At 41.5% G+C, this 71,591-nt stretch overlaps 3 protein-coding genes and 3 long non-coding RNA genes across 8 annotated transcripts in view; 3 read left to right on the top strand and 3 right to left on the bottom strand.

The window, feature by feature from the left end:
- The window catches only part of LOC116054431 (type-2 ice-structuring protein-like), a 17,680-nt gene extending 15,276 nt beyond the window's left edge, over nt 1–2,404 (top strand). Inside the window, exons 2-5 of the mRNA XM_035996879.1 lie at nt 189–295; nt 1,393–1,536; nt 1,637–1,727; nt 2,309–2,404. Coding sequence (XP_035852772.1) covers nt 236–295; nt 1,393–1,536; nt 1,637–1,727; nt 2,309–2,385 — 372 coding nt within the window. The 5' untranslated portion in view covers nt 189–235 and the 3' untranslated portion in view covers nt 2,386–2,404. The remainder of the gene's footprint in view (nt 1–188; nt 296–1,392; nt 1,537–1,636; nt 1,728–2,308) is intronic.
- Nucleotides 2,405–4,126: 1,722 nt separating this feature from the next.
- Nucleotides 4,127–11,207, bottom strand: LOC116054423 (protein-lysine 6-oxidase). Its single transcript, XM_031305978.2, has 7 exons — nt 10,565–11,207; nt 8,746–8,854; nt 8,380–8,511; nt 6,875–7,031; nt 6,524–6,619; nt 5,333–5,448; nt 4,127–4,595 (listed from the first exon to the last, which is right to left on the bottom strand). Exons 1-7 carry the CDS (start codon nt 11,109–11,111, stop codon nt 4,589–4,591), a joined length of 1,164 nt encoding a protein of 387 aa, XP_031161838.2. The 5' UTR covers nt 11,112–11,207; the 3' UTR covers nt 4,127–4,588.
- Nucleotides 11,208–18,209: 7,002 nt separating this feature from the next.
- Nucleotides 18,210–36,531, top strand: LOC116054436. The gene is made up of 4 exons (XR_004106064.1): nt 18,210–18,219; nt 32,566–32,570; nt 35,635–35,639; nt 36,414–36,531. It is a non-coding gene; the product is annotated as an uncharacterized LOC116054436 (long non-coding RNA).
- LOC116054432 lies at nt 20,637–32,185 on the top strand. Its single transcript, XR_004106060.2, has 3 exons — nt 20,637–21,023; nt 26,696–26,702; nt 32,174–32,185. It is a non-coding gene; the product is annotated as an uncharacterized LOC116054432 (long non-coding RNA).
- ddr2l (discoidin domain receptor family, member 2, like) lies at nt 22,855–61,105 on the bottom strand. Of its 3 annotated transcripts, XM_035996823.1 has the most exons (21): nt 60,742–61,105; nt 49,986–50,125; nt 46,751–46,849; nt 46,496–46,598; nt 46,013–46,088; nt 44,959–45,111; nt 42,041–42,188; nt 40,035–40,140; nt 39,606–39,795; nt 38,151–38,397; nt 37,964–38,053; nt 36,141–36,283; nt 35,194–35,305; nt 33,064–33,180; nt 32,212–32,286; nt 30,887–31,131; nt 30,525–30,652; nt 29,755–29,952; nt 28,066–28,300; nt 27,526–27,675; nt 22,855–26,413 (listed from the first exon to the last, which is right to left on the bottom strand). In XM_035996823.1, exons 3-21 carry the CDS (start codon nt 46,809–46,811, stop codon nt 26,279–26,281), a joined length of 2,712 nt encoding a protein of 903 aa, XP_035852716.1. In that variant the 5' UTR covers nt 46,812–46,849; nt 49,986–50,125; nt 60,742–61,105; the 3' UTR covers nt 22,855–26,278. The 3 variants fall into 3 exon arrangements, with proteins under 3 accessions (XP_035852716.1, XP_031161833.1, XP_031161834.1); XM_031305973.2 differs by lacking the exon at nt 49,986–50,125 and having other exon boundaries at nt 60,742–61,097; XM_031305974.2 differs by lacking the exons at nt 32,212–32,286; nt 49,986–50,125 and having other exon boundaries at nt 60,742–61,083.
- Nucleotides 61,106–64,200: 3,095 nt separating this feature from the next.
- On the bottom strand, nt 64,201–68,049 carry LOC116054435. The gene is made up of 3 exons (XR_004106063.2): nt 67,743–68,049; nt 66,577–66,664; nt 64,201–64,567 (listed from the first exon to the last, which is right to left on the bottom strand). It is a non-coding gene; the product is annotated as an uncharacterized LOC116054435 (long non-coding RNA).
- Nucleotides 68,050–71,591: the final 3,542 nt, after the last annotated feature.

Raw genomic sequence — 71,591 nt, 5'->3', positions numbered from 1 at the left:
CAGATGTCTCAAGTCACTAACTGCTATGTTAAATTGTGTAACTCAGACATAGATATTTGGCCTGAAACTCCAATTCCACAAACAGGTTGGTGGAAATATTTACAATATACAATACAAACTGCACATACTGTACTGTATGTGTTCCTGCAACTCAATATTACCTTATCTTCTGTGTTTGTCTTCACCAGACAACGGTTTTGGTGGCTGGAGGCCATCTTGTCCTGACGGTTGGACAATGTTCAGCACTCGTTGTCTCCTCTACGTTCCAAACAATAAGACTTGGGCTCAAGCTGAGGTAATCAGGATTTTTTTTTTATTCAGTAGTAAGGAAGCATGCATATCTTTTACTTTAGTAAAAGTAACATACCACCCTGTAAAAAAAACCCACACAATTTAAAGTCCTGCTTATTAAAAGTATGTATCAGCTTAATTTAGTCAAATTACTCCTTGCAGTGCAGTAAAATGTTCCCTGTCAGTGTTTATTCTATCTGATGTTTCTGGGTTAATATTTCTGCTGCATTAATTTGTATGTTGCATTTTACTGCTGTAGATGTTTAAGGTTGTGCTCATTTTAACTCTTTTATATACTGTTGTGTGTTTAATCTACAGCAATGCATCATGTTCTATAAGATCATCATGTGTTTGCAGCGTCGCTGTCCTGTGAGAACCACGTATCTCTAAAATGTTTTCAAACTTTTCATGGTTTCCCAGCCCTGTTTTCAGCTTTGTGACGATGCATTTTCCAGCTGATCCAAGAGGCTTTTAAAGACTTTATTTAGCTTAAGAAGTAGTAAAATTACCTCAAAAGATAAAGGAACACTTCATCCTTTAGTTTATCACAAACGTTCAACATGGAGATACACGGTTTTCACTGGACAGCAACAGTCATCTGAAAAGATACTAAAGCTGTCAGACAGCAGAAAATGGAAATAATAAGTAAAGTACACATAGGCGTAATTTACAGGGGGGTCCATTCTATGCTTCTTGTCGGACAATTTGTAGAAAGTGTTTGGGCTTTTTCTGACATTTGTTGCCTTTTGACGTTGACGTTTGAGGTTTTTTTTTGACAATTCTTTCGAGGTTTTGTCTCTTTTTTCGAGTTGTTTTGCTCCAATCTTTTGTCCCGGGACCTCCCTAGATAGTTGGAGATCTCAACCCCCCCGCCCCAATGTTGAATCTAAAGTTACGCCCTTGAAAGTACAAGTACCTCGAATTTGTACACTAGATATTATCGTTTTTAATCGTATATTTTATCTGGACAAAATTATGATTTATTCATCAGAGCTCGAGGCACACCAGTGAAACAGAACCGCGCTAGCAATGTACTTAGTTACATTCAACCACTGTGTTAACTGCACGTTTGGTTAATTGGTCTGTTTATCTCCACTGTAGCAACACTGCAAGTCCATGACTGGAAACCTTGCATCTGTAATCAACACTGAGTACTCTGACCAGATTAAAAAGGTGATGCAGAGTGCCGGTCAACAGTCTAAACAGATATGGGTTGGAGGCTACAATACACCAGAGGTATGTCCTTTATCATTACACCAGGTCTGACAGTGTTTTTTAAAACAGCATTTTATTAAATAATGTTAATTCAAACAAATATTCTGTGCCTCACCAGGACCAAGAAGGATCTTGGTCCTGGATCGATCCTTGGTTTCACGGATTTTATCACTGGTGTACTGAGGAGCACAAGAACCACTGTCTACAACTAACCTTTGAAGGTAAAGCAATCGGCATAATGTGTGAGTGGCGTAATTTCTGTCGTCTTGGGTTTTCTGGTTTTGCTTCAGTGTTTCTAATATTTTAGAAGAAGGCGAACAATATGAGCAGCTGACAGACAGAGAGTGAAGGAGGGATGAGTTATGACTGATGACAGATTGATTGTGTTGGTATTACAAGCGATGTATGGTCATAAGTTAGGGAGTTAGGGATTTGAAAAGTTATCATCCCTCAAGTCATACATAATAAGTCCATTAATTGTGTCCAAGGTTGAAATGACAGTCTAGTAAATGCACTGTTTTTGGTTCACTTCCTATGTTTGGGTCGGATCGCATTCTCACCTAAAGTGAATCAAACTCTAGTGCACTTTGAAGCGAACCAAGACCCCCGTTTTCAAGCGGACCAGAGTTCGACTGGTTGGTCCACACCAGAGTTTGAATGAGCTTTCACACCATCCCAAACAAACTGGTCTATCCAATGAAACGCCCCAGGGTTTGATTAAAAACGGACCAAATTGCTCAGGTGCGAAAGCAACTTAAGTTTGTGTTACACTTACTGACTCCTGTGTTTTTGGTACTTACAGAAAATGCGTCCGGGTGCTTAGATGACATGCAGTGTGATGCTGAGCTCCCCTCAGTCTGCAGCATTGTCATCATGTGAATCCTGGGCTGATAAAGAGGCACGATCCATCTGTAAAAACAAAACTGGTGTTTTTGTGCCATCAGCCTCACAACCTGAAGGATCTGTATCTTACAACTTTATTTCTTTTCTATCGCTGTAATGCTTCTTAAGGTCAATTGACACAAATAGGGGCTGAATTGTCTCTTAGACACTGTCATCAATCATCTGTGATCGGATCACAATGCATCTTGGTTTAACACTGTCCACTCGTGATCTGATCGCCCAAGACACAGTGTAATCAGGATCTTACAGCTTATGCCTTTAATAAGAGCATACCGAATGCTTTTAGCACAACTTTAATCTGCTGAGTGAACCGTCCTTTCTTGTCTTTTGCAAATTAAAAAAACTTCAGCATTGAGAATCTCTCATGGTCTGTGCGTCTTATTGTTAAATAGTTTGTTTATGTGGGTATACATTTTCTGAATCTCAAATTTCTATTCCACAAAATATGACAAAACTTCAATTATGGTGCTTTACACTACTCAGCAGGCTCGGACTGGAAATCTGGCAATTCTGGCAAATGCTAGATGGGCTGGCCAACTGAGTGGGCCACCACAAACGATGTAGCATAAAAAAATTTGACCTGCCAAACCTACACGGTCCCAAAAATGTAAATAGGCTTACGATACTGTAAGACAGGTGCAGTGACAAAGACTGTAATCACCTCCCCCCTAGATCCGTCCAGGTAATGTCAGAGGTCAAACACAAATAATCAAATGAAATCAAGACAGAAAGAGCAGAGTTAGAACCAAATTTTGTTCCCAGTCCGACCCTGCTTCTCAGATCACCATGCATTTCATTTTAACAGACTAGCAGTCTTCCAGTGGAAATATGAAAAATTATCCTGAATTTGATACGAGACAAAATATATTTCACACCCGATTTTGAGAGAGTGAACTATCATAAAAAGTGATAAGGCAGCATTTCTTTGTTAGCCAACTGTTAAAAAACACAATTTAGTTTTTTTTATCTATACAGTTTTGATGAGTTGCCTGTAGAGCATTTAGCTATCATTTGTGTTTTTCTGCAGTCTAAGAGACATGTAGACACACAGTTTGATTCAATAAGAGAGTTGATGTTTGTTTGGTGTGTTTCGGCGGTGTTGGCCTGAGGCGGTGAGGACAATGGCGGACACATTTGAATACATACGCAGCTCCGGCCATGGACGGACAGTCAAACAGTGGACCTCTAAACAATACAGACATTTAAAAAGACCCCTCCTTCTTCTTCAGTGACATTTTGCAGAATTACACAAACTCTGAAGTCCAGCTGCTGGTAATTAAACACTTGTGTCACCTGTTTTTAACTCTGATTTATTTTCAGACAGTAAACTTTTGTTTCTTCTCTCATTGTAGCGTTATAAATAATTGAGATCAGATTGTGTTGTTGGACATGGACATGGTTTAAATTGAAGGAAGTAACTTTTTGTAGCTTTAAAGTCAACAAACTTTAAACAAACTGTTTCGGAGACTCAAATTGCTGTGTTTCTTTTAATTCGGAGCGAGGCAGCAGGTGTCATGTAGAAAATATAGTGTGTATGCGAAAAAAATTAAAATGTGGTCTCAAATTATAAATTTATGCTTTTATGCCAAACATTAAACGGTACTGTTAATATTTTAAGGATAAAACAACATTGATCCACAGGCTGAATCTGAAGTATATTGTTTCTGATGAATGCAGGTGTCACTGAGAGTCAACACATTCAGAATCAACGCTGTTTACATTCAAGCAAGCTTTATTAATTTGATAATGCAGATTGATAACATGAGATGTGAGCTCGCCTATATACAGCTCTGCAGGTATGTGTGGTTGTCAAGAACAAGTACACACACTGTGTACTATGGATATACACTCTATACAGCATTCACCAACAAAAAGACACATTAGTTTGTAAGTCTGAGCAGGATTTACATCAGCAACTCATTTTGTCTCCATCTCGTGGTATTTTTGGTTAAATTCAGTTTGGGGACAAAAAATGTAAAAAAACAATCTGAAAATCCTGACTTCATTTCGACTAAAATAATCTGGTTCATTTGTTTTACGACAGGTCTAATAATCAGTTTTTGCTTTAACCGGGTTATAATTGAATTAATTACGTCAGGTGCGACTTTAAGCTTCATTCTTCTGTAGCGTTCCCCGTTTTGTCCGTTTGTGTTCATTTTCAAGCTTACATGAATTCATCTCAGTAGCTGCAACAAACAAAAGAACAACAAAATCAATCACTAATTGATCGCTAAAGATTGGCAGATGATGTTAGATACTAGGTTGAAAATATATTATCAGTTCTCTCTTTTCTGTCATATTAAAAGCAACAACAAGGTTTTCTAAAAAGTTGAATTTTCACAGCTGTTTTCAACGCTGCGACCGTTGACTTCAAGGCACCTAACCTTAACCCTAATCCTAACCATAACCATTACCATTGCCTAATTGACTTCTTGTACTCACATATCTGAATAATAATGTTAAAAATGTGATTTTAAAATGTATAAGTTACTAATTAAACAAAAATCTTTGTAAGGTGAATCTGAATTGATTGACAGTCCCTCTGTCTGCAAAATTAGTAATACTGCACGGGTCTTCAAAGTTTTTTAGGCCAAGGACCCTGTAAGAGAGACGGAGCAGGGATCCCCTACTACATATAATGTATAAAATGTACTGTAGTTGCATTAAACTGGAACTACAATAACGTGTAGGGAGGCCTAAAGCCTATCATGTTTTAATGTTAAAATGTGGAACAGTAAATCCTGAAGCTTAACTGTATCTGTGGATGGCCAGTAAGCCTATCATCAATGGTGTGTACATTCAAAAACATATCTTTACTGATAATATGTTGGATTCATGTTAATGTATATTTTCAGACATATTTAAATTCTTTTTTTTAAACCATTGAACAATAATTCAAGAAGAAAAAGAAAGTGTTTCTTACGATGTCATGGTGCATCCGGACACGTGAGCGGCGGTGCCGGTGTACTGGACGTCACAACGAACTACGTTGTTGTTGAAGTTGGACTCTGGAACCTGCTGCCGGGGGTTTACTGTCACCTGTCAGGACAACACAACGGTCATCAGTGCATCAGGTCACCTCTCCTCGAGTTTTAAGGATTATTTTTCTTCATTTTATCAACTCATCACACAAAAAGACCATGTGTAAGTCCGTTTCTCAATACTTTCGGACTTTCCTACCCCTATCCTCTCAGCTCCGAGCCCATTGGTTCCTAGTGAAGACGCACATCTTTTAAAAAAAAAAAAACACTACCTCACAAATATATTATTTTATTATTTTTTTAAAGCCTTAGTTATTTCCTAAAACAGCTGGTCAGTGTATTTTTTTTTTTTTTTTACTTAAACAGGAGGAAGTAGTGCTTAAAACGAAGCTTAAAACGCTCTCAAAAGTTAGCGCTGGCTGCTTCTCGCTTGCCATGATTACTCTGCTACCAGCCTCTGTCACGTACTGTGTGGAGCTTGTGAGCGCGCAGCTGAGAAGGCTGTGTCGCTGTCAAATCTGTCCCTGGGAAAAGTAACGTTGCGCCGAATTGAAAAAGGAACTACGTTTCGTTACCAAATTTTCAGTAGTAGTGCATTACACTACTTTTTACCTGAAAAAGTAGTTATGTTACTGTAACGCGTTACACACCACACTGGCACCTGCTGTACCAACTGAGCTAACCTGGCCACGAGTGCAATACACAATTGTTTGAAATGCTCTGTATTTTTATGATGAAAAGAGTTTTGCCAGTGGGCAAAATGCTGCCCAGCAGGAGGATTGTGTCCGTCTTTGACACGTGCACTACCGTCAAAATAAATGAAAAGAAACGGATCCTGATGCATTTGGTTTTTTTCCCGTTCACACTGAACCGAGACACCTAAACTGTGGTGGTGACTTTTGTGTACCGTTACACCCCTATTGAGTTATAAGGAAAATATAGAAAAAAAAACTTGAACCGAGGATGAGAGACGAAACGTCTTCAAGAACCTTAACAGAGTCCAGTTGCCCTTGAATTGAACCTTCCTTGGATATTGAAAAATGTATACCCAAATGTATAGAAGTGAATAGGAAAACACAACTTATCTCTAGAAAACAAAACCGTTTTTTTTGTTTCTCAGCACACTAACGGACCTTGAGGATGTATCTTCCAGGAGAGACGTCAGTGATGTCGATCCACTGACAGTCAATGTCAGCGTTGTAGGTGTCATAACAACCTGGACTCAAACCCTGTACACGCACACACACACACACACACACACACACACACACACACACACACAAGCTTAATATCTAAAGTTTCAAATGTGTATTTTAACATTTGTAGTGATTTCTGAAAACAGTTTGTCTTGTATAACTGTGTCATACTGTTTTTGTTTGGTTGTTTGTTTAGATTCCCATTAGCTTCAGCATGAGCTAGAAGCTATTCTTCCTGGGGTCCTGTTTGTTATTGACGATTGATTATTTCATTGATTGTTGATTGACCTGCGTGTGTGAGGTGCAGGCGAAGCGGCGGTAGTATCCTGGGTCACAGGAAGTGTCCTCCAGACAGAAGCTGGCCTTGTGACCCTCGGCTACTTGGCTCTGAGTGTGGGCGTCCAGCAGCTCGTACAGGCTGAACTCGTCCATGCTGTGGAAGTGACTGAACAACAACAACAACACATGAAAGACAAAAAAGTATTAACCAGGTAATTCAACAAACACACTCATATAAAACTGTTAAAGGTCCTATGATATGCTGCTTTTTGGATGCTTTTATATAGGCCTTAGTGGTCCCTAATACTGTATCTGAAGTCTCTTTTATATAGACCTTAGTGGTCCCCTAATACTGTATCTGAAGTATCTTTTATATAGGTCTTAGTGGTCCCCTAATACTGTATCTGAAGTCTCTTTTATATAGACCTTAGTGGTCTCCTAATACTGTATCTGAAGTCCCTTTCCTGAAATTCAGCCTTGGTGCAGAATTACAGCCACTAGAGCCAGCTCCACAATGACCTTTCCTTAGGATGTGCCATTTCTGTGTCTGTAGCTTTAAATGCTATTGAGGAGGAGAGAGGGGGGGCAAGGTGGAGGGTGGGGGTGTGGCCTTGACCAACTACCATGCTTCGCTCGTTTGCAAGCCATGATGTCGCTCTCTTTCTCATGGGCGGGCCAAATTCTCTGGGCGGGCAAAGCAGAGGAATGCTACGTTCATGCCACCTGGGAATATCAGGGACCGCCCCCGTGATTACGTTGTTTTTCTGACTGCCAGCGTTCACATGGTCGGGATGCGTGTTCTTCTTCTTCTGTTATATTGGGGTTTGGCATAACAACTTGTTGCATGACTGCCACCAACTGTTGGCCGTAGCCTAGAGTATCAGGTGTGTGAAAACATGGAGGCCACAATAACAAAAGATTTGCTGCTGTTTTCTTATGCGAGCATAGAAACAGCACATGGACAGGTGTTTGTTTGTGTTATCTACAGGACAACGAACGGGAAAGGACGCGGATAAGGTGTTTTTTTTATACATAGGCCTATTTATGAATAATTTGAAACATGTTATGTCTGTGTATGTTTCTTGGCAGAGGCGTTTGTCCACAATAAACAGTTTATTGTCATTGAAATATTTTCAGTGAACCAAAGTCGCCTACATCAAACGTCAGTTGTCAACAACGCGTCACCAACTGGGAAACTCGGTTAGCAAAATCTAGCCTCCGATTCCCACACGTGAATGACGACGTTTTCACTGGGAAAAATGTTTTTCCGATGTCCGTGAACGCACGGAAAGTGGAGGTAACCTTTCCCCTTATGACATCATAAAGGGAAGATTCCAGATTGGCCCATCTGAGCTTTCATTTTCTCAAAGGTGGAGCAGGATACCCAGGGCTCGGTTTACACCTATCGCCATTTCTAGCCACTGGGGCAGGGTAGGGGAACTCATATTAATGTTAAAAAAACCTCATAAAGTGAAATTTTCACGTCATGGGACCTTTAACGTTTAGCTACCTACTTGTGACAGCTGTGCCACTCCCAGGCATATCGAGGTTTACTGGGCAGGAAGTCAGCGGTTCCCTGGTTCTTCACCCTCTGAGGAAACCTCAACAAAACTCTGGTGTCATAATCGTGGGAGGACATGGAGGAGCTGGAGGAGGAGAGGTTTATGTTTACAAAATCCCTTTACTGAAACCATTGCAGGGAGAAACCGTATCACTGTCACATCATCACTGGATGGCTAAAATACAACCAAACCATCACTCCATCCACACACAGAATTGTTTCTCCGATCAAAACTTCACAGTCAGTCAGGCCTTCAGCAGTCCCTCCACAACCAGCAAGCACCAGCTCTATAACAGCCTGACAGCTGGTGTTATCTTACGAGGCGAGGCAGTTCTCCTCAGCAGCACAGCGGAGGTTGTACATGGGCATTCTCTGGACGTAGGTGGCGATCTGGATGTAGTATGGGTCAGGAACCAGATCAGGGAGACCTACGAACAGGAACACGTTCAGATTACATGGAGCTGTCTGGTCTCTGATTGGCTGTTCAGGCACATAAAACAGTCCTTTAGATTTGGAGTCGATTGAAAAAGCATGCTGATCTGTTTCTGTTAGCCTCTTTCGTTAATATAATACACCAATGGTCTCTCTGCAATGCTGTCTTCTGTTTTTCTTCGGTGGGATAGGAATACAGACTATTGCCCCCTGTTGGTCTGACTCTGGAAAGTTATTTCCACGGAAATAAAATTATTATCTTTTCCCTAGTCTAGACCTTCCTTCACAGCGCTTCAGAGGAGGGTCTGGCTAGTCCACACTGCAATCTGGGACAGGAGAATAACGTGCTCTGGTTTATTAGCATATCTTTAATCCAATCACAATCGTTTTGGGCGGAGCTAAGCGCCGGACGGAGACATGGTGCAGCTGCAAAATTGCCTCTGAAAGGAACTTGTTTTAGTGGAACACGAGTACGTACCAAAAGTTGTTTTAGTCGTGCAACACAAAACTCAGATTGGACAGATAGTCTAGCTAGCTGTCTGGATTTACCCTGCAGAGATCTGAGGAGCAGTTAACCATAGTCCTCAGAAATCCACCGCAGTTTAGAACGCCAACACAAAGAAAGCGGAAGGTGAGAGACATCCGGCCGAAAAAGAGGTATATCCGGTGGAATTTCCGGCGGCAACGGAGCAATCCCGGAAGTGATTATTATAGACAATGTTTTCCCTGTCTGCTTAGCAGTGTGTTTTTCCAGAAGATGTGAGGAGACAAAAACATATATTCAGTTTGTGACACATTCACCCAAATCCATGCATCTGTACATCATTGTAACATCCAGACTGTGTGTGGCTGGTTTGACCTTAGCGCAGTCAGTGCTCATGAAGATGCCCAAAGCATATGCTGTTCTATATATGCTAAAGACGAAATTCAGTGGAAGAAAACCTTAAAAATTAAGGCCTGACAGCAGATTATTATTAACTAAGAGCATCACAAACTGGCAGTGCTTCATTTAATATAAAGGAAATGGGCCAATCTTTAAACCATATGACGTTTAACCTGAATTTAATACAAAGCCTACAGGTATATGTAAAAACTAGAACATCTGTCTTCCTTTATGATCATGAAAGAGATTACTGAGGGATAAAGCTACTGCACAAGAATAACTAGCCTGTTAAACCTGTGATTAAGACACTTCCGTGGCCTTTTACAGTTTAATGAAGGATACACTATAAACTCAGCTTAAACACCTTTGTTGAACAGAAGAGCCTCCCCTCAGACAAAGCTTGGATAAAGGCCCCCTCTCACGCTCCCCTTAGTTACTTAGTTTCACTCAATTCCTGGATGCCTATTGGATCATCATTATGTTATTTGATCCAATAGACGGACACTCAACAATTGAGCCTGTCTGTCCTAGGCCATTTAGACTCTAGGAGGCTAGGAAAGTGGACAATTCCCCCAAAACTACTGTATCTCTGAAATATCTAACCAAATCACACTCTTATTTCGATTCCCAATAACACTTGTTCTTTACTTCCATTCACTGAGTCTCCCCTAAAACAGTTTGGAGCCCCCTTGTCACTTTGAGAACCTCTGATATAGAGAACAATAGAGAAAATAACAATAGTATATAGTATTTTTATTAAATTAGACAAAAGTTTGCAGCCTATGGGCCACACACGACATAGCTAAGAGAAATGCTCGTTTACCGTTCTGGTGGTAGCTGGTTCCGTATCCATGTCGGGGCTGAGCCCTGGGTCTGGGTCTGTAGTACGAGTTGTAGTAGTTATAATAGGGGTAATAGTTAGAAGCCTTGTACGGGTCGTATGGATCATCTCCGACCATCATGTCCTCCCGTCTGACCGGGGCAGAGTCTCCGTCGCTGCCGGACGGCGGCTGCTGCTGCTGAGGCCGCGGCTGTTGACGCATCATCGCGCGTAATTGCGCAGTGCCGCTGGTGACGGGGACCCGCGGGGAGCCCCGGGAAGCGGCGGGGACCGTGTCGTTACCGCTGCTGAGGAGGACCACAGGGTTACCGCGGCGGGGCGACCCGGGTTGCCTCCTACCGGACGGCTGGTACTGAGAGCCGCGGCTCAGGATGCTAAAAACCTGCCCGTTGTGTTGCCATGTCAACCCCTGCCGAAGCGCATCGTCATCACCTGCAGCCTCCTGAGCGCGAGCCCCGTCAAGAAAACTACATAGGAAACATAAATGTGCAAAAGACAGCAGCAAGGCATCAGGGGAGAGTTCCTTCATTATTATAAATAAATTAATGGGATTTTAATTAAGAAAGAAAGTATTTTCTTTTCTTCCCCACACACAGCCGCACATCTGAAGAGTCTCCTTCAAGTGTTGCAGCTCAGCAGCTGCTACTGCACAGAGAGAGAGAGAGACACAGACAGACACAGAGAGAGAGAGAGAGAGAGAGAGAGAGAGCGAGAGAGAGAGAGAGAGAGAGAGAGAGAGAGAGAGAGAGAGAGAGCGAGAGAGAGAGATGTTCTGAATGTGGTTTTTGACTCATTTTGTGACCTTAACCCTTTGGCCTCAGGATCAACAACTACAAGATCAAATGTGAATATCTCTAATAAGTTGCCATTTGGGGCTCGCATCTGTCGAAGTTTTCAAAATGCACAAAAGAGACAAACACAAATACAAAACACAAACACATTTTTGCATAGAAACGGAAATGTAAAAACTAATGAATAAAAGTGTGTTTTTGTTTGTAAGATAACAATACACAATTGTACACAGATGTGACTGCTTTGACATTTTAAGAAAGTTAGTTTAAAAGACAAGATGTCAATACAGCAAAACATTGATCACGGTAAGTGTTTAGCCTTAAATGAATTTAAGACTGGAGCAGCTGTTTCACACGTTGTCCTGAGAAGTGAGTATAGTGTACAGCTTAGGAACTTTAGTTTTGTTAAAGCTGCATTTGGCAACGTTGCACATAGTGACAGAAAGAGGTGCCTGACCCTTGATTTAAAAAGATTGAGATGTCAAAGTGTCCTTAAATGCACCCAGACGGAGAAGTTTCAAAATGCAGAATGATGAAGTAACTTTTACTGAAAAGAAACGTACATAAATGTTGAAGATGGATTAAGTATCTGCAGAAAGCTTCAAATCCCTGCAGACTGATTTTCTCAAACTGACGGCTGCCCGGATGGAAGGAAATGATAGAACGAGTTGGACAAGGATTTGTTAATGTGATTAAACTGCTGCATGATCCCTTAAAATCTTATCAGACGGCACTAGAAGCACTGATAAGAAGCAGCTTTATTTTTTATAAAATAAAAAGTTATGTTCCTTTGTTTTTTCTCCACAGGATGAGGTGTAATTAGAGCGATGCTTTTGCCAGTTTTTAGTCAGTCTAATTATCTCTGTGGTCAGAACGGCTGAGAACACTGAGAACTGAAGGACTGCGAGTCCAAACTACTACATCTAAAGGGTCCACACAGGATTAAAAAAAAAAAAAGGCTTATTGGGGTACCAGGAGGTTTAACCTGTTCAATGTGTTCCTGTTAGTCAAGGTTATTAAATTGTTTTGCGAGTACCTGCTCTATGATCTTCATTTTTCATTTGCTACAGTTTCTTTTTTTCTTTCCTCAACTCTGGCCAAAAAGTTGTCTCAGTTTTCATGGGTCAGCTTTATGGTATTAAAGTATCAAACGCTGTGAACCTGTAGGTGTATGTTGCTACCTTACATGTACTTGTTCAGAGGTACAGTGCAATCCATTCATGGTGCTTTTGATGGTTTTATTGGAGATTTACCCCCTCCCCCACTGAGCACTCAGGATGCTTTAAAAAAAAAAGCTGAAACTGAAGAACTCACCATCTGAGAAGTTTCCTCCTCTTAGAGCATTGTAAAAAAACAACCTGCCACCCACATGCTGCAACACACACACACACACGGTATCTTCATCAGTGGACTTCAGCAGCCTTGAGGACAAACGTATTGATTTCCTTTGGCTAATAACTAAGAATATAAAGTAGCAATATCTTCAGCACAGAATTAAAAAAAAAAAAAAAACCTGTCATCCAGGGTGAAAACAATGTCTTTAGCTCACCAAAGCACGGACGAATTGGGGCACCATCAAAAAAACTACAGGCATTATAAAATATTAACAGCATTTAACAGCTAAAATGATACAATACAAATACTTTATGTGACCATTCTATTTAACGTAACAAGCACAGTTTTAAACAGTTAATTTTGTGAAACAGAGCTATCAGTGTAGGCAACAAAAATACTTACGGTTAGTAAAACGTCAGGGACTGGCTTGAAATGAATCACGTAAAATGACGTAAATTGAGAATGTAACTTCATGTCGCGGACGTCATTGCGTCACATACTTAGGTCCATAAAACTGTTGATTTAAAAAAGTCAGTTGACTTCTGGTTTCACATGGAACACAAACTCCGGTCTCCTCAGTGAAAGTCCTGTGTTTGTTTGGCGGGTTTATTCTGTACTTTGTCACCGCTCTTCTTTGTTAGCGCTTGTGATAATTACTACAGCCACAAGAGGTCGCCAGCTAATTTTCTGGGTGAGGTCTGAAATATTTAGCTTTATATTAGTGTGGATGTTAATTTCAGTCTGTTGGTTGTTCGACCACTTTGGTCCAGACTTTATTTCAACAACTATTGGATGGATTGGGTTGGTTCATTATTCATGTTCCCCTCAGAAGGAATTGTAACTTTAGCGACATTCTGATATTTCATCTAGCGCCACCATGAGGTCAGCACTTACCAATACTTTGAGATCTTCTCAATGTCAGCATCTAGTGGCCATTAGAAGAACTGCAGCTTAAAGCACCTAATTGGCTCCAACATTCAGCGTGGTGGTTTTCATTTGCGACTTCAGATACTAATCTGTAATTGATGTCTTCCTATGTCTTTTCTTTGCCGCGTTTCTTTTTAATTTTTGTTTCTTGCAACACCCATTAAGACTGTACAACTGTGTTTATACAACCCGGTCTCACGCCAGTTCGTAATAGTCACGTTATTTTTGTTTATTTAGTGTACAGGTCACGATTTTCGAATGTTACCATTTCACGAACTGCCACGACACTGGGCTGCTCTGGGGGACGCAACAAGGGGAAATTAAATGCCACAACGGGGAAATTAAACGCCACACACCGGCGACAACAACAGGACGGACCGCCACACGCGGCCACAATGGGGAAATTAAATGCCACACGCCGCCGACTGCAACAGGACGGACCGCCACACGGGGACACGATCCCCGGGCGCAGGGACACGATCCGCGGTCTCTGTGGCACGCAACAACGGGGACATGAAACGCCACAACAATGGGACAGTTGAGGTTAGGAAAAGAAAAACTGGGAAAGGTACCGTCACACGCAGGACACGCTGACAACAACGGGACGGTTGTGGTTAGGAAGAGAATAGCGCGGTAAGGAACTGCAACACGCCGGACGCGATCCCCGGTCTCCGGGGTGACAGAGTAGTATTGTTTGACCCATCCACCACACCAACCAACCTCCCTACGTGGATTTTCTGCTTTTCATACTACTCCCTACTGTTGTCGTATTGTGATCACGAAATATGCTTCCCATTTAAATACATTACATTAAAATTCGTAATCACCACACGTAAAAAACAACATAATCGTGTCCTGTTCACGAATCAATAGATTAAATTACGTAAACATTTTACGAACTGCTACAAAACTACATAGGACTTTAGTACATATGTAAATATACTGCTGAATCCAAGTTGAAACACTCGGGTTCTGTGTAGCAGGAGAAATGTTAACGCTACGATGTTTCCTCCAGCAGCAGTACCAGTAGCCACGCAGTAGCTAGCAGCTCAGCTAGCTAGCTTGCAGCAGAAGCACATGTGCGCAGTTAAACCGATTCCTTCATGTTAAAGGAAAAAGTGATCAAGCTAAACAGCAGCTCCTTTTTTATGACATTTGTGTAAAGATCAAAGGCAGGCCGACTTTATCGCAGCGCGGTGCACTTCCCTCTCTGAGGAATACAAGGCAGCAGCCGCTGCTGTTTCCAATGAGAAGCAGGTGTCGGCCTGATCTGAGCGGTTTAAACAGCTTCATAATGAGGGCTGGCCGCCTGGAGGGGCCTCCTGCACACAGGGCGCATAAAGAGCCATGGAAACACCAAACACAATAGCACTGCCTTCATCACCACCAACATATTCATCACCTTTAGTTGTGCGTGTGCAAAAGACATTGGAAGAAAGAAGAGATTGTACAAAAACAAAAATCAAACATTCATACATCAAATATGAGTTTAAGAGGGACGATGTGAGCAAATATGTAAGTGAAAGTTTTTGTTGAGTACCTTACAAAAGCCCTCAACAGCCTGGCCTACAAAAGCCATTTATTGGTGCTTACCCACTGCTAGTACCAGCTCTGCTCGACCCGACTGCGCTGCCCTGTCCTCCATTTTCCATTGCAGATTTAGTACCGCCTCATGTGTGAGGCGAGCGTGGCTGGTCGTCATAGCGACACCGCAGGAAACTGCCGTGACCTAACGCGACACACACACAGAACGTCGAAGGTGTGTTGTTTTTGATTCTCAGTATGTGGCTGTTGACGTAGCCAGAAGACAAATTTTGTTTCAAAAGAAGCTGGAGGCAGCAAAAAAACACCGCTGGCTAAACTATTTAAAAATGGCGGGGTTGTTCAGGACACCCCCGTCTGTCGCTAGCAATGATGAGGCTGTGATTAGTGACGATTCTCTCTGACCAATCAGTAGTCTGCAGGTTTTAACATCACCTTTTGGTATCGCCTCAGCTCGCTTAGAACCTCGACGGAGGTGATACTAAAAAAAGTACCTGTTAGGTAGTACCAGGTACTTTTTTTTCATAATGGAAAAACAAAAAAGCCGAGGCGAGTCGAGCAGGTACCATTTAATGGAAAAACGCCATAAGACTGATGTTGGTGAGCATCACACCTGCATTCAGCAAATCAGATACGTGAGGCGTGTGACTGAACTGAAATCCAACGTGGTGTCAAACTACACTATGCGCATGTGTTTTTTTTGTTTTTTGTTTTTTTTTTACAAATTAGATAGCAAGCTGCAATGTCATGGGTTTAAAATGTGAAGACCTGCAGGGGCGTCGGACTAGGGGGGAAAAGGGACTGAGTACCCAGGGCCCTCATGTGTGGAGGGCCCAAAAAGATGCTAGAATGAATAGCTGTGGATGCGGGGAGGGTTCCATAGAAAATGCCTTTCTACAGGGCCCAGAATTTTGTGCTACGCCCCTGAAGACCTGTCCTTAAACATGACACAGCCACACCACAAGCTCACAAAGAAAACAAGAGCGTAAATCTGATCTGGATATTTAAACTTTTGATGGAGCTAGGCTAGAAGTGTCTCCCTGCTTCCAGTCTTTGTGTTAAACTAGCTCTGTCCATCAGTTTCAAACTAATATCCATCATCTCTTATGACTCTGGGAAAGAGGGCTAACACCATATTTAAAAACTAGACAATTTCTGAAGAAATTAAGTGTGTTTGCAGCTTTGCGTTTGTCCCAGGCAACCTGATTTCAAAGAAATAAGTGACAGCGACGTATATGTCTACGGAAAGTCTGGCGTTCGAGTTGAGACGTGGGGCCCTTGTAGCATGTAACCCTTTCTCTACGCTGTAACAGAAGCTAATAGAAGCCAGACTCAATAAAAACCACAACAGAACCTGATTCCACATCAGCCAGTTGAACCCTGGCCTCCACACACCTTCCATTAAACATCAGAGAGCGGGCTCATATTTCTGTGCTGCGTCACTGTACTCTCCAGATTTCACTTGCCAATCAAAGTGCGGAGGTGAGTTTTTAGCTTCTGTAGTCGGTGCTCGTGTTTGATGCCCTTTTGTTCAATCAGGCTAAATTAATTAGCTATAGAAAGTGTTAGCTATCCAGATTCTTTGTCTATTTTTGCTTTGAGTGTTAAAGACACCCTTACCTGCTCACCTGATTTGTCCTTGTGTGATCAGATGTCGCTGGGGTGATGAAGACCAGTTCCTTCAAACCAGCTTCCTCTTCCAGCTGCTATTTGATTTGAGACCAGGGGCAGAGCTAGATGTTGTAAACATTCAGGGCTCAGCCCAGACCTATAGTGGGGGGGGGGGGTCGGGGTCATGCCCCCCCTTAGGGAGATTGGTCATTTACGGTAGCTATTTGCACGATATTTCAAGCCACTTTATAACAGAGTGCCTAAAAATATGTACATCATTTGGGAAACTTTAGGGATTATCATAAAGTGGGCGTGTCTGTTAAGAGGAGACTCGTGGGTACGCAGAGAACCCATTTACATTCATATATGTGGATATCAGAGGTCAAGGGACCCCTTTGAAAATGGCCGTGTCAGTTTTTCCCTCAACACAATTTAGTCTACTTTGGAGCGTAATTTAGCCTTCTCCCGACAAGCTAGCATGGACTAGCATACAAATGGATTCCTAGATTGTCTAGTTTTATATGATACCAATATATCTTTTCTAGCTTTAAAAACAGAGCCAGCTACAGCCTCTGAAAGACAGGAAAGTTGTCCTAAAAGATTCAAAGATTTTGAGAAAACATTGGAGCCCCAGAAGCCACCCCCTCACTCCACCCCTGGATGAGACTGTGCTCCTGTTCTAGTACGAACAGAAGAGGAGGCAGCCTGTAAACCCCCTGATGACCGATCAGGTTCTAGGGTTCGGGTAGACCCATGAAACCTCTAGGGGAGAGTGGGAATGTGGCTGAAAGGAAGGACCAGAAGGCAGAGGTTGTGACATGATCAGTTGCTAAATCTTTATTCCCATGTCAATATTTGAGTGTACTGGAAAGCCACAATCAGGCACAGAAGATTTCCAGTAATAAGATTTTAGCAAAAATACATTTTAATAAGAACAAATGAATGAGCAAATCCAGCCTAAGCCAATTCACACTAAATCAAAGCATCGTCATCAGGTCATCGTAGTCACGATTCTGTCCTTGCATGCTCCGAGAACTCTGAACTTACAAAAACCTGTCCCTTCATGCACTCAATTTCAGCCTGCTGGACTCTCCTTCATTCCTTTGATAGGATTTGTGGACGTGACAAAGCTCACACCAAAGAGATAAAAATAATCCTTATCTTGACCAAATCTCCTCACTCATTCAGGAGCACAACAACGAGCAGAGCCGCACCAACAATTACAGCCAGGTTGGGTTTGGCTGGGCCTACTCTAGCATCACACTACTGAACAAAACCTTTTATAAAAGCTGTTGTCACGCCGCCCAGTGTTGTTTTTAACGTCTGTCCAAAACTCATTGCTTTGCTTATTTTTAGACTCTTTATCCAACCAACCATGAGTCATTTATATTTCATATATGAATCTGCACAGGGCTTTGGCAACATTAAACAGTTTTTCCACATCAAAATGAAACGTAGACCATCGTTTATGCCTCTGGGTCTTGCCATTTGGCCCTGAACCACCCTTACAAAAGCTGCGGTCAGTGAGCCCACATCTGAAAACAAACCTCTGCTTTTGGTTTCTTTCTCTCTCAATTTAGCTTTGCTTCCACTGAGGACAATTACAGCGAGTGTGGCTCTCACAAAAAAAACGAGTAGCTCTGTCCTGCAAACGTTTTTAACATCTGACCATCATTATCCAAATCATGCAGCTACTGATACCTTCTTTTCAAAAGAGAAACATGATCCTGACACCAATATATCTCTCCCATTGCTGCTTTAATGCTTCACGTTTTCAGGTTGTGTATCCATTTTGGCTTAACAAAATCTACATAGGCTACCTGTAGTTACTGGGATCAATCAACAGGCCTTTTGATAGATTTGCAGAGCTGGGGGTATATATTTGTAAGGGTGTACGTTCAGACTGCAGGCAAATCTGATTTGTTTTTCAAATCAGACCTTTAAGACAGACTGTTATTTGCAAGTGATCATATCGGATTTGTGTGTCCGCAACCTGGATGGCTTCTGTCCTGATAAGGTATGCTTCAGTAAATATGTAGCTACACATGTGACAAGTCTTTCCTTTCTGGAAGCATTACAAATGGAGGTCCATCATTTTGGCCTCCAAACAATCGCCCAGGCAAGTCGCGGTGCAGACAATTTCAAATGTGGTTTGTATCCGATTTGCAAAAGTCACATTTCTTGTTTTTTTTTTTTTATATCCAGACTTCGAAAAATAAATCTGGCTATGCCGGAAAAAAACAAAACAGATTTGGGCTGGCAGTCTGAACATGGTCCAATAGGGTTTGATTTGAGAAGCTTTTCACCAAATGAGTGTTGAGTGAATGAGTGTAAAGTTAAAAGGGGTCGCTCATACTGACCCTCAAAACCCTTAGAGACTATAGCTAAAGGGAAACACTGGAGAGTTGACCTAATTGGTGTCAAGATAGAATGAGAATGCCAGCAGGTTAGTAGTTAAAGCAGAGCATTTATTTTCAGAAGGCAGATTCAATTCAATTGTTTGCTGCCTCCGTTTCTGTCTGTCTGTCTGTGTTTCTAACTTGGTTTTAACTCTCCAACAAGATAAAAAATTCATTAACAATAAATCAGAACATGAACATACATTGTGTGCATTAAGGAAAATCAAAGGATTAAATAGGGATCTTTACTTACGGGTGCACACAACATTTCTTCCTAAAACAGGAAGGAAAGCTGGCAAAAAAATAGCCGACGCTGTAAATGCGTAAATCACAACGCTTATCAATATCTTCCCCATCAGTCAGGCACAAGATCTGACCATAATTATACTTGTGCTTTCCATAAACTGCCGTTACTTTAGCCTATTATTTCAGTTGCAACCCTGGCAGTGGAAGCGATCGTGAGAGCAAATAAAAAATATAAAAACATAATTCAAACCGATGTGCGCATTGGCAACACACGGCTCAAGATGCCGATAGCCTATATGTAGGCTAATTCCCTCCCATTAAAATCTATATATTTCATAAAAATACCCATCAGGGAATGTTAACGGGGTTGTCGGTCTCTAAATGTTTGAACTTTTATGGGCGCATCCCTCTCTCCCCCTCTGCGCACCGAGCTCCGCCTGATCTTCTAAGAATGGTGACGCCGTCATCAATTGAGTATTGATTGGTCAGTAGGCGGTGCATTTACACCAGTTGATCTCTAATCTCCAACTTAACCTGCTCCCAACCAGGTTAGGTGTTCAGCATAAGTTACCATGGCGATTGAACCCAGTAACAAGTGATCCACCGTCGTGGTACAGAAAACCCTGGGTTGAACCTGAAGTTAGCTCGTTAACGCCACATCTTGCTTCGTAGTACAGGCCTCAGGTTGTGTATGACTGATTTAGTGAGACACAAAAAAGTGCTTATAACTGTATGTTACTACAGCTTTCACAACTGTTGATGTATGTATGAGTAGCCATGTTGGATTTGTAGCTCGGGGTACTAGGAAATCCGAGGTCAGGGGACGTATTTCCGACTTTGACATCGTAACAAATGGAACGCACTATTATGATCAAGATCAAGTGGACACAAACACCACTTCAATGTTAATTTGTGTTCCTGTCAGCTTGTTTTAGAGACAACAATAACATTCCTACCCACTGTGAACTCTGTCGTTAAACTGGAACACATAAGCCATTGTTTTTCCTGGAAAAGGGGGGAAAAAACACCCTAAAACAGAATCCACCATGTTTTGTTTCTTCGTTAAGACCTTGAGAGATCAAACTGCTAGCTAACTGAAATTGAGGTTGAATCCCCAAAGAACATTCAAGCTGTTCAAAGTGCAGTTAAGCTCCAATATATAATATCTATACAATTATCAGAGTTTAGATAATGGGTCTGGTATCTCATCAAAACCACTTGAAGTTCTGTCATCTATCAAATTTAAATAGATAATTTAAATAAAGCTTTTTTTTATTGTCACATACACATATATGTAGTGAAATTCATTCTCTACATTTAACCCATCCCACAAGGGAGCAGTGGGCAGCCATTTACAGCGCCCGGGGACCAACTCCAGATCTGGGCCAGTGCCTTGATCAAGGGCACTGACTGGAGAACCTAGTACATGTTTTTTGATGGTGGGGGAAACCGGGGCACCTGGAGGAAAACCATGCAAAGATGGGGAGAACATACAAACTCCACACAGAAAGGCCCGGAACAACCTCCATTTGAACCCATAACCTTCTTGTTGTGAAGCCACAGTGTTAACCACTGGGCCACCATGCTGCAGTGGTACTGTTGCATTTAGCTGTTCTAGGTGTTATTTATTTCATAAACTTGCATATATTGGGCTTTAGGGTGCAAGTTCTCTGCAGGATTCAGTTTGGAAAAAGGTTTCTGTCTCTTTGCTGCCACCTGCTGATATCCTGCACATAAACACCAGTTGTACATTTTGTGTTTATGTTGCATTGAGTCTTTCATCTAGACTAAAATGGAGTGAGTTGCAGCAGTTCAAACAGCTGGAAGGAAGTAAGGTCGCTCATCAGTCATGATTTGGCTTTTACACTCACAATGAAAAGATCATGAAAAAAAGAAAACTTGCAAATTATTTTTTACTGTAAAACAATTCACATCGAGGAGGATTTGTGACCAGTGTTTCCTCTGCTGGCTTTGAGATCTAAATCTAATTTATCACACTTAACATACAATGTCTTATTAGCCATACTTAAATAGTCTAACCCTAACTCTTATTACTTTTTGTGTGCCTTGCATTTATCTGACCCTTATGAGTCCCACATGCATGTAGCCTAGTCTAAACTTCTGTTGCAAAATGCCTTTTATTTGAATTATGAGTGGGTCATATATGATAGATAGTGTAATCCAACTAATCAACAAAGTCTGTGGGTTTTTTTGGTGTAATTTGCAACAACAGCATTAGAACCAATAAATAATACAGATGAAGACTGATAAAGTGCAACAACAAACCTTTACTCAAAGTAATGTTTACTTTGGTTTTACTCAAGTCAAACCAAGCTTTCTGACTTTATATGTGCCAAGGGTTCAACACTTCTTATGTGAATAGTTCACAAAAGAATCATCTATGTATTTAGTGAACTCTTTACAGCCACTTTCTCCATTAAAGAGAGTGGGACACAACCAAACTTTTATGCACACTTGGACCGTCATAGTCTATATTCACGACGTTCCACTTCCGGGATTGCTCCGGTGCCGCAGCAAATTCCGGCGGATGCATGTATTTTCGCCGATGTCCATTTCCTTCCGCTTTCTTTGTGTTGGAATTTTAAACTCCGGTGGATTTTTGAGGACTATGGTTAACTGCTCCTCAGATCTCTGCAGGGTAAATCCAGACAGCTAGCTAGACTATCTGTCTAATCTGAGTTTTCTCTCACACAACTATTTTACAGCGGCTCCGTGCGAACTTTAGTGCCGCCCATGATGATTGTGATTGGTTCAAAGAAATGCCAATGAATCAGAGCACGTTTTTCTCCCATCCCGGAATGCTATGTGGACTAGCCAGACCCTCCTCCGCAGCGCTGTGGAGGAAGGTCTGGCAAAGCGAGACTAGGACCGTCATAACAACCCAGTGTCACGGCAGTTCATGAAATGCTCACGTAATTTAATCTATTGATCCGTGTACACGGACACGTTTATCTTGTTTTTGTGCGGAGAGGTTATAATCAAGCACGATAGCTCATTTTGCTTGTAAGGACACGATTAAAAGGTACAGTATGTAATGCTTATCCCAAGATATGTTTTTATGGCTGCATAACGTCATCACATGGAAATATAATGTCTAGATCACAGCACTTTTTAAAGAATTCAGTGTGACATATTTGGAAACTTTGGGATCTTTTTAGGGAGTTTCAAATGTAAGACTAGAAGAGCGGTCAGAGAGGGCAGACCCCCACCAAGGCCACGCCCTATCTCGGAACTAATCTGCTCCAAAATGTAATGGGTTCTTCCTTGGCCCATGGTACACCCTTCACCAAGTTTCATGAAAATTGGAAAAGTAGGTGTCCCTAATCCTGCTGACAAACAGACAAACCAACAAACTGAACGAACCTCCTTGGCAGAGTCAATAAAACAGTCTCTACTCTCCTGTATGACACATTTGACTGTTTATTATAAGAAAAACAAACGGAGACATGAGAGGGTACAGAGTGAAAATTACTTGGGATGACAGAACACAAGTTCCCAACTCCCAATATATTAATATACACAGCTACTAGCCTATGTACAATACATGTCTGAAGCAGGACATCTCTGTTAGATGTTCAATGTTCAAATTCCTGTTGGAAAAAAAGACATAACCCAACACCTTCCCAGGATAGAAATAATCAGAAAACAGCTACTATAAATTCTGACAATTATTACACCTAATCTGCATTCGCACACTGAGATATTATAGATCACTTTACTGTACACTATCAAACTAAAAGACTTGTCTATCTCTCCCATGGAACCAGAACAAAATACACAGGCTCACTGTAGCGAAGGACTCTGGGAGATTGAGTTTAGTGGTTTCCTTACTTTCGGTCTTCTTGCTTTAAAAAATCCTGTCACCCTCATTTAATTACATCTTTTGGCACAACAGAGCAACTCCGCTTAACCACTTTAATCCCAACTAACTCCCAGTGCTCAAAGGAATGTCAAAAACACTCAATCACAAACTCATTTTCTCTTAGACACACATACACACACACTTACAAAAGTGTTAAGATACAGTACAGATAAAAAAAAACACTACTGTAACAACAAAAACACTGAAAGATGCACTCAAACTTAACCTATTTGGTCTTCCTCCTTTCCTGTGAAGGTGATGTTGATTTGCGCCATCTTACATTTTGAACAATTTTCTCTAAGGGAGGATTTAAAATACTGCATACATGTAATGCACATAATACACACTGACACTGAGTGACTAAAACATAAAAAGACTGGGGCATAAAATGACATTTTAAAAATGAAAATGTGCTTTACCACTTTTGCACAATCCAGGTGAATGTTGTTCAATCAACTTTACTTTTACTTGGTTGAAGCTCGATCTCCCAATCATCACGACGTTATGGCGAGGAATGCTGCAGTATATGTATGGAAAACTCATCATTAGTTCTGGAAACAAAACTCTTTTGAATGCTATGTGGTAAAAATCTGTATGGATTCAAAACAAAGGCCATTACTTGCACCCTCTAATGGCAGAAAAAGATTAAATTATATTTATTTCCTTAAATTAATCTTCTTGAGGGCATTAGGATTGGCTGCAATGATTGGCTGCTTAATGCAGTAAAAGGTGGGACTTGTCTGATGACTCAATCTGTCCAAGGTGTTTGTGTTTATCCCCATCAGTCTCTAGTGGCTCATTGGCCCTCAGCTCAGAGGGTCCCCCTTTAACACAGTAGTTCTGCTACGTTTGGCCCAAAATGTGCATGGTGTATCTCACCAAAATTTTACTTTGATGTGGTCTGATTGGCTGCTGTAGATCATACTTAACCTAGGCTGAAATTAAACCGCCTACTACATACTACCAAACGATCACAGTATGCAGTGTGAAACTGTTAGACCAATTCAGGCCAGACTTAGCCATTTTCCGCTAAATACGCTGTTGGGACCATTCCTGCGCTTTGCATTGTGTGACACAGTTGGCGAGGTGGACTGGTCCGATGCAAATCAGTACAACATCCGGGTATTGTTGGCATACTGCAGATATGCTTTTGTTTGCACACTACATACTGCATGCTACATTTTTGCCAAATAATTTGTATAGTAGGCAGTTTCAAATACAGCCCTAGTAACCATATACACTGTCAAACTAGGCAACTAAGACAAGACAAGCCAAATTAGGTGAACGTTAGCTAACATCGCCACAGTTTTTAGAATAAAGCCAAACCTGGTTTAAACATAACCTAGCTTACTTGCTAAGTACTTTGCTAGTTAGTTTGACAGCGAGCTAAGAAGGTAGTTAGTTTACATATATTCTTAAACTACAGTGAACCTTGTCTGCTAAAACCCCAGAGAAGAAGCAAGCAATTAGCATCAACACAGAGATCTTGCTACTCTTCCAACAGTGCTTAGTGTCTTCCCTGTTTTTAGTACTAAACCAAACCGGATATAAAAACACCACGACAACTTGCTAGCTTTTAGGTCAGCTAATAGCAACGTTGGTCATTTGCCAAACTCTCTATCCTAGTTGCTGCTGCAAAGGCCCTGTTTCTGTTGGGTTAACATTTGTAACTCTTAATTGAATTGAACAGTTTGGCATTTGTTCCACTGTTGTCTCATTCTAGTGATGAAACTACTGACTTCAAATATTAAAATCATAAGGCTCTACAGTTTGGCTAGCTTTGTACAAACCAAACCTAACCACAACTAACTCCATCAAGCAGAACAGGGCTAATGGAGAAACACCTACAGGTCTATAGGCTCCAACATAGGACACATTGAACATACATTTTATAGGCCCCAGCACAAACACCGACACAGGTAAGAAGATACCTTGACATTAGATCTTTGCATTAGATAATCTAACCACTACCCGTGTTGTTAATGTTGGCTTAACATTTCCCCTGGTACCACTCATGCTACAAATATAAGGCACTTTGAATAAAAGCATCCATATGTTTTACAAACGTAATATAATCATTTAATGGTTTTTATCACTTACACTCTTTATTTCTCTTTGGCAAGAAAAAGGCACAACACATTTTTTTTTTATTATTTGTTTTAATGTGCCTCCAATTGACTTTCTCTTCTTAATTACCCACTAACTAATTTTCAGTCTGTGAACCGCACAGGTTTCAACACAGCCTCCCGGCACCATGATGTGAACCTCAGCTAAACAACATTCATATCCACAAAAAGACCAACAAAATTAAAAACAAGAAGAAGAAAAATAGAACAAAAATCTAAAAATAAATCTACACTACAATTTGACCCTAACCCTAGCTCCAGTGTGGGTTAATATATGAACATGAATAACTGAGAGACACAGACAGTGCTTTACAATAATAATAAAAACCACAGGGACAGGAGAAACTACCAAGACTGAAGAGTCTGTCCAGATTTTGGCATCTTTAAAAGCCAAAAAGTAGAAGAAAAATTAAGTTTATGATACCTTTGGCACCATAACAACATGAAAAAAGATATGTCAAAAGGTCCGACAAGACGTTTTGGTCAAAGGGGCTTTAAAGAGATGGATGAAACCGTGAAATCAGAAATGATTAAGATCTTTAAAAAACAAGCTAAGAAATCTTTGTTCACTAATGAACTAAAGGTTTTGGATCTCCTCTGATTGACCAGCCTTTTCTCCTTCTACCTCCATCTTGTCTCTCAGAACAGAGTGCTGCTTTTACTACAAAGCAAACCCACCTTCTGACCACAGTTCTGCCAGTTTCTTCATTCCCTCTGACAGCGATTTACTCTTGTAACGCAATTCCAGTCCTCTGTTTTTTTCGTGTCATTCTGTCATCTTACAGGAGTCCAGAGATGAACAAACCCGCTGAGTGGGACATGCCAGCGGCCTTGGCTCACTGGTTGACATGGGGCCTCAGGGCTTGGTAAAGTCCCTCGAAGGTGGGTCGGTCAGGTATGTCGCGACTCCAACAACGCATCATCAGCTCGAAGAGCGAGGGTGGACATAGCGGAGGGCCGTAGAGGAAGATCTAGTAGGAAAATACAGGAGGTTTAGAGATGGTTAGTAAAGATCTGAAAAAAAGCAGTGTTTACCATATAAAAAAAAAGATAAATATATATATATATATATATATATATATATATATATAAATAAAATATCCATTGTGTTTCCCCTGTATTCATTCAGCATTGCGCTGCCGTGTGTCCATGAACGAGGCAACTGTCTGTAGTTAGTTCACATCTAACAGCAGGACAGTCGAGTGTGTTATCTAAACTGCTGAAGTCAGATGAACAGGTGAAGCAAAGATAAGGTTGTTGGTAGTGTCACGGCAAAATCCACCTATTGATTTCTATTGGCGGCCAGGCTGCGGTGGTTGGGGCTTTCCTGCGTCACAGAGCTTACAACAGCAGATATGAAGCAGACACGGAGGAGGCTTAGACTGGTGCAGAGAGACTGACTGAGAGATGAGAGTCAGCAGAGAAGGCAATGCATTTCTGATTTGTAGTGATATTTTTGTATTAATATTATGTACAAGTCTTTGAATGTCTACAAATGAACTGCCAACTGAGTGTCAATGCTGCCGAGGAGTGTCAGCTGGTCGGCTGTTGAGGCTGAGGACACGCTGAGCCAGAGGACGGCAGGTAGGCCATCTCATCCTGTCCTTCAGCCTGGTGAACCGAGTATTTAGTACTGCCAATTAAAATGCACAGCTGACCAAGCTATGTTATAATCCTAGACATAAAGAAAGTGGTAATTTTCCCCAGCGTTGTGGTTATGCCGTGACATTAATCTAAAGGTTACAAACAGGCTCTGTAATGGACGACACGCTAATGTGCTGACGGATTCTGTGGCTAAAGCAGTCAACCTAGGGTAAATACTGGGTGTACAATATAAGTAGGTGTAGTATCGAGCATTTTCTAATGAAATTTCATTTGAGGCTGCGACTTCGGCGGTCAAAGTTGACCAAAGCGATGTGGACATGCCAATTTGCTTTTCCACCAGAAGCAAATGTTTAATTCGTCCCTTCGCTCGCATAGAATTGAAGTGAATGTGAATTGAATGTTCGCCAATGTTAATATTGTGCATATGTGACCGTGCCCTTATGCGTGACTTGAAACCAATGAGTTTGATTCGTCTCACCTGTCTGCCCTGGTTCCTGAAGAACTCGCCAGTGTTCTCTATGACCTGTTCATCAGACAGCAGGCTGTACGGCTGCTCCTTACACAGAGTGAAGATCTCCCAAAGGGTGACACCAAACGCCCACACGTCACTGGCCGTGGTGAACTTACCCTGGAGAGGAGTCATCATCAACATACTTTTTCACATACTTTTGCAGCTGCAGAAATTCTCTTGAAACTAAGAGATCCACTGACATTCATAATCAGAATCAGAATCAGCTTTGTTTGCCAGGTATGATGACACATACAAGGAATTTTGCTTTGGATTATACACTGCTCACATATAAGAGTATATGTATAAGTATATGTATAAGAGAAAAGTTATTCCAAGACAAGATTAAGGAATGATTTAAAGCTTTTGGTTTTACTTTTACTTTACTTTTTTCAACCATCATTAGGAGCAGGTATAGGTGCCAGGGAACAACAGATTATCTATTTTGACAAGTGATCTTCTTTTCTTTCTTTAGTCCGATCTTATGTTAACTCCCCCCCCCTCCCTCACCAGCAGGATGCTCTCCCAGGCCATCCATCGAATGGGCAGCACAGCCCGGCCCTGGATGCGGTAGTAGTCGCTGCTGTACAGGTTCCGGCTCATACCGAAGTCGGCAATCTTGATGGTGAGGCGGCGGTCCAGTAGGCAGTTCCTGGTGGCCAGGTCGCGGTGCACGAAGTTCAGAGACGCGAGATACCTCATCCCCGACGAGATCTGCACCGACATGTGGAGAAGGTCGGACAGACTGAAGGGAGGGGGGGGGGGAAGGAAGGACGAGGTTAAGAGATAAGGAAAGAAGAAGACGAAGAATGAGGTTGAGAAGAAGTAACAGTGGAGGAGGTGAGAATTTTGAATTTATGTGTGTTCCTTTGTTCCTCTGTAGAAAAGTGTTGATCATATTTATGATCATATATTATATCACGTCTCAGGGTTCAACAATAAGTGTTGCCCGATGGCCCGGGGCAAGTAAAACGCCATGCCGGGCAAGTAAATATAACCACCCACTTGCCCGTTCAGGCAAAAAAAAGAAAAGTTAAAATCATTTTTTCCGATCATCATTGTATCATAAATTACGTTATACAGGATTGGATCCTGCTTACAGTTCCACAATGATTTCCAGGTCTTTTAAAAAAAAAAACATCCTACCCTATTAATGTTTTTTTAAGTGCAGTTAAAGTGTTTGCATAAAACAGGTCTCATTTGCAGTTATTGTAGGTTTAGGCTGTGGTCTCTGCTGTGTTTTCCAGTGCTAATTCTTGGCCAAGACAAAGGAGACGTGGGCTGACGTGAGGCAACACCACATTCGTCGCAATTAGTTCCTTGTCGTCGGCTTGGTGTGTCATGGCCTTTAGAAACCTAAAAATACAAATGTTCCAACTCAAACTATTTGACACATTGGAAATGAGGGTGTCTAAAAATGTATGCGGTCAAAGAAATTACAGCTAGAAACTAATAAAAAACTATTTGTATAGGGGCCTGTAAATATTGACTTCGGGCAACTAGAATTTTACTTCACTTAAAGTGCTCATATCATGCTCATTTTCAGGTTCCTAATTGTATTTAGAGGTTATATCAGAATAGGTTTACATGGTTTAATTTTCAAAAAACACCATATTTTTGTTGTTCTGCACATTGCTGCAGCTCCTCTTTTCACCCTGTGTGTTGAGCTCTCTATTTTAGCTACAGAGTGAGACATCTCACTTCTGTTCCATCTTTGTTGGGAGTCGCACATGTGCAGTACCTAAGTAAGGACTACTAGCCAGTCAGAAGCAGAGTTATGAGGGAGTGCCATGCTAGCAGCTAGGCGAGCATTATAACGTGTGTTACAAAGTGACCACGTTTGTCTCTGAAGTAAAGGCTGGACTACAACAGAGCTGTTTGGAGCAGTTTGTGAACAGTGTTTTCTGTTGGAGATGGTAAGTCCCTTTGGGCTGGACTTTGGGCTTTTTCACTTTGTAAACCTATAACATGCACAAAAAAGATATATAACACAATAAAGTAAAGGGAAAAAGCCAAAAAGCATAATATGAGCACTTTAAACGACCGGGCAAGTGAAAAAAAAAACTAAATGTTGAACCCTGCATCTGCTCAAAAAGGAAACATGTCGCCCCCTGCTGCGTCCATCAAGAACTACATGAACTGGATGGATTGAAAAGGTGATGTTGGTATGTATATAGACAGAGTGTATGTTATATTAACCTGACTGAAGGGATGTTGTTGGCGTGTGTCAGCGTGCTCTCGATCTCCCGCTGTGACAGGAACATGTTGAGGTCTCCATTCTCCATGTACTCGGTCACCATGCACAGCGGGTCGGACGACACGCACACACACAGCAGCCGGATGATGTTAGGGTCGTTGAGACGAGACATGATCTTAATTTCCTTCAGGAAGTCATTTCTGATGGACAAACAGATTTCAGGTCCCTTATTAAGTTATGTGAAAGGATATGTTTTGATGCAAAATGTTGCTCATTTTGATGTTATGAGCAACACTAGAGACACTTTTAACCCTTGTGTTGTCTTCCCGTCAACCGTGCAACTTTTTGTTTTTCTGGGTCAAAATTTTAAAAACCGTAAGACACTTTTGTCACTTTTCTCAGTGTTATTGTCACTTTTTTTTCAATGTTTTTGTCACTTTTTCCGACATCTTTGTCGATTTTTTCTGAGCTTTGACGTTTTTTTTCCCGACATTTTTGTCACTTTTTTCAATGTTCTTCATCATTTTTTTTTCAAATTCTATAAAATTGAATAAAACACCCAAATCCAATGAAAGTAGTTAACTGATCATTTATTTTACTTGTGAAGAGTGTTTTCTTTTCACAATTTGGTTGAAAGAAACCCAAATTTCTGATATAGAAACTTCTTTAAAATGGGTCAAATTTCACCCGAGGACAACAGGAGGGTTAAAGAAATAAACTAGGGCACAAATCAATATACATGAAAACACTGTCACACGGACATGCGGCGTACCTGGCTTGGCTGGTGGCATCGGCTCTCAGCTGTTTAACAGCCACCAGCACTGAATGACCATCTCTGTCAGGGAGAGGAGACCCCTCCCCAAGGAATTCTGGGAGTCCCTCTGCCTCACACAGGTGGACCTGCAGGAGACAAGTAGGAATAAATAGAACCATGGAAGCAAGAAGCCTACTTTCAAGTAGTTTTTTTTCTAAAACACAAGAGTTTGGTGATGTCATGATATTCCCTTTCAACCTCGAGGTCCCAGTCAGATTCAAAGACGTTGAGAAGAATCAAATACATGCATCACTTTTATTTTCAAACAAATTTTGTTTTATTCTCCAAACTTTAAAAGATTTCCCGGCTTTCCTGCTCACCTCTCCAAACTGCCCCTCCCCCAGCTTCTCCCTGAAGATCAGATGTTGCCGTGGGAACTCCGCGGCGGAAATGTCCTTCCTGGTGAGCGAGTCCACGGTGAGGGCGGGGACGGCGTACATGTTGCTGCCGGTGACGCCCTGCAGCCGCACAATGTCCGTTTCGGCGTAGTGCGGCGCGCTGCTATGGAAACACTGGTGCGGCGTGCACTGGGTGACGTCGGGCTCGGCATAGCCTCCGCCACACGCTGATGGAGAGAGAAGGAAGCCGTGACACCTTTCTTTTGTGATTTCTTATGCTCCAATGGCACTATTTGTTTTCATTAGAAGATAACTATATAATTAAACCATTATTGTAAGTAAACTACTCTGTTATCCTGAGATAATGACTTCATTAACTTGAGTTCTTCTCGTACATCAATGTCTGTAGATCCTGGAAAACATTTCAAATGTATTGATCTTCATTAACTGTGTTAATCATCTCATGTTTGTGACTTTAGCTCCTTAAAGGACAATTCCGGTGCAAAATGATCCTAGGGGTTAATAACATATGTGTACCGAGTCAACCGTTCTCTGGGACATGTTTTCATGCTAATCGAATGTGTCTCTAGCTTGACTATACAGCCAGGCCCATTCTTGGGAAAACATTCATGAATAGTCGAATGACCAAGATGTTACTGGTTACTGGTTGCACAGCGTTTGTGGTTCGACTGGTCGTGTCTGTTTTCCCAAGATGGCGCCTGCCTGTGTAGTGAACGGTACTGTCTTTATAAACTATCTTTTTAATAAACTGTCTGTACACTTACAAACTTCTCAATGCTTCGGTTTACATATAGGGACCCTCATTATGCTACCGTTGAAGTGTGGTGCTATTTTGAGCCTTGTTAGTGGTATAGAAATAGCGATTTACCCTCTACCCGCCACCCGACGACTAGCGTTACAAGCTAATCAGTAGTTTGCGGTAGCTTGTGTAAAGCTACAGACACATTCGATTAGCATGAAAACCCCATGAAAGGCCATGAAATCCCAGAGAACGGTCGACTCGGTACACATGTTATTAACCTCTAGGTTTATTTTGCACCGGAATTGTCCTTTAAAAATATTTGATTTTGAACCTCACTTTCACAGAGTTTACAAATGTCGGTGAAGAACTTGATTTTTCAACACTGAAAAATGTGTCCGCAGCAGGAAATTAATACAGTGGATAGTAGAGAGAGAATAATGTATGCATGCACAGAAATGAAAAAGCAATTTAAAAATAAACACACGTCCTCATCTACTGTCTGACAGATGTTTAAATGTCTGAAGTCACACCTTTCAGCTCTTACCACGCAGCCAGCCTGACGTCAAGTGACAGGAAGTCAGCAGGAGGAGGTCATAGAGAGGATTACCGAGGAGGAGAGCTGGAGGAGGAAGAGGAGGAGGAAAACATGGACAGAGACAGAGAGGGCTGGGAGGTAAAAGAGAGAGAAAACTGCAGAATGATTGAGCATGCACATTCAGCATCATCAAGAAAATCCTAAGGACAAAAAAAAAAGAAAGAGAGCGAAAAAAGAAAAGCAGAGAGAGAGCTTGTACAATGTTGTCCTGAAGCAAATAAAGAAAATGAAAAGCAGAGAAACATTCAAAAGATGTTAAGAAGTGGTGAAGTAGATTTTCCAGCAGGGGGCCGACTGCAGCAGTTTGAGTGCAGCAGTTGGAGAATTTAACTGGAGGCCTCGACTCTCTCTGACAGCTTTAACAGCCGTGTCTAAACATGTCATCACGGGACATGTGGAGCATTTTAATACATCAAGAATTAAGATTTACTTCCACAGAAGTTTATGTTTTTTCCTGAGATGAGGAGGGTCTCACTTAACAATCACAAATGGTCAATAAAACATGAACATAATGACGTGCCTGTGAGGAGAACTGGGGGATTTAAAAGGAACATTTGTCAACCTTGTTCTCATATTTATTTCTGCTTATGACTACTGTAAGGTTAAAAAGTAGGTTTTGGGGCGACCTCTAGCTCACCCAGTAAGAGCGTGCGCCCCATGTAGGCTGAGTCCTTTGCGGCAGCCAAGGGTTCGAATCCGACCTGTGGCCCTTTGCTGCGTGTCATCCCCCATCTCTCTCCCACCTTTCCTGTCTATCCACTGTCACTGTCAAAAAATAAAGGGAAAAAAAAGTATGTTTACCTGAGGCCTCTGCACTCTGGGACAGCTCCGGCAGTTTGTTTCTCAGCACCGCTGGGTTCTGGTACTGCGGGTCCAACAGAAAAACTCTCTCATAGTGAGGGTCAGTGTTAGCAGGGCCTGAGGGAAACAAAAACACATGAATTAATCGAGCATGCAAAGCCCAAACAACCCTGTCGGAGTATGTCTCAGCTATTTAAATGGGAACTATGCAGTTTTTTTAGTTTAATTTAAAAAAAAAAAGCTAATAGTCATTGGAATGGTTATATGACTTTTTTTCGAGTTGAATGGTGGTCGTCTTGCTTCCCTCTAGTGCAGAGGTGCCCAAATTCTTTCATATGAAGGGCCAAAATGTATCTGAATGGAAGGCCACGGGCCAAAAATAAATGTCGATGTTGAAGAATAACATAATTCTTGCCATTCTCCATAGATAAAACGTACGTATGTAATTTAAATGGGAAGTTTACCAGCACTGTGCACTACATTGCCGTTAAACTCAGATTACGTACTTTTTAACTGCACAAAATGTACGTTTCGTAGTCATTACTTTTAAAATAAGAGGAGAATAAGCATGAGCATGTCAAATCCATGGCGGGCCAAAACAAAGAGAGCACGGGCCAAACTTGCACTGCACACATACGCCCATTCAGGAACCGGCTAACAAGGTAGTGATGGAGTTTTTCACACTATCATCATGGCTGAGCCGGCAAAAAAGAAACAGAAAGCTAGGAAAGCATTGTCGGAGGAACAGAGAAAGAGGAAACGGCAGACTGACCGAGCAGGGACTCAGACACAAGTAAACATAGGAGCTGCCAAATATCTATTCTGAAGCTGTAGGGGGAGCTCTAATAGAGAAACCTGCCAGCAAAAAGCGAAGAAATGGCCAAAACTGCATAGCGCCCCTTTAAAGGGGCCGTAGGTAGGATTGCGAAGATCCAGGACTTAGCCAAAAAATGTGAACATCGACAACTTCTCAGTCCCTCCCCCCTCTCCGCTAAAGCCCAAAACGGTCTCCTAAGCCCCTCCCCCCACAAGGGAGAATGAATGCGTGTGCATGAGCAGAGATTGACACAGTTATACACCCTGCCCGGCCCTGATTGGTGCATCTGAACAGGGAGATATGGATTTTTGCAAATCTCACTACAGGCTGTAGGTGGTGCCAGAGGAGCTGGTTCTTTTTTTTAATTACCTGCTTCATGTAGTTCTACTCGAACATAGGGTCAGTTTCAGCAAATATGACAGAAAGTTAGTTTTATAAGTCTTACATACTGCACCTTTAAATGAAAGTGACAGAGGAGAGGATTGTTTCTGCACCATTTATCCATATCCATATATATTTCAGTCTGGACCAAAATGGTGGATCTACCAACTGACCGATAGACAGACCAACATTGCCATCCCATAGCAAAACTATACTTTGTCTCATTGGTAAGCCATGAGTTCTGCTACTTTGGAAATGAAAACCAGTCACAATGTGACAAGTGATCTGAGAGAAAACCAGACTTCTGCACCTTCTCTTGGCTTTGTTTTCAGTCTTTAAAAAAATCTAGCCCATGACGGGAGACATTGGCCAATCTCAGGTCATTTCAGAGAGATAGAGAGAGTTTCTATTAGCAGTTCTGTGCATGCATATGCAAGTGTGACATAGAGGGAGATACTCAAACCCATTAAAATCCGTTTCTAGCCTTCTATTTGGACTTCAATTCAATTCAATTCAATTTTATTTATAGTATCAAATCATAACGAGTTATCTCAAGACACTTTACAGATAGAGTAGGTCTAGACCACACTCTGTAGTTTACGAAGCCCCAACTATTACAGTGGTTGCCTCAAGAGCAAGCATTAGCAGTAGCTAGTGCGACAGTGGCGAAGAAAAACTCCCTTTTTTGTTAAGAAGAAACCTCGGACAGACCCAGACTCTTGGTAGGCGGTGTCTGACGGCACCGGTTGGGGGTGTGATGAATGGTGGCAATAATAGTCACAATAAAGATAGTGGAACAGTGGCCACAGTGGTAGTCGTAATAGTTCATGTCATAGTAGGGCACAGCAGGGCGTTATGGGGTGTGGTGTGGCACAGCAGCCTGGGTGGACTTGAAGGAAGTGCAACAGACGGACTGACTGCTTGTTGTTTACCTGAAGGGGCGTGGCCGGAGCGGGGAGGCACAGGGGGGGTCTGGAGGATGATGGTGTCACTGCAGGACGACAGCCGAACTGTTACCTCCTCATCAAGGATCCGACGTGGAGCCTAGAGGAGGAGATAGGGAGAGAAAACCATTTCTTACAGCTGTGTTTTTGTTGAACACTGGCTTCACAGCTGTTGGGAAATAAATGTATTATTGGATTTTGTTATTTAGCCTTTCAGAGGCTACTGCATGGTTAAATCAATGAATTTCATTAAACCTACCACCAGACCAATTTTAGGTGGTGATCTGGCAATCTGCCCCAAATATTCCTGTTTCATATTGTCGCAGTAAGGAAGGGCATCATTCGTATCTGGTCAAAACGCCACTGTATTGCCACCCGTAGGATGAATAGGTGTAGCAGGAATCAGATGATAACCTACTGTTTTACCAGCCTATGTAAAAAGTAGAGGCCGACCGATATATCGGCGGGCCGATATTAGGCATTTTCCAAACTATCAGCATCGGCATTTATAATGGCCGATAAATGAATATTTAAAAAATAAAATAAAAACGGACAAAACCCCCTTCAACCATGTTATGAGTGTTGGCGTTGCATAGTTTAACCCTTTAAGTTTCATATCTTAAGTTTGTATTTTTATACATTTTATTTATCAGAACTTTAATATATTTTGATGTTCCTCTGTTCTGTTGTGACAATAAAACAAACACGTTTATTTTTAAACTGCATTATCATATTATTTTAATGAGGACTCATGAATAATTACAAATAACTAATGTTAGGGAAATGTGTTTATGTTTTGTTACGCGTTTCTGGATTTTTAAAAAGAACATTTATCGGCCGATATATCGGAATATCTGATTTTTTCCAATGGCAGTGTTAGGAAAGTTTCCACTGCTTTAGTCCTGTATCTCTTTAACAGGGGTTCATCTGCTCACCTTCTCCAGCACCTTGCAGACGTACTGGCACCAAAGGATGAGGAAGATGATGATGACTAACAGCAGGATGATGGTCACCAGGCAGCCAATCAGAATGGGCGTGTTCCCATCATCTGGCGGGTCACTGGCTGATGGACTGGCTGCTGTGGAGAAGTAAAAGAGGATTTAATGATGACTGCCGTTTTCTACGGATTAGATTGTCATCCATACTTTCAGGTGACAGTTTAATGGTTTATTAATGCACGGAACACCCTTAAGGTGTTTCAATTTTAGGGATTATAGACCCAATAACAATGTTTGTTTACAATAACTTCCGGGTAGAAAACTCCTGTGTCCCGTACATACAATTTAACAGCGCCGATCAAACAGGGACGAGGAACAACTGGATATACTCTCATCTTATTCATCTAAAATGCATGTTTGATACTTTTATATTACCCTACAGTCACATTAGCTACAAAAGAGAGCGACATGCACTCGCTTATGGGCGCTCCTGGGCGTGCCTAGCCTACTCCTGGTTGCTTGGCAACAGTAAACAGAAATTCTCCGTGGTTGAAGGTGCTACCTTCAACCACGTCTTACAAGTCACTTCAGATGTATTGTCAAGTCACACAACAATGTTTTTGGATTTAAAAGTATTTTTCTATTTTTCTATTCTTTCTATTTTCTATATATTTCTTGATAAAAGTAACAAAATATATGAGATAAAATGCCAAACATATCAGATATATACATAAATACGATGTCCTGAAGCGTTTTCCGCCATCTTGAATTATTTTCTTCGACTCGAGCCACTGACATACGTCACGCTGCCCTCACGCTGCCTTCACTCCGATTGGCAGTCGCTTTGTCGCATCGCTCAGCATTTGTATAAAATGGACTTCTTGTCTATTTTAGCCCCGCCTTGCTCGTGGCAGCGGCAAGCTCGTCGCTTGTCGCTGGCAAACGGCCACCCCCATTGAAAATGAATGGTAGCCTGTCGCTTTGTCTCTGTCTCTTGTAGCTAATGTGACTGTAGGGTTAGAGTGCGGATCGGGCCGCATTTTTCTGTCCGAGCCCGGCAGAGCCCGAGTCCAACAGAGCACCCCGAACCCGAACCCGGCCCGAGCCCGACAGGCATTAAGATATTTATGTCCGAGCTCGACACAAAATCTCGTTTTTTTCTCATACTAATGTAGGAAGGCATTCGGAAATGTCAACAGATGAGCGCATCAGCGCACACGGAGCAACAAGCGCATGTTAACACAGGCGTGCACCTACATAATAAGCTTTTTTTAAATTTCAAATGTTCAATGCCTTATCGCGCTGATGTGACCGAGCCCGACCCGAACCCGAACATCATTTCTAAATATCTGTCTGAACCCGGCCCGACGGCTCCCGATGGGCTCGGTTCAGGTATCCATCCTCTATTTCATATGTCAACACTTTCACTAACGTTAGCTTGGAGAGCTAATTTACCTGTTGGGCCACAGACCAAAGAAAATGACACCACACAAACTAGCAGTCACCGACCGGCGGTGAGATGTTGCTGTTGGTAACGCTAGATTTGGTTTATCAAAGATGCTAGCGAAGCCACACAGTACAGAAAATAAGCTCAGCAGAAACGTCAGACAGGTCAGACCTCCGTGTTTAACTTTATATCTTTAAATGTTACAGTTACGGCTGAAAATGACAACAAGTTTGCCCAATTTCACATTTCTCTGCAATTGAAATTAACTGCCACTTGTCTACCCCGAAGTGTTTTTTGTGTTAGCGTGACGTCATGCTGATTCAGTCTATCGGATAGTCATGTGAAATAAAAAGGTTAAGGTCAAAGGTCATACCTGTCATAAGTGTGGTTGGCATGGTGCTCTCCTTCTTGACTGAAGGGGAGGTCGACCCCAGGGTCATCAGGGTTGGGAGTACGGTATCCTCTGAGGGACAAATATAGGGAAGTCATTTTATTTATCTGTTTGAAAGAAATGTTTATCTGTGTGTGTGTGTGTGTGTGTGTGTGTGTGTGTGTGTTACCTGACTGAAAGGAGATCTCGCTGAACATCATCCAGACGTCGGCGAAGAAGAAGCGGCAGCGGAGGGATTTGCCGGCGCGGCGGTTCAGCGGCACGGTGACGTAGCGGGCGCTCGGGTTCCTGTCGTCCAGCACCGTCTTGAACGCCACAGGCTCCACCTCCCAGCCGGCTATGAGGCGGGGCTTGAACCAACAGGAAACGTTGGAGAAGATCTTCACACCACGGTGGAACATGTTGTTACTGTGAACCTGGACGGAGAAGAGATCATGTTTTAAGATTGACGACAGAATAATGAAACATAATGGATAAATTAAAAGTTTTTCTTTTGAAACAATCAAAAACTGTTTTTCTGTAGTGGTTTATAGGACGACTTCCAAAATTTCTCTTATAGAGAAATGAAAGCCGGCCTTCTTTTCAATCTAGATACAATAGGGATGCACAGGATCCAGGATTCGGCTTCGGATTCGGCCGAATATTGGGCTTTTTGACGGGGTTCGGTTTCTGCTGAACCTTAGAATTTTTTTCCACCGAACCCTACGCTTGCACTACGCACGCTACGCTGGTCGACGTAATGATGCCGCCGTTGATTACGGGAAGGTGTTTACATAGGTGGAGCGTTCAATGCAGCAGGCTGTGAGAAAGTGAAAATGGAACTCGTGAGCAGAAAAAGTGTAGTTTGGCAGTACTTTCAGTCAAAAGAAGGCCATTCAAGTCCAGCTACATGTTCAATTTACAATGCCGATTTGTCTCATGGTAGCAAGGACCCTAAACTATACACAACATCACCGCTGTTAAAACATTTGCGTATGAAACATCCAAAAGAATACGAGTTGTGCATGAAGGAATCTGCAGACAGCAGCCAAAATGCAGCAACTTCAGGTACAGCAAAGGAAGGACAGTCATAGCTAAAAACTTGTGTTAACCAGACAGTGCCGCTCTCGGTAAATGAGTCTCCCTACAGTGGGAGCGGCGCGACCGAACGGCCGGCTGCTGCTCGTTAGCTAACGTTAGCTTTCTTTTTTCACCTACCCAACATGCCTTCATCATCACCTGGCGATAGCGATGTGCTTTCCTACGATGTGAAAAGAGCATGTGAATTCAACATTAAGCTGTTACATTTAACTATTTTAGAGGCTGTGGATGTTGTTTACTTCATTAATGTGTTTACTGTGTTAATGGACTGAGGATGGGTGTAGGATTCGGTATTCGGTTTCGGATTCAGCAGAATCTTAACCAGTGGATTCGGTATTCGGCCGAACCCCAAAAATCTGGATTCGGTGCATCCCTAAGATACACATAAGACACACCAGAAGAAACACACAAAGAAAACATGAATAGAAAAGGTTTGTGTGACCTTTAGTGTTTCACTGGATCGGTCTGTGCAGTGCTGCTGTGAAGCATGTTTATAAATGTGGCTGGTGAGCTGCTGAGAGGATGTAAAGTAAGATCTGAAAACCTTCATGGAGGTGAAGTTCCTCTGCCGGTCGAAGACAAACTCCATCTCCACGTATCCCTGACTTCCCAGCGAGTCGTTCCTCCAGCCAAGGTAGTTGTAGCCCGGCCACACGTGGTTCTGACGCGTCACAAGGAAGTCATCCAGGCCGATCACACCGTCCGTCAGCTGGCCCAGCCCGCCAAACAGCCTCCTATTGGACGAGACAGCTGTCAGTCACAGAGCGCATGGAGACAGGAAGCAGCGATGTGTGATGAGTGGTCGTGTCCAGATGGTAATCCAAGATTTGGGAAAACTCTCGCGAGACGGTGTAGGTGTTGACCTCGAATGGTTGTGGTTAGGATATGTTTGTCGGGCAGGGAGTCTCGCGAGAGTTTTCGCAAATCTAGGGTTACCATCTAGACACGAGCGTGATGAGTGTGTGTGACTCGCCTCTTCTCATGTACTCCATCATACGTGGAGTCGTTGAGGCTGGCGATGGGATAACCAGGGGGCATCATGAGCTGACCCTCTGGCGCGCTGTAGGAGATCAGACCGTCTGCAGGAAGGGGGGTGGGGGGGGACAGGTTCAAGACATTAGAAATGCCTCCGCTACTTTTTTGTCAAAGAAGTCTGGTGGCTTCGAACAGAGCGATATAACAGCTTCAGTTTCCCTTTGTAAAGGGCTGTTTGACGGCAAGGTAAAGCGTTGAAAATATTCCAAATATAGTGTGTTCAAATAAACTGATATTCATTTTTATTATATTTATTAGTAGCTAAAATCGATACAGCAAAGTATCACGATTTTCCGTGGCAATACGGTATCAATACACAGACGCCAAATATTGATCTTTTATTATATAAATTGCACATGAGAACTTTTTTGGTACAAGAATTCATGATTGTTATTACATTTATGACAGGTTTTCATGACAGTGTTGGTCTGTTTGTCTGCTTGACAATCCCATTTTGCAGCAATAAAAGTGAAGTGAGATAACCAAATGAAGAAGTGTACCTTTTTACTGTAGATAAAAAAGATGTTGACAAAGTTTTCTTTTGGGGACGTAATTTGAAGATGGAAAAGGAGTAATAAAATGCAATATTTTGCAGAATATTTCTTATGTTTAAAATCGGAATAATATATTGTGGCATAAGTATCTTGATAATATCGTATGATGGGGCCTCTGGTGATTCCCAGCCATAACATTAAGCTGCTTCCCCCGTCCACAGCAGGACATTGCTTAGCTTCTGTGTCAGTACTCCTGTCTGCTCCTCCAAACTAGGAATGAGTTCCATTTATTTGGTTTAACCCTTGTGTTGTCTTCGGGTCAAATTTGACCCGTTTTTCGAAATGTCTATATCAGAAATAATGGGTTTCCTTTTAACTACCTAATTTTAATTACCCAAAAATAACATGGATGATAGCACACATCACGCTTTGCAAGTACAACAAAAGTTCGGATCTCTACTTTCATTGACTTTTGGGTGTTTTATAAAAAAAATTTGCATTTGAAAAAAAAAAAAAAAAAAAAAAAGTTTAAAAACCAGACTGAACATTGACATATGCCCTTCTGTAATTATCCTTCATTTAATATGAGTCTAAATTATTCATAATTTCTGCTTTTTTAACTCAAGAATTAGGTATAATTTCCTATGAATGATGTTTATTGACCATGAATTCCAAAAATGTAGTAAATGTAAAGCTGGTAATAAGTTGGTGTTAGTGGTGTTTATACATGGTAGTGAAAAGAAGCGTTAAATGGCAATAAAAAGAGCCAAAAGTGTTGATAAAAGTGACAAAAACGTCAGAAAAAGTGTTGATTTTCAGGACGACAAGTACATGGTCGAAATGGAAGACAACACAAGGGTTAAATTCAACAAGCAATTTGTTGTATTTTAGCAGAATACTGAAAGCAGCAGCAATGCAGAACTGAGGTCACTTTAATAATAGTTTTGTTTATTGCAAGTAATATCGTTATAGCAATATTCAACATCGTTATCGCATATTTTCCTCATATCGTGCAGCCCTAACACTGAACACACGATGGAGAAGTAGCTCATACAAACCCACTTTAAAAACCATCCCTTTAATGTGTTAACCTGCCACCCAAAGAGCTCATACCTATTTTTTTATTAATAATGTTGATAATATTTCTGCAGTGTTTGCTTGATGTGAGGTTTTTTTTTTGCGAACAAACTGTGTGCTATATTATAACAGTACTAGGTTGCTGGCGTGAATTGCAGTTTTATTGCACAACAGATTAAAAATGGTCTCACAAACAATCCCTCTTAACTTTTATTGAATGAGGAGGTTTCAGCGGAGTTTATTCGAGTCTGAAGAGGGGTAAACATTTCTGAGAAATGCACTGAATCAACAACCTTTAAATGTCAGCAGAGCACAGTCAGCAAACACACATTAACAGTGTGACTGTGTGTGTGTGTGTGTTTATGTGTCCTACCCTCCCACGGACAGCCGTACAACTCCACTCTCATGCAGACGGTGGTGGACAGTATGGTGACTGGGATCAGCCGGACGTAGCGGGTGATGATCGGAGGGTGCAGGTCGTTGATGACAGAGGTGTAGGCGTTTTTGTTGCCCTGCATCACCTGGAGACAAATATCACATGTGAAACATCAATCGTCCTGAAGACGGGACGGGTTTCTACAGTGTGGTCCTTACTGCAAAAAACAGCAACATCTACCACCGGCATGAAAACATCCACGTACATTCAGTATATATATGCACGCAGACAGACGGTATACAGATAGATGCGTCCCTGTAATCAGCAGGGCTTTGTGTTTAGAGCCGCTTTGGTAGAGGAGATTACACTATCATCCAAACATGCATTTTTCCATTTAAATGTGCTGTATTTACATCCTGATGGAAGTAGCAGGAAAAGTGACCCTGATGGCTCTGTTAATAAACGGATAGTTCAGATCTTTTGAAGCGGTGTGGTATGAGGTAACTACAGTATCTATAGTCCATAGTCAGTGTATTACAGTAGATGACGGTCGGCACGGCCCCAGTTTGGAGAAGCAGGCAGGAGTAGTGACACGGAAGCTAAGCAATTTTTTTTTTTACGTAATCTATCTATCTATCTATCTATCAGTGTGTAGAGTGTACTCTATATTTAGAATATTTCACTGCTTTACCTTGATTACGCGGGGGGAACTGAAGCTGACATCTATGCTCTCTTCAAAGCCACCAGACTCCATTGACAAAAACAATAATTTTACCTCACAGAACACAGGGCTTGCTGGTCTACCGTTGCCACGATTGTCTAGTTTGTTTGTTGGTTTTGTTAGTTCCTAACCCTTTTAAAACGCCAAAGTCACACATTTACACAAATAAACTAACAGATCGAGGCAGCGGTAGAGCAGCAACTTCCGTGTTCTGTAAGACAAAATGGAGTCCAGCGGCTTTGACAAGAGCATAGATACCACCTTCAGCTCGACCCGTGTAAACTTAAACATGGTTGTTTGACGGCAAGGTAAAGGGGTGAAAACATTCTAATATAGCGTACACTTAAACTGATATTGATTTTTTTCAGGGATCCTTTTTTTAGGTGTTCATCAGCATGCGTAGCTTCCGTGTCGGTACTCCTTCAAAACAACATTTAGTGAACAACTGCATGAGCAAATAGTCCAATAGTTTAAGAACGTTTCTCAATGTACAATTGCAAAGAATTTAGGGATTTCATCATCTACAGTCCATAATATCATCAAAAGATCCAGAGGATCATGGAGAAAACTCTGCACGTAAGTGACAAGGCAGAAAACCAACAATGAATGCCCGTGACCTTCGATCCCTCAGGCGGCACTGCATTAAAATACGGACATCATTATGTAAAGGATATTACCACGTGGGAACACTTCGGAAAACCATTGTCAGTTAACACAGTTCGTCGCTACATCTACAAGTGCAAGTTAAAACTCTACCCTGCAAAGTGAAAGCCATATATCAACAACACCCAGAAATGCCACCGGCTTCTCTGGGCCTGAGCTCATCTGAGATGGACTGACACAAAAAGGAATAACCCCGGATTTCCACTGGATGCGGAACGTCTGTGGACCGGCTCCGCTGTGGAACGGCTCCGTGCTCCGCCGTCCGTCAATACCCAACAGGTCCAGATTTGTTGCGGCACGGCTGCGGCCATGACTGACAGCTGAAGTCAGGAGGAGCCGCTAGATCTCGCAAATTCACGTAGAATAGAACCACAAAACCAACAACATTTTGTTTCCATCCAGAGGAGTAGAGGGGAAACAACTCTGTGCTGTGTTTTCAAGGTGTAGTGCAGGGAAATATGATCCGCTGTGAGCACAGTGTATTTTATTTTGAAAATTAACCAGATTTTTATTTTGTTTCTGTGCTTGACTTCCTGTCCCGCACTATCTGCTGTGTGCTGAATTGCTGCAGAGCTCTCCGGCGTCCGGCAAAAATAGAAGCTCTGCGTATCTGCTCCGGAGGGCTGCAGACCGCCGGAGCTGTGCCGGAGTCGGAACGCAGCCGTTACGCAGTCAGTGGAAATACACACATTGACTTTAATGGAAACCTAATGACTTCGCCAAAGAGGAAAAGGACCATCCAGATTGTTATCAGCGCAAAGTTCAAAAACCAGCATCTGTGATGGTATGGGGGGTGTTAGTGCACATGGCATGGGTAACTTGCACATCTGTGAAGGCACCATTAATGCTCAAAAGGTACAGGTTTTGGAGCAACATGTGCTGCCATCCAAGCAACGTCTTTTTCAGGGACGTCCCTGCTTATTTCAGCAAGACAATGCCAAGCCAAATTCTGCACGTGTTACAGCGTGGTTTCGTAGTAAAAGAGTGTGGGTACTAGACTGGCCTTCAAAAAATTCAAACGACCCCTTTAAGATCTGAGTGTTTAAGGATTGAGATGCCAATGATCCTACTTCCGTGTGTTTCCGTTTCAGGCTGTGAATCCCGCTGCTCTTCAGAGTCTGACAGCAGAAATCTGTGGGGGTTCGGGGAAGTTCCCTTTTTAAAATATGAGGGAAGAAAGTGTTCAGTCAGACAGCCTCAGATAAAAACATGACCTGCTGTTTAAATTGAGTCCTGATTGTGTTGCTGTAGCTGTCAGGAACCTTAAAGGCCAACAGGAAGCTGGTGGCTAAATGTCATTTCCTGTGATTCCAGCGTGAATGGCCCAAAGCAGCTCAGAGATCTTTTCTCTCCCTTCCTCTTTCTCCTATTCTTCCCTCCATCGCTCTGTTTCTAGCACTCCGTCACAAGTTTCCGCTCCACATTTTCTCCTATTCTTTCCTTCTTCCTGACTGATGTTTTGACTTTATTTCCTATCTCCCCCTGCCAAGTCCCGACCCACAGTGCTTTGTGAAACATTTGTGCCACGCACCGTGTTCCCCAGCCGGTTCCTCCAGGACTTCCACAGCAGGCCGTCCCGGCTGTAGTTGAGGCGGTAAGCTCGGGCGAACTCGTTCCCGGAGTACCTGGCGTATCGTCCCTGAGTCCCGACCACCGTCAGGAAAATCAGCCTGCCCAGGTCCACCTGAACAACACAGCAACAGGTTTCTGTCAAGAACCCACATGTTGATCTACAGATAATAGTTTGACTGTTTACACAATTTATCTAATGTCAGAAGTATCTTTGGGCGTCACAACAACTTTAAACTCACCAAGTTTACTTTGTGAAAACATCATATTTTGTGTTTTACCTTTGTTAAATAATACTTTAATCCTATCAAAGATATAATATGTAACATTGCCGCCTAAGAAATGTCTTAAAACTAGTAGGCCTATATATATTTTGTTGAGTTGTACAGTTACATTATCGCAAATGTTTCCAACAGTGTTCAAACCCAGAGAAATCTGTCATTTAATGCGAGGTAATATCCCCTTTGTGCATGCGTCAGTATTGTGGTGTTGTGACAGAAGCTGTCATAAATTGACTTTTTATCCAGTTGTAAGCCATATTTTAACCGGATGAAGGACGTCTGGATCTTAAGTTATCAGAGAGACAAGCTGAGCAAACCGATCAGCGTCATAGAAACACAGATTTTTAAAGTGAAACTGCTTTATTCTTTGTTTTTACCGGTTTAAATTAGGTGGTCTGTTTGTTTTAGAGAGTGAGAGTCCCCTGCGGATACAACTCCAATGATGCCACGTCACCAAACTGCATTTTTTTGTTTTTGATTGAGAGAACCCTAATGGCAGAAAATCACATACAGTTTTGCACATTTATAAGTGCTTAGTCAAAGGCAGTTGGACTTGCTGTGGGTTTTTCTGCCTCTCTTTAGTTTTTTACTTTGCACTTCTCGATATCCTCTGACCTAAACAACTGAGAATCCTCACAGACACTGACACTCTGTAACTGTCAAACCCATATGGGCACATGAACATGATTGAACATGTTTAAATTTCTTTCTTTAAAGCACTGAGCAGACACAAACCTGCAGGTACTGACTGTCTGAAGGCTCCAGCTGTCCCTCAGGACACCAGGCGCCGTCTCCCTCCTCACGATTCAACCTGCAAACACACACACACACACACACACACACACACACACACACACACACACACACACACACACACACACGCGCGCGCACGCACACGCACATGCACATGCACATGCACACGCACACGCACACACACTTAATACAGTTAACACAGAGCATCTGCACATCCTGGGAACGTTTGATAATGTTGATCAAAAGCTGAGCCCTCACAGCTGTTGACCACAGTTCATTCTTTGATCATTTCGGGGGTGAAATTGACATTACAGAGAATTAATAGTTGACCCAACCACAAAACTGAGAAGTCTGACTTGGAGCTGCACACATCGGGTCACATGCAGGCGGCTGTGGCTCAGGTGGTAGAGCGGTCGTCTACCAATCGGAAGGAACCAATCACATCACTCTGTAAGTCACACTGACCTGGCGTACTGAGGTCCTGTGGTCTCGTACCATTGGCTGGATGCTGTGATGTCATCGTCTTTGATCCGTCCATCCTCCATGCCCAAGGCATAGCGACAGTGTGCTGAACACACACACACACACACACACACACACACACACACACAAGATAATCACAATGACACCCAAACATTTAAAAACACAAATTGTGTGTGTGTGTGTGTGTGTGTGTGTGTGTGTGTGTGTGTGTGTGTGTGTGTGTGTGCGCGCGCGTACCGGGGTCGATCTGTCCGTAGGCTGCTGTGGCTTGAAGGATCAGCAGCAAGAAGAGGTGCATGATGGTCCGCCGATCACACCAACACACACGCTACATCTCTGAGAGAAAGAGAGAGAGAGAGAGAGAGAGAGAGAGAGAGAGAAAGAGAGAGAGAGAGAGAGAGAGAGAGAGAGAGAGAGAGAGAGAGAGAGAATGAGAGAGAGAGATATTTAATAATGAATTATAATGTATAGTATTGTTTGTGGTTGTTTGTACCCTCTGTCACTGTGTTTAGAGCTGGTAAAACAATGAAGTTGTTTAAAAAGGTGATTAACAATCTGTGATAATGATCCAGACAGCTGAAAACAGAATGATGGCCGTTGGAAAAAGTTATCACCTCAGAGTGAATTATGCCATGTCCACTTACCAAAAGGAAAACAAGTTTCAGGCTGCGTTCAAATCATCCATCATTTACAATGTTTATACTTAATATGCATCAACTAGAAGAAACATTAATGGAATGAGTTCCTGCAGTTCATTTAATTTATACTTCAAACTAATGATTTAGTTTGAAGTTCCCGTGACATGACGTTTCCAGTCTATGGGTCAGACTCAAACACACGGAGCTCTGAAGCAGACCTGTGCGTCGCTTAGTGTCCACTCTCGCTGTAAAAATAGACACGAGCAGCGGCACAGACCACGGAGCGGCTGCAGCGCGCCTTCCGTGGTCTGTGCAGCTTCAGGTTTATAATGGACGCGCTCTGCTGTGGGCATGCTGCGGCAGATGTGTCCCGTTTGTGCTCCGTATATTTCTGCAGTAGTTTCGGTTTCCCACCTCCGATGTAGAGCAGCGTACAGCCACTTCTCTAAACTTTGTGTCATTCAGAGACCAGAGTCTCAAATGGGGCTCTGTGTCTGTCAGGAGGTCTGACATCTACCGTATCAGCAGAGCAATCACGTAATGCACAGCAGACTATGGTGCAGGTAGATTATTTTCTGAAATATAGTGACTTTATTCTTGTAATAGCCTATTATCACTTTATTTTTCTCAAAATATCAAGACTCTTCCAAATCTCAGAGAGCACAGATGAGATACATTTTGAAAGTGCACAAAGTTTTGAACATGAGCAGAAATCTTGCTCAAACACATCTGAAATATTACAGTCCAGGGGTTTATTAATTCATTAAAATTAATTCATATATCATTGAGGTGAATAATTGTCATATGAACATTTAAGGAGGTTACTTCCTCAACAAAAGATGCAAAAGAGGAGGGAGGAGTAAATGATGCTAGGCTACATGTGTGCTGACTCAGATATAATTAGAAAAGTCGATCTACAGGAGAATAAATAGATGAAAGCAATACAGAATGCCTGAGAGCCTTACTGCTAAATATTCCATTATGTTTTTATATTTGGATTGTAATTTATGTTTCCCTTTACATAGGGGGGGGGCAAAACTCAATCTCGCCTAGGGCAACCAATGGGCTAGAGCTGGCCCTGGGCAGTGGAGACGACTCCAGTATTTTGAATTTGTACTGCAGTAACTATTTTAAACACTAGCTGTCAGTATTACATATTGCACCTTTAAAGTGGCCATATTATGCTCTTTTTCAGGTTCATAATTGTATTTTGAGGTTGTACCAGAATAGATTTAGATGGTTTAATTTTCAAAAAACACCATATTTTTGTTGTACTGCACATTGCTGCAGCTCCTCTCTTCACCCTGTGTTCAGGTCTCTGTTTTAGCTACAGAGTGAGACCTCTCACTGCTGTAACATCTTTGTTGGCAGTCACACATGCGCAGTAGCTAGGTAAGATCACATCATCTAGCTAGCTGTTTGTTTCTACAACTTCAGTTAGCACAAGGCAGGATTACCCGCGATACTTCTTCTAAACGAGGGCACACTTCCAACTGTGCGTGGAATACCTGCAGAATAGGGACATGTAAGTAGTTCTTTTGTAGATTCAGCCATTCTGCCATTCAGAACAAGCTAGCATGCTACGGTTAGCCACCTCGTTTCGGCTAGTGACGTAAAAAGCCCTGCCGATTTTGAACAGCTCACCCGGAGACTGAAGGCAGGACACATTCAGAAACCAGTATCTCACTCAAAACAGCATTTTTTTTCCCCCAAGTTTGTATCCGTGTGGAAGCACCAGAGACACAAAATAACACCCACAATCCCAGAAAAAATGTGTTTTTTTCATAATATGGGCACTTTAAGTTATCTTAGCATTTTTGTGGCCCACACATAACTAAACTGCAACTGTTTAACAACATTAACGACCGTTACATTTCGATATGAGGATGGAAAAAGCTTCTGTGGTTTCTATTTCCTGCCACCCCTCAGGCCGCTAATTTATGGCACGCTCCTGTGGGTATTATCAGAGGGGCAGAAATAAACAACCGATATCGTGGTATGGTTTGGAGGACTTGTTGAGTTTGTTATTATCCAATAAGATCCACTCAGGCAAAGTGGAGGCTGCTTCAGTCTTTGTCCTTGTCAAACAGGAGGAGACTGCACATTTTCAAGTGCGCACATTTTTTTTATTTGTATTTATGAACCAATCTAACCTATATAAAGACAAATAACTGCTGTTCCTTCCAGGCAAAATCCTTATTTAAACACGTTTCTGCTGCAGGAGGTCAACTGTCAACCAACTACAGCAGGATGGATGAACAAGGATCAGAATGTGTGTGTGTGTGTGTGTGTGTGTGATTTCACAATGTTTTTGCTGTTGGAGTGGAGCAGTTTATACACACACACACACACAAACAGCAGCCCACTCACAGAGGTTACGCAACACTGAAAAAACACACACACACACACACACACACACACATACATACATATACACACACACACACACACACACACACACATACATACACACACAACTTCTCTCAAAGTGACAAATATACTTTATTATTTGAAAGTATTAGCATCGTCTCGCTGTTCTTCTCTTATTCTGGACGTTTTTCAGTCGCTGGAGGAAACAGCTGGACGGGAGAGAGAGTGACCTGAACACAGACTGGAGAGAGACAGCAGGGTGAGGCTGAGGACTGAGGAGAGAAAACACAAAGAGCGGAGGCGGAGGAGGGAGATAGAGTGAAGGCAGGAGAAGAAGGAGGGGGAGAAAAGGTTGAGAGGAGAACAATGGACGGAAGGGGAAAGCAAAGAGCGACATACACAGCTTAAAGAGTAACTTAACAGAAGGCTAAACAAATCTGTGTTTTGCTCCTCTGACTACCCACCAGTGATGTCACAGTGTCCTGCAGTACACCTGTACATCACTGCAGCAAGGTGACGAGTCAAACCACTGGAGGTCAGCAAAGACAAGACTTTCCGGGGCTGTTATTAAAGATGGGGCAGGCAGTTTATTCTTCAGGGGTCACTGGATAAAAAAATCCAGAAAAACCTTCCAACTTAAAGTTGTTCATGTGGTCTGAGAGATTCTCATCACGTCATAATATGACCAACAGATGATATACGGTCTGGATGATTCGAGGAAGTTATTTTGAAGTTTTTGAATGGAGACTGGAGTTAAAGACCAGATAGTCACTGAGTCATGGCAGCCTAACATACAAATGAAACGGATCAGACGGTGACAGAACGGTACTGAATTTACACTTTATGGAGACAACAAGTTTCCTGATTACAGCTTGCTTCAAACTGAAAACAATCTTTCCTTGCTGACACAGACATCCGTTCTGGCTTCAGGAAGTGAGTTCATTCACTTCAGCCGAGCTGCAGGGGAACGCAGACGTTCACGGTTTTTTTTCCTTCTTTTTCTGGATTGGACAGAGAGAGAGCTTTATGTAATGTGTTGGCTGCAGCTCAGATTCCTGCACTGTTGCTCATCTCTACAGCAAAATGGGAGCACATGAGAGAGAGAGAGAAAAAAAACATGGAGAGACAGAGAGACAGAGAGAGAGAAAGGGAAACATGGAGGGAGACAGACAGCAACTGTGATCACGACAGAGACACAAAGAAAGAGAAAGAAAAATACTTTTTTTCCTCAGTTCAGTCTAAGATTACGACCCACCAGATATAAACACCCAGAATCTGTTTCTATAACAAAAAGCTTTACAGTAAACTAGGGATGTCCCGATCAGGTTTTTTTGCCCTCGAGTCCGAGTCAATTGATTTTGAGTATCTACTGATACCGAGTCCCGATCCGATACTTCTATAATAATTCAACTTTATAATACCTCCAGACCGCAGACATACTCGCTCTTTCCACTTCAAGCTGCTTCCGTGTTCTACTTTGCCGGCATTTAACCAATAGCGTCTCTGCAACAAAGTGATGTCATGCCGCACGCGTTGCTGTTTCTGTGTGGAGTCAAAAGGGTCTAACTCTGTGCCACCGCATAACTATAGATGTGTTAAAAAATAATGAGAATATATATACATATATATCCGAGTCCTGATCGGGAGGTAACGTCCGATTCCGATCGAGTCTGAAACCACGTGATCGGGCCCGATTTCCGATCACGTGATCGGATCTGGACATCCCTACAGTAAACTGTGGCTTGTACAAGTCCTCATACAGTACTTCTCCAAACCATCACAAAATGAGTCTTATGTTTTCTGATCTGCGACCTCTCTGGTTAATGTGTATTTTTGAAAAGAGGGGGTTTTTATAATCCTCTTTCGTTCTCAAAAAAAAAAAATCCCATCCACACAAGCCGTTTGGATTTAACCGTTTTTAAAAAAAGATCTCTGCGCAAAAACACAAATGAAGTGCTAACCCTGAATATAACTTTTGGGTGAAAACTTGTTTTCAAGGATATTATACCTGAATAATCACTTAACTAAAAAACAGTACACATAAACAGTGAAAATAGACAGTGAAATGAATCAGTAGTTGCATCATTTTCTCTGCTTTGCTTTTCCTCGATCTTCGCCTCCTCTTCTTTGTCTTCTCTGTCTCCCTTCCTCCCTCCTCATCTCCTCCCTCGTCCCTCCCTCTGTCCTCCTTTTCCTCTCATTCTGTCCCTCCTCCTCCTCCTCCTCCTTCCTCCTGCTTTATCTCCTCCTCCCTCCGTCAGAACAAACTGGAGCCAAAAACCTCAACATTCCTAACATTCAACGCAACCCAGAGCTCTCTCGATCGCTCTCTTTCTCTATCGGTGTCTGTCTCCCGCTCACACAAACACACAGGAATCCACATCTCTCTCTCTCTCTCTCTCTCTCTCTCTCTCTCTCTCTCTCTCTCTCTCTCTCTCTCTCTCTCTCTCTCTCTCTCTCCTCCTCTCTCCTCTCTCTCTCTCCTCCTCTCTCTCTCTCTCTCTCTCTCTCTCTCTCTCTCCTCTCTCTCTCTCTCCTCTCTCTCTCTCTCTCTCTCTCTCTCTCTCTCTCTCTCTCTCTCTCTCTCTCTCTGGTTGAGGGGTGAATGAGACAGAGTTCACTGAGAGCAAAACAGAACAGCAGAACACACAATAGAGTGGAGTAGAAATAGACTGGTGAATCCATATTTAACATAAAAACTCATACAGTATGTTTTTTAACCATTAATCATTGTTCAAACCGACTGAATGCAAATTATTAGAATCATTTGCAAAGTAGGTCTGCTCGACTGCTTAACTTTTGGACAGACGTTGGAATTATTGAACTCAAAACACAGTTAAACAAATCAGCAGTGAAAACACCTAGAACTGTGAATTTGTGATCGTTAGAAGCGGAAATCGTAATCAGCGTCAGGTAGTTAGATAGTTATCTGATACCAAAAAGTGTGAATGCAACGAAAGAATCATTAGAGACACATTTCAATCTGTGTCTAATGCTCGGGAAGTAGTTTGAAATGCATTTTAGCCAGATATAGAAAAGCTATAAATGCATATATATAATATTTACTCCTCTCAACTGCGACTTTATTGTCAAGCTTGGGTACAGTTCACGATTTCAGTTAACCTTTTTACGTCGATATTAAGACGATTTGAACTGATGAGTCTGTCTGCAGTCTGTCCCTCTCATGGATGTGACTGTTAGATTTACTATGAGATAGCCAGAGCCAGCAAGTCCCCTGAAATCAGTCCTGTGAGACCTGTTTGTAAGTGTTTGTGGGTCTGTGCCAACCACAACTTTGGTCATAAATTCTAGGCTGCATGTGAACGGTCTACGCATACCCTCATGGATATTGATAATCGATTTAGGTCTGGCAGACCTTTACAGCTGTGCAAAGTATAATTTGCACTTATGCCAGAAAGTGATATGCGTAATAGTCTCGCATTGCCAGACCTTCCTCCACAGCGCTGCGGAGGAGGGTCTGGCTAGTCCACACAGCATTCCGGGATGGGAGAAAAACTTGCTCTGGTTTATTGGCATTTCTTTTAAACCAATCACAATGGTCTTGGACGGCGCCAAGCGCCAGACGGAGCCAGGGTGCTGCTGCAAAATAGCCTCAGGAAGGAACTTGTTTTGGTGGAACATGTGTACGTTCAAAGGTTGTTTTAGTTATTCAACAGATAGTCTAGCTAGCTGTCTGGATTTACCCTGCAGAGATCTGAGGAGCAGTTAACCATAGTCCTCAGAAATCCACCGGAGGTTAGAATGCCAACACAAAGAAAGTGGAAGGTGAAGGACATCCGGCCGAAATGAAGGACATCCGGCTGCACCTGAACAATCCCTGAAATTAAACGTTGTCGATATAGACCATGTGTGTAATGGACGTACCCACTTATAATGTTGCGTGTAATGACACACTGTCACTAAAGTCTCCCAGTTAACTGCAAACAGCAAACTGTAACGGAGATAAAATGGTAATATTTACAATATATATATTTTTAAAAGAGCAACAGAAGATATTATACTTTTTTCACAGGCTGAGTGGTTCTAATCGTGACAGGTAAACTAATTTTGACATAAAAACTCAGTGGAATCATTTGTTTAAATCTCGTGTATGCTTGCCATCTCTGTTTGTTAACAGCTCTCAGGTGGACGTTTTTAGCTTCCACTCATGTAGCATTCGGGGTAAAACTACACATGTGCATCAGCCAAATGCCCAAAAATGCAAGTGTAACCTCAGAGCACGTGATGGCTGCGAGGTCTGAACCGGAGCAGAGCAGCAGATGGTTTAAAAAGAGCTGCTGGTATCTGAAGAATGTGAGGAGCGCTTGATTTAACATGTAGAGATTTGAGGTGACAGCTAAGGTGAGCGTTATCAAAAACACCTCAAACCTGAATGAGGAATTACATAGCCCAGTAGTGTGGTTCATAGAGGTTTTCAGAGAGATTTTGACCTGAAAATCTTTTCACACCTATATCTATTTAACTTGTCAGCAGATTTAAGACGGTAAGTACACTCTTGCAGTCTCACATTTAAGAGTAAATTAAATTAATACGTGCAAAAAAAATTTATTTTTAAAACTTCCGAACGAGACTATCTCTCCAGTAACTCAGATGTCGAACAACTCAAGAATGCTCGACTCGGAATACGGGCCCCGAACACACACACACACACACACACACACACACACACACACACACACACGTATGCAGGGTATCATAACTCCGTCAGCGGTGGGTGGAGGGAGCAGAGGAGCCCATCTTTCTCTGGATTCTCTGTGAGGCCGAGTTACGAATCACTAAGCAGAACTAATATTTGTTTCATTGAGGAGTTCTGTGACTTTATACGTAGATGACCCTTAGATTTCTACAAAAACACGTGTAAAAAGTTCACCCAAAAACAATATAAGCTTTAAAATAGTTCTCAACTCCTCATGCTCTCAATGGTCCCATGAAAATGAATGACTCGAATGACTTCATGGAGAGCAAAGCGCCCGATAAATGAAAGCACATCAGTGCAAACAAACTTTGACAGGGGGCCGAACGAAAGACAGCACGAAAGGTTATAAAACGTCTAAAGAGAAGTTCTGAGAATTCCTGTGCAGCATTTTTCAAAGTGTCTTGTATCCACTTGTGGGCTCATGTAAATGCAAACACAACTGTTTTTGCTAAACTACTGCGTTCGGACGCCCTCAAAGTCAGTTTGATTCAAATATGATTCAATTTTTTGGGCGCTTATGCATGTTTTGCTCAACCAGAAAAGCATTCATTTTCAATAAAAGAATAAGTTGCAGATGCATCGTTGCATTTCAAGTGTTGCATACGGTAACTTAGCCTCCTCTGGATGTCTCGTGAGCTAAACCGGGTATCACTGTCACTGTGTTACGAGCCAAAGCATTAAGCTGAAGCAACCAACGTAATAATAACTTAAGATTAATATAGCGCATTATATGAAACCCACGGACGCTTTACACAAGTAACGTTACAGGGGGACAAGAGAAAAGAAAATAGGCCAACACAAACACTGACTAAAAGGAATAAAACGTCTGCGCTAAATGGAAGGGGGATTTAATTTAATGTCGGCTACTGACGTACAACCACATCGTGCACTGTAAAGTTATTTTATGAATGAAATAGACATATTAGGTTACATACCTGAGGGCCAATTCAGGGTCGTTTTGAATCATTTACAATCCCGTAATTGTATCGATCTGTTAATAGCCCGACTGAGTGTGACTCACGTTATCGCCCGTTGTAAGTAAGTAAGTAGGTAAGTAAAGTTTATTTATTTAGCACTTTTCACGGATAAAAATCACAAAGTGCTTTACAATAAATAAATAAATAAATACGATAAATAGAAGACATAAGAAGACCAGGAAAACATATAGGTACATCAAATCAGCTAGCCATAAAAGCCCTTGTCTAACTAAAAGCCTGTTTGAATAGCCAGGTCTTCAACTGCTTTTTAAAAGAATCAATAGAGTTTGAACAATGTAAAGAGAGCAGCAGTGCATTCCACAGCCTGGGTGCCACTGCTGGAAATGATCGATCCCCTCTGGTTTTAAAACGAGTGCAGAGGACCACTAACAACATCTGACCTCTTTCACTTTCCCTTTCCCTTTTAGCTTTTAGTTCTTTGTTTAATTTCCTTCTTTCCTGTGATGGTCCTGCCCTATTATCAGCCATAATAACTACAACAGATAACTTCTAAAATAAAATTGAAATACAATTAGGCCTATATTAAGAAATCTCCTGCTACCTTTTACGTGGCTCCGCTGGCATACTGTAACACTTTTCTGGTGTTACAAAGAAATCTGTTACCCATCAGAATGTGGGCTCTGTAGCGCCATTTACCTGCCGCAAATCATTCTGTGACTTTGCGGTAAAAAAAAAAAAAAACGAAGCCAGGCAGATGCCTTACTAAAAACTATATAAAAATACCGTTCTTTTTACCATTAGTCTCGTTTACTGTTACAGGTCATTTAAGACCATTGTATGAAAAATGACAGAGCTGTTGTTTACCGTTCCTCGTCTGAGCCTCACATGCCTCTAACGGACCCTCCGTGTGGTGTCTTAATGGTTTAATGAGCCACTGGCAACTCAACACACACTCATTCACACTCATCTATAATCTGCTGCTTCCACTTGAACCACAGCGACTATCTGCACACACACTTCTCCAGAAACCATTATGGCTGTTTCGTGTTTTTAGGAGTTTACCAGTGTGACTCAAGTGGTGTTTATATAAAAGGCATCATGAGAGCATCATCAGTCAGATTATAGCCTGATACGACTTTATATAGCGACTTAAGGACCTGAGGTTAAATGTCTTTGGAAATGTTTATCTAAACGTCTGAAGGACTTCACTGGAAGGGAGGTTGTGGTTTCACCTTTTCCTGTTGCTAGGATCTGTTAAACGGTTCCATCATTGGCAGAAATCTCACAGAAACATCACTTTATGGCTGCAGGTTGAGCTGGAGAGATTTTAGAGGAGATCTGGATCTAATGCCGTATAGATATCGGGATGGGACCAATTATCTTTTATTGGAAAGCAAGAGCGCTCACTTGCACTGAGATCCAGTTTGACGTCATCTTGTAAACTTTTAGTCTCCAGAGTGCACTGAGGGCACAGCAGCGGCGCGTCAACACCTTTTTAGACTGGCCTGGCCCAAGTGGGGCAATGACTTACTGTATGCAAGGGGGGTATAAAGTGCGTACAGCATGTTCCAGCCTTGTATCACCAAAATGGCATATGAATACCACGCCAATTTCTTAAGTCATGTATTATGACTACTCATTTTTTACTTTTTGCATGTCATTTCATGCTGTTTAGTCTCTACTGAAATATATCGTGATGTAGTATAAAGAGTGACAAAGTCTGCGTAGGGAGGAGGTCAGGGTTGATGGATGCTTCAAACACAGGACCTTCACCAAGGAAACGCATTTGTGTCCCATGTGAAACCAAAAGTCAATTTACGTACAGAACTTAATTTACATAACAAACGTAATTATTTTTACCCAAACCACAACCTTTTCCTAAACATAACCAAGTTTTTATTTTATTTTTTTATTCACAAAGACAGCAACGCAAATGTCTAACTCGAGAAACGTCGATTTTCAGGAACTTCTCTCAGTAAGGGCCGATGCTGAAATCGTCAGAAAATTTCAAGGAACGGCAAGAGACTGGGTTGTTTATGAACAAATTACGGTTGTAATTTGCGATAATTTGCGTCACGTCCTGCCTCCTGCACGCTCTACCCAGGCGCCACCCCTCGCCTAAACCAAACGGAGCAATTAAGTGAGAACACGTCCTGTTGTGTGCTATATTTGTGAAAGAGAAACTCTGGACAATGTCCACACCTGATTCTCCAGATGTTGTCTCCAGTTCAAATGAGAAAACGGCTCAGGTGAGTTTGTGAAGAAATATAAACTTGACAGCAGCAGCAGGAGAGTGCTGGACCTGGATACATGCTGGTTGTTGTTACAGGACAAATACACTCCCACACTTCTACTGACAATACACTGCAATGCTCATAAAACTGTGGATACACCCTGAAACCCAAATGACCTGCGGACAGAGGATTGATTAAATTGACTGATTAAAAAGGAGAAACTGCTATACTTCAGCTGTAGAATGAGCCTGTCTTTCAGCAGTGAGAAACAATTTCTCGGTCTCCCATAGCTTTGTTGTTGGCTTTGTTTGGTGAGTGAACAGAGCTGTCAGCTCTCACAGTCTGAGCCAAACACTGAGCGGCGGCTGCTGTTGTGAAATCGCTCTGAGACTCTCTGTAGCTGCAGGCTGCTCTCAGTCTGTTCAAGAGACAATAAATCAGCTTTTAACTGCTTCAAATCACAAACCTGAAGCTGTGAAAGACACCTGCAGGGGGCTGATACCATCAGCCGTCAGCGACTTTGATTTTTTTGGCTGTCAGAACTCACTTTTTATTGGATTTGGAACCAAAACATCCCAATGAATTGTCTTCTATAACTGGAACCTATTTTCCTATATCCCTTTTTTCCCAGTGTGAGCAGAAATCTTTGAAATGAGTCCAGTATTGAGCGGGAAAGCTGTAGCCGGCAGCCACAAACCGGACTGCGATGTAACCCTATGGGGCAAATGTGCACCACCAATTTCTGTTCACTAAAAGTACTAAAAGTGCTGTTTTTGCCCATCAATAAAAGTGTGGTAACTGAGGGGATTATATTCACGGAAATCAGTTCAACAGGCCAACGCGTTCTCAACGGGTTCGTATGAAAACGTATGCACCATTTGTATGATATCCTACGAAATTACGGAGACAGCCGGTTGGTCACATGATAGTTAAATTTAGCCGATAAAAGGTGACTGTGAGCCGGGTACCGGTGACCATGAGATGCCGGTCCTTTTAGAGGCCATCACAGTCAAGTTTAGCCAAGAAAAGGTGACTGTCCTGCGGTGTTAGGACAGTTAAGTTTAGGCACCAAAACGACACAAACATCCGTTTCCTTGTTGGAAGTCTCGCGTTGCATACATTAATAAATACGTGGAATACATTCAAATTACAGTGCATTATACTTTTAGGAGAATTATGTATGAATGGTTCATGAAACAGCCTGAACAGGTTGATCCAGAGTTTTACTTCAGTTTTTTTAAAATGGGTCTGTTCACTGCCATCTTACCTGACAATCGTTCTGCAGAATGATCATTCAACACTCTCCACAAAACTAACTAAAAAATTATAATTTTTATAACTTTATGAACTGAATGAAGTAAGATACGAAAGTCTGAGAACATAGACAAGACTTAGGAAGAAGGATTTGTTCAAGAGAAGTTAGTGTTTAGAGGTTTGAAACTGTCAGCCGTCAGCTCATACTGAATGCCGAGCACGAAAATAACCCAAAGACACCTCAGAGGAGGTGAAGAGGTCAGCCACACACACACACACACACACACACACACACACACACACACACACACACGCGCAGAGCTTGTGATAACATTGCAGACTGAAGTTTTATTTAAACCAAGCAAACATCTCAGCCCTAAACTGACTTACAATATCAGTGCTCAAGCTACAGTAACAGACACTGTTGAGATGTTGACAGTTAACTGACAGGTGAAAGTTACTAGAGCGCGGATCGGGTCGCATTTTTCTGTCCGAACCCGGCCCACGTCCTACAGAGCAGTAACCGAACCCGGCCCGAGCCCGACAGGCATTAAGATATTTATGTCCGAGCCCGACCCGAGCCTGACACAGTTAAAATCTCGTTTTTTTTCCTCATACTAATGACACATAAGTTTGTTTGTGTGGAAAGCCCGCTTTTATTAAGCAACAGGGTTAACGGGGTTAAACTGACTGCAAACACACTTTAAAACATGCAGGAGGAGTTAAACAGACAACTGCAAAGATGAATCAATTAATCGATTTGTTGTCGACTATTAATTTAATCGCCAACTATTTTGATAATCGATTAATCGTCAATTTTTATTAAAAAAAAGGGAAACACTCTCTGATTCCAGCTTCTTAAATGTGAATATTTTCTAGTTTCTTCACTACTGATCCACATTTTTCACCATTTTCTGACATTTTATAGACAAAAAAACTAATATAATAATATGAATAAAAATATAAAAATATTCGGCAGTTGCAGCCCTTCAGTAAACAGTATTCTTGTGAATTCAGCGACTTTAAAGCAGCTAATCTGCAACATTTTTTTTATTATTATCAGCTCTATAAGTAGTGCATACTATCATCATTATTTCATTTTTCATAATTTATAATATATTTATAATTCATTCATTTAGTCTTTCTGTGGCACTTTCAAAGAGTTTACAGTCTGTTATTACGTTAGTATTTACATCTCTTACAGTTCTGCTATAATCATCCTATAGTGATATTCCCAAAATACTCTTATAATAATACTTATAGTAAGTCACAGTGCATCTGTGGTTCTCTATAGAAAGTTTATGACAGATTAATTGTGTTTCATGGTATTCTCGTGACAATACATTTTATAATCTGTCTTTCTGAAGTGTCCTATATTGAGTTTATCCTATAATATCCCCTGTAGTACTTCTATAATATACACAGTTTTTTTTTAATCTCCTAAACTTTCCACATGAACGCTGTCATCGCCGTCATACAAAATATTCTTACAGTGGTTTTAGGGCTGCAATTTACCATTATTTTCTTGATTAATCAATTAATCGTAGTGAAAAATGTCCATCCTAGTTCCAAAACTTAAAGATATTCAATTTAATATGATATTAAACATTAAAGAGCAGGAAAACAACATATCTAAGGAGGCTGAAAACAGCATTTTCTGCAATTTTTGTATGGAAAAACAACTTTAAACGGTTAACCGATTCTCAAAATAGTTGCAGATTAGTTTTCTATCGATCGACTAGTCGCTTAGTTGACTAATCGTTGCAGCTTTTAAGTGGTTTACAATGTATCTGCTATGATATTATTCTAAATCTGATGTTGCTCTTTGAGTTTTTCTGCAGTTTACCTTCATGGTTTTAAACTATCTGTTAGAGTTGCCAGTGTAATCTGTAACCTGTGTACTAATGTTGCATAATTTCTCCAAAGATCTCAGATGTCACATTTAGGCCTCAGCAGCAGCAGAACTGATCTCAGCTCTGTTGTCATGCAGTCAAAGTTGCCAGCAGCCTGAACTCTCTTTACTTTCCTGTTTAAGTCAGGTACAACACAGACATATAAGCTGTCAGCAGTTGATTACCTGTCCGCGGTTTCTCTCCGGATCCACAACAGCAGCGAGCTGCTCTCCGGTTTGATCCGTTTTTCTCGGGTCCAGTCCGGCGGCTCGGTGAGTTCAATTATCGCAGACAGACGGAGGAGCTCACAGGATCATGGTGGAGGAAACTAACGGCGACTTTCAATCTCTCTGATCGTTCGCTGTCCGACTTTTTCCTCTCTCTTTTATCTCTTCTTCTTCTTGTTTTGCTTCAACAAAGTGTTGGAAGGAGAAGAAAAAAAGAGCTGCACACTCCAAAGACACGGGAACAAAAAAAAAAAAGTTGCTGTGTATTTACATCACATCCCGTTTCCGAGGAGAAGGAGGAGGAGGAAGGCAACATGAGCCCCCTGAGTGTCTGACATATGAGAACTTGGAGGAAATCCGCAGTAGGGCCCTATGAAGGGAACTACGGAGGGTAGATGGGACCTTTCCTCCGTTCCTTTCCACCAGTTTACATTACATTTAATTACATTACATGTCATTTAGCTGACGCTTTTATCCAAAACGACTTAAAATTGCTATATGTCAGAGGCCGCACGCCTCTGGAGCAACTATGGGTTATGTCCAGTGGTGTAGTCTAATGTATTGTAGTGGGAAGGCCTATACTGTACTGTATATTGGCCAGAATCTGCATTTGGGAGAGGGGGGGCCATATCATAGTGGGGGGTCAGGGTGTCCTCCCCCAGGGAAGTTTTGAGCATCAATGACTTAATTTCCTTTATTAGGATACACTTTTATGCACACTTTTTTTGACTACAATTTTTATTTACGGTGGAAATACCTTTATTAAGCCTATGTGAAGAAGAAAAACACAGATGACAATTCAAAATATATCAACAATATAATGGAAAGTATGTTGTTGCGTGTCATTGGGCATATTTAAGTGGGTATATGGGAATCCTGGAGCTTTCTTAGTGGGTATACTGCGTATACCTGCATATCACGTAGACTACACCACTGGTTAAGTGTCTTGCTCAGGGACACATTGGTTGATGTATCACAGTGGGAATTGAACCCAGATCTCGTGTGTGTCATATCCACTGCTCCACCCACCACCATGAGTTTACTCTCATTGTCTATATCCTAAATGCAGTGCTATAAAGATTTAAAGTAGTGCTTTCAGGTATTTTCTATTGGATGATTTTACAATATCATGTCACTGAAAAACAACCGTAGAATGTATTAAAGACAGAAAATAACTTAAAACACAGCAGCCCCACTTCATTTGTCATTTCATTTGAAAAGCCCTTGAACACACCTTCATTTAGTTTAGTTTATTGGTTTACACATATACAAATACTACAGATATATACATAATCAATAAAAGATGTGATGGAGAAATGCAAAAAAAAACAACCTCAGAGGGGCTTAACCTGGGCACTCTCCGATGCATACTCCAATTAAAATAGAAAGAAAACTAAAATACTGATAAGAAAAGAGAAGAGAAGAAAGAGAAGAAAAAAAGCCCAAACTAAAATGACGGACAATATCAAATCATCAGAATAAATATGAAAGGTAGAATAAATATGACTATAAAGGGTTCCTGACTTATGCCTTTATTTACAAATTCATTTAAAATATTTGGCTAATTTATTGATTAACTATTTAAGGTGTTATTAGGATAAGGTTGAGATTCTAGTATTTTCTGGTGGGAATTGATGATGTTGAAAGGGGTTTGTATTCGGATTTTTAATTGTTGATCCCAAATTTGGGGTAGATAAAAGCTAAATTAAATGTTATACATATTCATAATGGGGTTTTTTTATGCATGGATTAAGGACTTTTTCATGCGTAAACCACTTTAAAGGTTTACACAATAACATGAGAGAGGCTCTTAATTTGTACCTTAAAATATCTTAATGTTTCTATTGAGATGCCAATTTAGGGCTCAGCCAACTCTGGGGTTAATTACTAACGGATACATGATTTGATTATGATATATTAATCTGATTAATTTTTTACAACTTGAAAAACCTTGAAATGTATATACATACATATACTTTAGCTGACGCTTTTATCCTAAGCGACTTACAATTGCTGTGTAGAATGGGTTGGTATGTCAGAGGCCGCACGCCTCTGGAGCAACTATGGTTAAGTGTCTTGCTCAGGGACACATTGGTTGATGTGTCACAGTGGGAATTGAACCTATATCTCCCACATCAAAGGCATGTGTCATATCCACTGCGCCATGTATCTTGAAAGCCATCTTTGAATTTCAGTCGGATCAGAAAGACATTTTAAAGGAAGAAAAAAAAAAGGGACAACTTTCATGTTATACAACACAGACACATAAGCTGTCAGCTGATTACCCTCCGGATCCACAACAGCAGTGAGCTCCCCCTTTTAAAGTAGCCTATACCTTAATTTATTATATTCTGTTATAATTGAAATCCCATTCAGATACCTTAATTGCGTCTGTGTGTAAACTAATGGTATCTTAAGAGAAAAAGATAAGAGATTCAGTTTAATCTTGTGTTGGGGCTCATAATATTAGATAAGATAAGAAAGAAAGAGACTGATATGAAATTCTAATGATCAGAGAGTCAGTGAGGTAGGAAGAGATACAGATAAAGAGAAAAAAGAAAATAAGAAACAGTCGGCCTACAAATGAATCAAAGTTAGAATATATTGTCTACAGTAGCCTAAATTATCACAGAAAAGTTTACATAACTATTATATTTGTATAAAAAAGGTGTTTTTGACCAATAAAGTGACATATTTAATCATCATGCCTAATAAAACATAATAAAAAATTACACTTTACTATAATGTGGATATAACATAAATATAATGTAAAATAAATATGCAAGGTGTATTTTATGAAATAATTGTAATGTAATGTTACAGTTATGATCTGTGTGTGTGTGTGTGTGTGTGTGTGTGTGTGTGTGTGTGTGTGTGTGGGCTTGTTTAACTATATTCGTGGGGACCAAAAACCGGGAGTCCAGTATACTTGTGGGGTCCTGACAGCTTTAAAGGTCTGTTTGAGGGTTAAGACTTGGTTTTAGGATTAGGGTTAGAATTAGGTTATGGTTAGGGTGAGGGTAAGGGTTAAGGTTAGGCATTTAGTTTTGATGGGTAAGGTTAGGGTAAGGGGCTAGGGAATGCATTATGTCAATGATGGGTCCCCACAAAGATAGTGCCATGCACTGTGTGTGTGTGTGTGTGTGTGTGTGTGTGTGTGTGTGTGTGTGTGTGTGTGTGTGTGTGTGTGTGTGTGTGTGTGTGTGTGTGTGTGTGTGTGTGTGTGTTTGAGACAGCAGGTGGCAGCAGAGTTTCAATGTAAAACAGAAAGTTTTCAAAGCTGCAGACACTCTAAAGCTTGGTTTATGGTAGCTGCGGGGTTCCCGGCGCGAGGTGCGCGTGCCATAAAATGACTCTCGTTTTTCATAACATTCTTTCGTCAACAGATGAACAAGTGAAGTGAAGAAGGTGAAGACATTTACTTTTCATATCATGCTTTTAATTTGATAACTTCATCCTCCCTCTGAGGAGATGTCACATCCCATCCTACAGATCTCTTTCTTCCTTTTTCCTTTCATGATTCAGTCTTCTTTTCTAAACTTCTCTTCTATCCCTCCATCCTTTTCTGTTGCACACATGGTGATAAATGTTAAAACCTGGCTCCTTCCTCTCTGCGATCCATTTCTTTTTTTCCAACAGCAGATCAGAACATCCAGCAGAGAGCGTTTCTCTGGCTGTTTCCATTCTTCTGCTTCAGACCACAGTTTCATCATCCCACACATGACATCACTTCCTTCCTGCAGCTCCTCTTCCATCAGGTCCCCCCTTGTGACGCAAGAGCCATCTGCACCAACACAAAGACAATCAGAGAAAGCACACACACACACACACACACACACACACACACACACACACACACACACACACACACACACACACACACACACACACACACACACACACACACACACACACACAAGCGTCATCAACACAACCTGAGTGTAAAGTTGCTGGAAAATAACTGAACAAAAAAGTGTCTCTCCTCCACAATTTGATCCAAATATTCAGACTGACTCACATGAACAAGTTTAGTAATTGTATACATTTAGATTGTATAATGATACAAGCAGGACAACTTACATAAATAAAAGGATAAGAAGAAAAAACAATTATATAATAATGGCCGTTCTTTCTTTAAAAAAAAAAACAACTTTAACCTGACTAAATCCTGACTAAGACTATAGCCCCTTTCAAACATGCACTGCAACCCTGAACTTATCTAGACGTTACCCTGACATTAAACAGACTTTACCCTACCAGCTCCTGACTACTAGATTCAAAATGCAAAACATGTTTGCAAAGAAGGAGCAAGGTAATCCGCCAAAGAAAACAGAATAAGGGTTTTCCATGCGGGTTAGCCAAATAACGACATAAAACAAAGATACAGTGTGAAAGACAGAGACTCCTGCAATTCATCCACATAGTAGTCTATATCCTCGGCGTTCCACTTCCAGGATTGCTCTGTTACACTCATTTAGGCCGGATGTCCGCTGCCTTGGGCTTTCTTTGTGTAGGCATTTTAAAGCTTTAGTGCGTAACTTTTTGATATTAATGAACGTCCGTTACATTCAAGCCATTGCCAAATGAGTTGCTACAAAGCTAATTAAGACTATCAGCTCCACACACATGCTCCACATGTTCAGAAGATTGTGTCCTCCGGTGACTTTCCCGCGCAGAAGCTCGAGTGAAGATAATTTCTGAAGAGGCCATTATGTTTTTTTAATCCTCCTTGTCCTCCTTGGCTACTAGTAACTGGGTGGAGGAGGGGTGGGGGCACGTGCGCGATCACGGAAGGCTTGCATCATGTGGACGCGCCGACAGTGTTGTTGTCATTACTTAGAATTCCTCATGGGGGCGACAGAAACTACGCACTATAGCTTTAAACTCTGGTGGATTTATGAGGACTATGGTTAACTGCTCCTCAGATCTCTGCAGGGTAAATCCAGACAGCTAGCTAGACTATATGTCCAATCCAAGCTCCTTCCCGAGGCTATTTTGTAGCGGCATTGCATCTTTTCCCGGTGTTTAGCATTGCCCAACACAATTGTGATTGGTTTAAAGAAATGCCAATAAGAGCACGTTTTTCTCCCATCTAGGAATGTTGTGTGGACTATAGCCAGACCCTCCTCTGCAGCGCTGTGGAAGAGGAGGAGGAGGGTCTGGCAAAGCAAGACTATCCACATAGCTGATACTAAGCGTCGACTGCAGCAGGAACCAGAGCAGCTTCATCTCACCATCCAAACATCCATGTTAACTTGCCCAAATGTGGCAGTGAGAGCACCTCCGTCTTCCACAGACTGTAAACATCCTCGCCATCATTGGTTCATTTCATCAACAGTTTCCTCCTCCTCATCCTCCTCCTCCTCACATCAGTCACTCAGATCCTCTCCAGATAACACATGCTGAAAAATATTTTTGCTTCAGCTTTTTCATTGTGAATAAACACTAAAACCCCTTTTCATTCATTTCTGCCTATTGTGGAGTCTTTCCTTCACTGCCTTCTATTGTACTGGGCCACATATTCCTTAAAAATAATATTACACATAAATTAATCTCAATTAATCAATTAATGCCAAGCCGCCTTACAATTAGTGAAGGGAGTTATTACTGTCAGTGGTGGACTTTGATGGGCAAAGAAATAAAATAAAGAGGGCACCAGCATGTTTTCTATGAGGAAGGTCTCTCCTGGTTACTCAAGATTCAGAAATGTGTTGAATTTGATGCAATGTGAATGCAACGCAGTGTGGCAAATGAAATCCCCACACTTGCATCACACAAACGTGAGTGACGTACCTCAGGCAGTCTGAGTCAGAGTTCCTTCACCACCGCTGCCGATCAACACAAAGAACCAGAGATGGAAACAAAACGCTTCACCTTCATCCTGCGGAGGAATGAAGTTTATACAATGAAACCTGTTGGTGGAACCACTCTGTGTGGGTTTTCATCTGGCAGAAATAATGAATAACCGATTAATTAACTTAATTCATTTCAACTTTTATGATGACAGAAAAAAAGTTGAAATTCAATTTAAAAGATCCATACAAATACATATAACTTCATTGTCCATTAGATTAGCATAACATGGAAATGTGTCTTTGCCACTGGCCTATACAGTAAGACCACACACACCATAAACAATACACAGCAATTATGCATGTTAAAATCTAAAAGTGACCAAGTGGCAGTCCATCAGAATATCACAACAATGCATGCAGCTCAGCAGTGTTTATCCATAAATAAGTATGAAATGAAATAGTGTAGGACTTGAGCTTTGGTGAAGACAAGTCTGTCAAGCTGAAATCTGATGCTGTCATACTGTGTTTGGAACAACAAACCTGCAGACTCAGATTGTTTAACAGATGGACAGAGTCCAGCTGGCTGACGTCTGACCCAGTTCATGTCCCCATTTCTGTTCTTCCCACAAAGACACAAAGCATTTAGGACAGGAACAAATATTCTTCATACATACAAAAAAAACACAACAAACTTGTGCATCTCCCCTAAATACAAGATGTTTTATTTGCACAGAGGAGAGTAATCATAATTCCAATAGAAACTTTTCACAGTAAGGTCTGGGATTAACCCAGAGTACCCAGGACATTGTTTCTGGAATAGTCTCGCGTCGCCAGACCTTCCTCCACAGTGCTGCCGAGGAAGGTCTGGCTAGTCCACACAGCACTCTGGGATGGGAGAAGAACGTGCTCTGGTTATTGGCAAAATAGCCTCAGGAAGGAACTTGTTTTGGTGGAACATGTGTACGTTCAAAAGTTGTTTTGGTCGTGCAACAGAAAACTCAGATAGTCTAGCTATCTGAGACAGCTAGCTAGACTATCTGTCTCTCTTACCATGCAGAGATCTGAGGAGCAGTTAACCATAGTCCTCATAAATCCACCGGAGTTTAGAATTCCAACACAAAGAAAGCGGAATCATATTTATCTGTGTCTGAGTACCAACCATACCTTCCAACACTCCCGTTTTTCCTGGGTTTCTCCCGTTTTTTAGCCCTATCTCCCGGACCCCTCCTGCTTCATCACGAAAGGACAGACAGAGGCAGAAAACGTGATGCAAGCTGAACTCACTTAACACCTATAATACACTTAACAGTACACACATGAAAATGCCAAGTGGGCAAGAATCACAAAAAAAGGATTTTGAAAAGATAGTGGGACATTTGGAATGATGCCTCATGGTTTTCCATAATGAAAACTAACAGCAGCTAGGACTCATCCGTATTTTTTTCCAGATTCATTTAAAATGACTCAAAAACTTTGCTCCAAAAAAAACATTTCTATAGCGTCTGTGTTTGAAATAGCTCTTTAGTCATTATGTCTCCAGATAACGGTCATTATTCAGCGTGGAGGAGGAGAAGGAGAGGAGTTTAATCTTGGTTATCAGGACAGAGAAACTCTGAGCGCTAGTCGTCACCGTTTGATGACCGCAGTGTTTCCTCACAGAGCCGCTGCTCGCTGTTATCAACCTCAAACACTTTATGACTCGTCCTGACAAACAAACAGAAGCAGTGCGGAGGAGTACTGGAGGTCAGAGGGACGATTATCTGGACACATTCCAGCTGGCTGCTGTCACACAAAATCATTCATCCAGTTTGACTGAATCAGCTGGAGAAATACAATGACAGAAACATGTGCAACATAAAAAAAAATAGTGTGAAGAGTTGTTGTGGACATCCAGCTGAAAATGGAAGTCTGGTTCATCTTCACACTGACAGTATTAGTGTCAGTGTCTGACAGTTGTAGATGTTAAAGTCTTGGAGGGACATGAAACTCTCCTGGTACAAAATCTGTCCAGTATCCAGAGGAATTCAGTGGTGGAATGTAACTAAGTACATTTACTCTTTTTTTATTTAAGTACTGTGCTTAAGTACAAATGCACAAAGGTACTTGTACTTTACTTGAGTCTTTTCTTTTCATGCCACTTTCCACTACTCTGTTTCAGAGAGACATATTGTACTTTTTACTCCATTACATTACACAGCTTTAGTTTAGATTTTTGCACACAAAAGACATGCAGTTCATAAAATACAAGGTTTTATTAAAAATGTAACTACCCAACAACACACAGGCCTACAAGTCCAGCGGAAATTATTAGACCATTTACACAAAACTGTGTGGATCATTTTCCAATTTCTAAAGTATGAGGATTTTATTGAGTACTTCTACTTTTAATACTTTGCCACACAAGTCTACATTCAAAACAGGTTTCACTTTTTCAGTGGTGTAATGTAACTAAGTACACTTACTCAAGTACTGTACTTACATTTCAGAGAGAAATATTGTACTTTTTACTCCACTACATTAATCTGACAGCTTTAGTTACTAGTTACTTAACATTATTAACAAATTAAGATTTTTGCACACAAAACCCATGTAGTTTATAAAATACAATGTTTTATTATAAATTAAACTACCCAACGGTATAACGGCCTTCAAGTACAGCTGATATGATTAGCCGAATAAGTCACTGATTGATTGACAGAACTGTTTGGATCGTTTCAAGTTTCTAAAATGTGAGGATTTTTCTGCATTGAGTACTTTTAACACTTAAAGTACATTTTCCTGATAATACTTACATACTTTTACTTGAGTTACATTTTCAATGCAGGACTTTTAAATGTAACAGAGTATATTTACAGTGTTGTATTAGTACTTTTACTTAAGTAAAGGATCTGAATACTTCTTCCACCACTTGAGGAATGACATCACACTCTTGATTTACTTCCAGTCACAACATTCAGAGCAATACAGGAAGTAGCGTTTCCTTTATGAAGTGAGCAGTCCTGGAGGATTCGGCTGTTCATGAAAACAAACATTTTGCCTATCTTGCATAAATCTAAACAATGTCTATGTGTGTTTTTAACGGGTATTGACTGTCCTGCTATGAATGCTTTCTGTTTTTTTGTAATGTGCACACTGCACCAAATTCCTATTAGTATATTATAATATAGTATTGAATCTTGAATCTCTCATGAATTCTCCTTCCAGAGGCAATTCTAGGATCAAACCTTTAGGGGGGCTCAGCCCCTAATGAGAATGTGACACGGATACACTGCCTTGCAAAAGTGTTAACCCCACCTCCCCCAACAATTTTAGTTGCTTATGTTTCAATTTGGGTTCTAATCTGCGCCATGAAATGACCAACTTCTTTTCTTTCTCTGGGACTACCAACGTTAAACTTCACAACCACACTCCTGCTCTCCCTCTGACAGATTAGATAGAGACTCAGCCAAAGGCAGGAGTCTAGCATACCAACCTCAAATTTGAGATTTGCTCTGCAAGTCAGTCTGGCGAAGAGCCCATTCAAGCCCATTTCCAATGTCCCCAAAATCGAGGCACCAATCACAACCGCTGAGGCGGGCTTTACACCAATCACAACCGCACAAGCTTTTTGTTTACATTCAACATGACGGCTACCGAAGAGCAGCGTCACCCGGATCGTTGGTCTGATTGGTTGGACTATCCAATGCGCCCTCTAGGCATTTGAGCGGCGTCTGTTGGTGACGCCCCTTTGGAAATGAACTGTCAATGAACCTTTCCCAGATCCACTCTCAGTTACAACTGAGAAGGTGTCACATCTGGTGCGAAGGCAGGCAAGGTTTGGACCCAAATGCAGTTTAAAGAGTTTTATTTCAAGATAAGCAAAACTTACTTGGAGATATAATCCAATTCATAAAGGAAATCCACGACAGGGAATGCAGAAACAAACAGAACGCACAGCAAAAAGACGAGACGATCCGACACGAGACAAGGGAAAACAGAGAGGCTAAATACACAGGTAGTGAGGGAACGAGAGGCAGGTGACACAACAGGTGGAACAAATCAAAAAAGGCGGGAAACAAACAAAGACAGGAAGAAAGCTAGACAAGACAAGGGAGACAAGACAGACTACAAAATAAAACAGGAAACCAAGCAAAACAGAGAAACAAGACTACACAATAAAACAGACAAAATACCAAAACCCTGACAGAAGGGTCTGGTGTCAACCAGGCTAGCTGTCAGACTCTACTATCAGCACTGCTCTCAGTAGACCAGATGGACAAAATACACACACCAGGACTGATAAAACATAAGACATACAATAAAACATGTGACTTTGCAGTTACTGTAAATACATTTTACTTTTACTTATTACTATTTACTATTTACTGTGCAGTTACTGTAAATACATTTTACTTTTACTTATTACTATTTACTATTTACTGTGCAGTTACTGTAAATACATTTTACTATTTTCATATTTACTCTATTTAATATTTATTATTAACGTGTCCTCTACTTTCCTGCTGCTGCAACAGTGTGAATTTCCCCATTGTGGGATTAATAAAGGATTTTGAATCTTGAATCTTGAATTTTGAAAAAAGGTCGTAAGAGGACGTAATTTCTTTTGACTATTTGACCGCAGGCCATGGCTTCTGTTCTGTAGCTGACCTTTGACCTCAGGTTTCCTTATAGGTGAGACGACACATTATTCTCACCGGTGTGAATAAGAGAAACGAGGAAAGGAATGTGACACCTATTGATGAAACTTGTCCCACTTTTACTTCTTACTAAGACTTACTTAGAAGCTCTTAAAATAACCGGAGGGATGAGCTGAGCTTCAGGTGTGTCTCATCCTTTGTTGGTTCCTCTTCTGGTTTCACATTTCAACACTTGACTAACGCTAAATTGCTGATCTGCTGCCAACCAGCTGGGCAACGTCAGAAAATCCTTTCATCAACTTGTACAGCTGTATCCTGATTCAACCCTTGTGTTGTCTTCCTGTCGACTACTATACATTTGACAATAACATTTTTT

This window comes from Sander lucioperca, chromosome 2, assembly GCF_008315115.2.
Source record: "Sander lucioperca isolate FBNREF2018 chromosome 2, SLUC_FBN_1.2, whole genome shotgun sequence".
Lineage (NCBI taxonomy): Eukaryota > Metazoa > Chordata > Actinopteri > Perciformes > Percidae > Sander > Sander lucioperca.
Note: the sequence above shows the minus strand (reverse complement) of the source record. Positions and strands in the feature narration are given on the sequence as shown.

What these genes read in the sequence shown, in the direction of transcription:
- LOC116054423 (XM_031305978.2), bottom strand. Translation starts at nt 11,111, where the DNA reads ATGAAGGAACTCTCCCCTGATGCCTTGCTGCTGTCTTTTGCACATTTA. An exon ending in GAGTGGCACAGCTGTCACAA is followed by an intron (nt 7,032 to 8,379) that starts GTAGGTAGCTAA and finishes GTTGTTGTTCAG; the next exon opens with TCACTTCCACAGCATGGACG. An exon ending in CTGGAAGATACATCCTCAAG is followed by an intron (nt 5,449 to 6,523) that starts GTCCGTTAGTGT and finishes TTGTCCTGACAG; the next exon opens with GTGACAGTAAACCCCCGGCA.
- ddr2l (XM_035996823.1), bottom strand. Translation starts at nt 46,811, where the DNA reads ATGCACCTCTTCTTGCTGCTGATCCTTCAAGCCACAGCAGCCTACGGA. An exon ending in GGAACTTCACCTCCATGAAG is followed by an intron (nt 38,398 to 39,605) that starts GTTTTCAGATCT and finishes TTCTCCGTCCAG; the next exon opens with GTTCACAGTAACAACATGTT. An exon ending in CTCCGGCCACGCCCCTTCAG is followed by an intron (nt 33,181 to 35,193) that starts GTAAACAACAAG and finishes TGTTTCCCTCAG; the next exon opens with GCCCTGCTAACACTGACCCT.